Source organism: Artemia franciscana, chromosome 16, assembly GCF_032884065.1.
Source record: "Artemia franciscana chromosome 16, ASM3288406v1, whole genome shotgun sequence".
Classification (NCBI taxonomy): Eukaryota; Metazoa; Arthropoda; class Branchiopoda; order Anostraca; family Artemiidae; genus Artemia; species Artemia franciscana.
The window spans coordinates 31671012-31731959 of NC_088878.1; the positions used below are offsets into that span (position 1 = coordinate 31671012).

The 60948-nt window shown below is 36.1% G+C and overlaps 1 protein-coding gene across 2 annotated transcripts; it reads left to right on the forward strand.

Annotated features, from left to right (window-relative positions):
- Positions 1 to 23438: 23438 nt before the first annotated feature.
- On the forward strand, positions 23439 to 60555 carry LOC136036869 (uncharacterized). Of its 2 annotated transcripts, none has more exons than XM_065719200.1 (5): positions 23439 to 23576; positions 24344 to 24559; positions 40055 to 40164; positions 55397 to 55551; positions 60345 to 60555. In XM_065719200.1, exons 1-5 carry the CDS (start codon positions 23480 to 23482, stop codon positions 60487 to 60489), a joined length of 723 nt encoding a protein of 240 aa, XP_065575272.1. In that variant the 5' UTR covers positions 23439 to 23479; the 3' UTR covers positions 60490 to 60555. The 2 variants fall into 2 exon arrangements, with proteins under 2 accessions (XP_065575272.1, XP_065575273.1); XM_065719201.1 differs by having other exon boundaries at positions 40082 to 40164.
- The last annotated feature ends 393 nt before the right edge of the window (positions 60556 to 60948 follow it).

Consider the following 60948-nt stretch of genomic DNA (forward strand, 5'->3'; position numbering starts at 1 on the left):
TTTTTATTATGTATATAAGGGGGTTTGTCCCATCATTAATACCTCGCTCTTTACATTAAATCTTAAGCTTTGTCCAAAATCTTTAAGAATGACCCCTGAATCAGAAAGGCCGTAGAATAAATAGTTGAAATTACTAAAAATACTTTAGCATAAAGAGCAAGGTATTTATCTCCTCCTAAATACCTCACTCTTTATGCTAAATTATTTTTAGAACCCCAAATATGCGTAATAATCTCTGTTCGTTTTAAGTTTTAATGATACTCCTTACTTTCAATTGAAAAAACTTTTCATGTTTATTTTTTCATTGTTTTTTTTTAGTAATGCTAGAAAATCCTGCGCCCTTTTCATTGAATTTCTCTTCCCCCTTGACATAATCCGCCAATATAAGATCCTCCCACGTAGCCCCCTCTCCTCAACCCCACCCCCAAATCAAAATTATCCCCCTGAAAATGTCTGTTCACCTCCCAATAACCATTACTGTATGTAAACACTGGACAAAGTTTGTAACTTGCAGCCCCTCCCCCAGGGACTTTGGGGGAGTGAGTTATTCCAAAGACATAGTTATTATAGTTTTTGACTATGCGGAACAAAATGACTATCTCAAAATTTTGATCCGTTGACTTTGGGAAAAAATGAGCGTGGGAGGGGGCCTAGGTGCCCTCCAATTTTTTTGGTCACTTATAAAGGGCACTAGAACTTTTCATTTCCGTTAGAATGAGCCCTCTTGCGAGATTCTAGGACCACTTGGTCGATACGATGACCCCTGTAAAAAAAAAAAAAAATAAACACGCACCCGTGATCTGTCTTCTGGCAAAAAATACGAAATTCCACAATTTTGTAGATAGGAGCTTGAAATTTTCGCTATAGGGTTCTCTGATACGTTGAATGCGATGGTGTGATTTTCGTTAAGATCCTACGACTTTTAGGGAGTGTTTCCCCCTATTTTCCAAAATAAGGCAAATTTTCTCAGGCTCGTAACTTTTGATGACAAAGATTAAATTTGATGAATCTTATATATTTAGAATCAGCATAAAAATTCGATTCTTTTGATGTATCTTTTAGCATCAAAATTTCGTTTTTTAGAGTTTCGTTTACTATTGAGCCGGGTCGCTCCTTACTACAGTTCGTTACCACGAATTGTTAGATAATAGTCCTCCTAAAGTTCATCACAGTAACAATACACTTGACATTTCTTTTCAACTATATTCCAATGAAAAGGTTGTGAATAGGAAATATAACTCTGGTGATAAAGGTAGAATCAATCGAGCAATTAATATTTTTGAAAAATAGAATTACTTGTGGTCCACTGAACTTTTCAAAGTTTCAAAATTCTTAGACACTATGCCTGTAACGTATCGTCTACGTGATACGAAAGATGACGATATTCTTGGTGTTTTTTATGGTTATGAATTGCAAAAAGTCAAAAATAATGGAATGCATCAAAATGAAAAGACATTAAAGAGTCAAACTTGCAAAGGTAAGAGATAATTGCTTGTTTGTTGACTAGGATGCAACTCTGAGTTTGATTTTTGGATTACCGCTGAAGAAGTTCACAATGTCTACTGATTTATGTGAGTTGCATTTCCCATGTCTCTGACTCACTCTATTGCGATTTAAGTAAAACAAACGATTTTGGACAAATTCTCACAGTCATCAAATTTGAGGGAAAGTATGAAGTTCCTCTTGTCGATTGTATTCTTAAGGATATATATGATATCCTGAGAAAGGATCGTACGTATTTTATAAAAATAAGACCAATCGGCTGGTCAGTGTATGGTAAGAAAGAAGAATGAATAAAATCCATTAACTCGGATGCATACCCGCATCTCACCTTAAAATACTAGGAATATGGTAGTAAGACTGACTACTGTCGTGCTATCAATAGGAAAATTTTGGCTCTTAACAATGGTGCCTTCGCATTCAACTATTTAATGGAACAGAGGAGAATTTAAATTAGCTCACCCCGTTGAGAATGAAATGATTCCTAATCTTGATAATCAGAGAGATACTCATGGTTTTAAACGGAAAATAATCAAGGGTAAAAGTACCGGAAGCTTCAGTGGTATAGAACACATTATTTTCACGGACTTCTCATCTGACAATCTGGTTTCTGGTGACACCACCGAATTCTGGTGACATCTGACAATCTGGTGACACCACCTGGCTTCTCATCTGCCAATTTTATATTCCTGTACGAATCCTTTGTCGAGATATTGAGAGTTGGTAATACCGATGTCCTTGTCCTGCGTATTCTTGAACGAAAAAACACTCATTAACACATTCACCACTTCAATATCAAGCCCCTTTAATATATTGTAGTCAAAACTTAGTATTTGGAGCTCTGTAAGTTAACATTAAGAAGCGAATCGGGCGATCCTCTAGTAATAAGAAAAGGTTCGGCTGTGATTACATGTCATTTTCAGATGGCTAATAGAAAAATACTTTTGTTTGTCCTGATATTGATTTCTATGTTACTACTCTTGAACCATGACCATTTGGTCATAGAATGGATTATTACAGGGGTTGTTTGTCAATGCGCGGTTACGGACTCGGCAATTGCTTTACTAAGTTGTTTCGCTCTGTTTTAACCTGGGTATAAAAACATATTGCACCTATTGCCACAGTTTTTGCGTCCCCTACACAACACGATTGGGGATCTGGGGAGGATTTTAAAGAAAGTGTGTCACAAAATCTCAGGTCCGGCACGCTATCTCTCGGCGAGCAATTGAAATCACAACAAAGCCAAAAAGGCCTAAAAAGGACAAGAAACCCCTAATCACTCATCAACTCAAGCCAGAAGTGGGAAATATCGCTCTTGTCAAAGAAGAAAAAGAAACCAAATGTAAAAATTGTTAGATTGAAAAAATAATTATATTCCTAGGTATGGTATATCTACCACATAAAGAATCTCATCCTTCAGTCATCACCTCTAAATCTTTTCAACGCAGACAATATCTATTTGAGGGTGTACACGTAATAGCTATATGAAAAGATAGCTACTACGAACAATTTTATCCGTAACAACTGCTCTATAAAACCGTGAATTTCCAAATTTATTCAAGTGAAGTTTGTTTCATACGTTTGACTCCCACATTTATTACTTTACATGTCATTGTCAAAAATCTAATAATAAAAAACCTAGTGCAGCCGAAGGATTATACTACGAAAATTGTGTAATAAACAGTTTGTTTAGACAAATCAGTGCCTATATAAATGGAACGTCGGTGAGTACATTCAACAACATCTCAAATTATGCAAGTACATAGAAATATGTTGATGACTCCAATGTTACATAAGAAATTGAGAGGTAGGGCTTTTGGATAGAATTATAAAACGGAAACTGACACTAACATTATACTTAGGGATGCGACAAATAGAGATTTACACTTGGCTTGGAAAATGAACGATAGAATATTCAATATACCTCAAAGGTTGCCCCCTAATATAAACATTAATATAAAGTTATAACTTAATCTGTTGAATTTTATTTTGCGAAAAGTGGTTGGCATGTAATCCGATGCAACATTCACTCTCACCTCGGCAATACTTCGTGCACAAAAACAACAAGTTATGAGCTCTATTGCTTTGGCAATTGATAAATTAAGAGCTAGTGGATATAATATCAACCTGCTCTTTCCTCATAAAATCAAGAATCAACGACGAATTGCTACGGGTATTGCTAGACCGATATTGCTACACCAATTCATCATTTACCAATGGTGAAATTTCTTCAAAACTTGCTTTGGCTTTTGTAAAAAGTGCTAGTGCCTTTATATCATGGACGAATTCTCCACTTAAATTTGGAATGTTTGGACTTTCTTCACTGGTATATAAAGTAAATTGAATTCCACTCTATAATTTATCCTTCGATAAATCCTATAGGACCATATGTGAACTGACAATGTAATCCTTAGATCAAGGCTCACAGTTTTTTGAAAACGATGTAACCTAAGAAATGTTTATGAAAACTCATGGTGTCATTGTATTGGATTTATCCGGTACTCAAGATATGACTATTGTTCGAACGGGAACAATTCGTTTAAGATATACCTTTGCTGAACCACTGGAGGAGAGTATTGCGTTAATTTTTCTAAATCAATTTGAATACTATTGGACAATTACCCCTAATGATAGTGTTCTATTAGACTTGGCAGAACGAATACAAACCAAATAATCAACCTATTCCATTTGGGTTACTGTATGTCTACATACAAATCATATTGCATACCTTCGGATATCCTTTACCATATTCAAAGTGTTAACAACACCATCATACAATACGATCATAGTGTTAACAATACCATCATGGTAACAATATCATTGTTAACAGCAGTCCATCAACTGTAAGGATGGGACATTGGCTATACATCTTTGAAACAAGGAAGAATATTGAATTTTTTGATCCTCTTAGACTACCGCATACGTTCAACACACCTCAGATCTAAAAATTTCTAGAGAAAAGTGGAAAATCAGTTATTCAAAATCGGTCCAAGATTTATCAACCAAAAGATGTCGTTTTGATGCACTATTATATTTTGTTCTTCTATGTTGCAGATATACTTACAGTGAATTCATGGTCACAACCCTTGATTGAATGAATTTCTAGTTTGAAATACTTTCTCCTACCTGTATAATATAAATTTTAGTGCCTTAAGAGTGAAATGCTCTAAATTTTGTGTAAATTTTCTTATTAATAAAACTTGTATGTACAAAATACTTTGTCTTTTATAGATTTTTTCTACTACGTATAGGTAACAATCGTTAATGATAATTGGCGACATTTGGTCCAGACGGCATTTGGTATAGATTCAACTTGTATTTATCTTGGCATACAAAGGCAGGGTCAATTTTCTATAATGTAATTAAATTTTATTTTTATTATATCTCTTCAAAAAATCATTGATCCTATTCTGATTCATATTATAAATTCACGTGCTTGAATTTGCTTATTTGAAGCAATTTTGCATATAATATTTTCATATTAAGAATCGTTTTCTGTAAAAGGCAAATCAAAGTTAGTAGGTTTAAAATCATAGTAGCCTGTATCTTCACAGCGATGTCTTAAAAATCGGACTATCTTATTATTACAGCACTTGGAGCGTAGACCAGGCTCTTTTTTCCAATGCGATTTAAAACCACGACAATGCAAGTCTCTTAAAAATAAACTGAAGTCACGTTTAGGGGGGTTTTGCAATCCTGCCAAAGGTGTTTCACCATTGATCACATCTGTCATAGTGACAATTGGAGCATAGGAAAACTCTAGTGTAAGAGGCACCAAATATCTTCAAGATAGGAATCACAGTCTTTTATTTGCACAGCATATCCTCTATGCAATTACATGGATTTCAAAATCATCACTTTTTATTAGAGTCATCAAAAATAGTACAATTCTCACAGGGTGACCAGCTGCTTAATGTATACAAACATAATGGACATATGCAAAGCTTTTTTCGATGTTGACTGTCTCAATTCAAAAAGTAACTGACTGGGGAGAATGTTTGTCTCTAGGAGGAGGAGTGACGTAGCAAATCAAATCATTTCAACCTGTTTAGGCAATATTTTTTATATGTCGACTTATTTCTTATTCGAATCTAGGTAGTCTTCAAAATCAAAACCAAAATTTTATTTAGTTTTGTTTCAATTAGTATGTTAATAAATTGATTAAATGCATTGGGGCCATGACACATAGGTCTCAAACAATTGTCCAAAGACGAAGATTCGTTTTTCATTATGTCGTCAATCATTCCCTTAGTGAAGATTCTCTTCTTCACTGACAATCTTTGGAAATCATAATCTAGAATCAACCATTTTTCCAAAGTCTCTACATATTTGTATGATTTTCTGTTTTTCAAATCCAGTCAAGTTTTATCCGGACACTTTCACAGCCGATTATAGACTAACAACAGATCTCGCTAGTAACAAACTTACTCCTTTCTTATAGATTTATTCGGATCGCTGTCTTTAATACATTTCACTAATGCATTTAATCCGTCTTGTAATCTTTGTATATGAATTATATTCACTTTTGCTGCAAAGCATGGCTGTTGTTCTGACTTGAATGTGCTTAATTATACAACATATCGTGGAAACATCTCATCTCATTCTTGGGTTAGCCAGCATCCTCTTGTAATGTCCAATGCAGAATTAGGCACTCTAGGTTTGATTTCGCTATGGTTAGCGCCTTCAATGTCCAATTTAGTAAAAGCATCCATTACAAGAGATTAATATTCTTGATGTTAACATACTGAACTCTTTTTTAATACTGAAGCAGTCGATAACTTCGAAGACCATACTACCTTTCCATGACGAAAGTATAACAGTTCAAAATAGGGATGAAACCTTTTTATTGACAGTAAACAGATATAATAATAATAATAATAATAATTTATTTCTTACCCACAACAACACTATACAAGTATTAAAATGTGGGTTACAAACAATTAAATACACACAAAAAAGCAAAACATACAAAAAATGAAAAGTAATGACAATAGAAATTTTTTACGTTAATACAAAAAATTAAATAAACACACAAAATAACGAACTATGAAAAAAAATGAACATTAGATACACACAAAAAATGAAATTCAAAAAATACAAAGAGAAAAACAAATACATACACAAAGTCAACGAAAAAAACGGATAAGACGGTGGTGAGGGGATAGGCGCGCAGAAGCTGTACTGGACAGTTGTCTGTGAAGAATCTTCAACTTTAATGTTATGTCAGGAACTGAGAATTTTTTAACAAGAGTCCGGTTTTTTGTCCAAGGTGGAAGATACAACAGAAATTTGCAAAATTTGAAATAATTTATCCGAATTCTTTTTAAATTACCATTATTAAGAAGGGGGAAAAGACCTGAAGCATAAAGGACAGAATGATCACAGAAAGTAGAATAAAGTTTAGCCAGCGCACGTCTATTATACTTCCCTCTATTTGCAACAATTTTTGCATAACCAATCTGAATCTTTTTACTTATATCACAAACAGTACGCTGACGTAAGCTCGAAAGATTGTTAGTAATAGAGATACCAAGCCAACGAATACAATCAACAAGCGGGATAGTGAAGTTATTACAGTGAAGAGGAGTAGCAGTAATACAGTTATAGGGAAGAAACTCACATTTATCTATATTAATTGAAAGGCCAATATCAGGGAAAGCATCAGAAACTATAGAGACCATATTGGAAAGACTCTTTTTGGAACGGCTTATCAGAAGCAAGTCGTCAGCATACGCAAGATAAGAAACATCCGCAAGACCAGAAAGGTATGTACCTGAAATCTTAGCCAGCACACTAGAAATATAAATCTTAAAAAGCGTAGGGGACAGAACACCACCCTGCCTAACACCTCTTCGCATTCTTATAATAGTGTCTGGTGCAGATCCTAATTGAAGAAACGAATTTGAATACCAAAACCTAAGAAGCATTATAATAGAGAGATTGACCCCGGAATTATACAAGGAAAAAATAAGCTGACTATGGACCACACTATCAAACGCTTTCGAAAGATCCAAAGCACAAATATAAAGACCATTTCCCTTGGAAGAATTATCAGGCAATAGAGAAGACAGAATCTTATGCGCATGCTGACAACCCACCCCACTCCGAAAATCAAATTGATTCTCATCCTCAATAATATTTTTAGTCAAAAATGGTAGAAGGATATACTCAAAAACCTTACTAATATTACAAGATAAAGTAATAGGTCGATAGCAAGAACAATCAATCGGTGACTTTCCCCTTTTTAAAATTGACGAAACAGTGCCACACAGAAAACTCTCAGGTACGTATGAAGTACATAGACACATTTGAAAAAGAAGCTGAAAGTGAGATACAAGCGGGGTGCATTCAATCGGCATATGCATCTTAGAAATACCATCCTTATCTATTGAATTAGATTTTAAACTTTTAACAGCATTAATTACGGAAGAAAAGGATATTGGCACTATATGGCGTTGCGGAAACGTTGTACTAAAGAGGGGGGTAAGAAGGCGAGTATACACAGAATGCACTGAATAATTAATCAGTGAAAAAATCGAAGAACAATGTTTATACCAAGCTGAAGTTGGAAGGCAATTACTTGTCATAGTTTCATCATATATCTTGTTAGAATTGATCACTTTTCGCCAATCCTCCCTACTTACAGGGAAATCCATACCGCGGTAACGTGCCGACCTAAGATAACGTTTATAATTGGTTTTAGTTTTACGTTTGATATCAGCGACACACCCAGAACTTGGCAGACCACATTCATTCCATATCTGTAGCCATAATTTTGCTTTATTTATTATCGACTTTAAACAAGGGTCCATTGACCAGATAGGTTTTTGTGTTCTTTTACGAATACGTTGTCGAGGTACGGCAGCTTCTTCTGCCCTTTTCATACACATTACAAGTTGGTTATAATAACAGTCAATATCGGCTTTACCATTCGTAGGTACCTGGCGCTGAAGAAGATGATATGGAACACGTATGGTAGAAAGAAGGGTTGTCAAGGTAGAGATGTAGTGCGGTATATTGGCTTTGCTCCAATTACTTTTTTCAAACCACTTCGATTTTTCTCGCGAGCAATTGGTTTCCGATAGATCAATATCCATCGTAAATGTCGCTGAAATTGGCATGTGGTCGGTATCTTGCTCGTTAACATGAACAGAAGCAGAAGAAGAGATGATACCAGGAGAGCAAATAATATGGTCAATATCACTTGTGCTTCCAGAATGATGAACATATGAAAAATTGCGGGATTTAGGCACAACGCGGTATGAAGGAAGACACTCAAAAAGCAGTTCCCTTCTCACAGAAGATCGATTAATATCAGTATTTAGGTCCCCAATTATTATATACAGTAGAGATTTTAACAGTACCTGATTCACAAAATTCTTAAGCAGACCACACGCCTTTCCGAATTTAGTTAAGAATCTGATCGAGTATCCTTCATATGGGAGATAAGAGTTTATACATACAATACTGCCGACACGCACAGCCAAAAAAAAATTCGTCGGATTAGAAGATTACTGGGGAGGGTAGATGAATGTCCCGTTTAAAGACACAGGCCAGTCCACCGGAAGGGCGACCGCCAGTAGCTTTTGCTGGACTCAGGAACGCAGTATGATGCTGACTTCGACGCAAAAAATTCAAACTTGAAGCAGTGAGAAGATGCTCCTGGAAACATACCAAATCGTAGGAACCGTACAACTCATCAATAACAAAATCCTTATCTTTGGTGCCATTTATATCGAACGAAATAACTGAGATTGATGCACTCATGGTTGAAAGGGGAATTTGCACTTTATTCGATTCTTAATAACGGGGCAGGAAAAGCTATAGGAAGGGTGTTTTTGGCCGCAATTTGCGCAATTGGGATCAGCAATGCATGGCTTATCTTTTGTTGATATGTGTGGCCCTCCACAACGAGCACATTTCGGGAGAACGCTGGAACAGGAGTACTGTAGATGGTCTAGTGATCGGTATTTAAAACAGCATTTGGGTAGGTCCTTAAACTCGTAAACAGGAAAAATTTCATAGCCAACTTTGAGGCCATGCTTGAAAAACGTAGATTGCGCAAAAGAATCCAAAAACTCGATTTTCACAGACTTAGATAGGCCCAATCTCTTAGCATCTATGATACCGTGTTGGCTTCCGAGTACCGTAATGTCAACGTCGGTAGGAATATTACGTGATATACCAAAAAACCGCTTGGAAACCACTTTTGTTGTAGTACCGGAGATTATGTTCTGGATTGACGAGCAGAAGTCCTCCGTAGCAGACTTGTCCATATTAATATACCACTTGTCATTGATGGGCTTTATGCTACGTACTAATTCATGTCCAGTAATTTGGTCTATAGCAGCTTTTCGCTTAAGAGGGTTAGATAAGGCGTCCGGAACCTTTGAGACGATAACTGTTGCATGCGAATCTAGCACTGAAGCCGGCTTGGGTAATTGGGGGAAGCTCAATTCATAATTGTCAAGTTTTGAAGACATTCCCAAAAGAACTTGATGGAGCTCATTAAATTTTGAGAATAAAGAGGTGTAGGCAGTGGCAGGGAGGCAGGGTATTTCCGTAGGACGCTTTATGACGAATGTCGGAACATCCGTGTCAGTCTCGTCAAGAGATTTTAGTAAAGTAATTATGTCGCTGAAATGGCTAACCAATGCATTAGTTCCCTTCCGAATAGGGCAATCTTCATGACCCGGACAAAGCTGCCACAATAACGTCTTTGCCACCTTGACCGAATTAGAGTCAAAAAACTCCACTCCATGCCTTTTAATCACGTCATCCTCTGCTCCAATTAGCAAATTGCTCTGTACAAAATTCAATACCGGCGAATAAACAAGGACAGGATTATCGTCACTGGTAACAGGCATCACGCTGGTTCAATTTTTTTTTCTACAATTCATGCACAAATAGTTCTTTTGATAATCCTCTTATGTAGGTCAAGGTTACACGTCACTTTATCCTTAACCAGTTATTGCGAAACCTTGAATTATAATGAACTAATTCCCATTCGATGAGAGCTTATAGCCGAGTGTTGAAATAGTTCACAATTCTTAAGCTAAAAAGGGCTTACTGAATTACTGAGTTTAAGCGGCCAGGGGATGCTGGCCGCTTAAAGTGCCTTTACCGTCACTACGTTTACCTGGGACGAATCTCTAAAAATTTTGTTGGGGGTAAGAGGGGTCTATATGCCTGTCATTCGACGCAAATTAATGGTCCTGTGTCGATAATAAATTCTAGGTCAACCTGCTTGAGACTCTAGGCTGGTTTGCTTTTCTAAAATCTAACAAACAAGTATTAGTCCAATGAGAGAGTCACACTAACTCCCGCCGTTTATCAGTGCCATTTAACAAAACACGTGGAAAACTATAGGTTTTATGACCATCTTAGTTCTATGACAATCTACCCTAGTTCTGCCCTAGGAATGACGTATGGACGGATGATTGATAGACTTATCTATTGATAAATAAATTAATATCATTCTTATCTTAATAAAGGCTACGCCAGATTTACCTCTCACTCAATCGGACAATCTGTTTTGGCCTGTTTTACAATTAGCCATGGCTTGATACTCACAACTACTTGATTTTAATTCCATTACGTAACATGCACCTGTTTGTCTTGTCATCTGGGGGTACTGGCCTCTTGTATAGACGGCCAGGGGGTGCTGGCTGCTTAAAGTGCCTATGCCGTCACTAATTTTACCAGTGGCAAATCTCCAGCAACTTTATTTAAGGGCGAGAGGGGTCTATATTCGGAAAGTAAAGGGGGCATGGGATATATCGTAATTCGCTTCTCAGCACTATTGGGGAGCAACTGCCCCCTTGCCTCCCCCAAACGACGCCCCTGGTCTTTACACTCAATTGAGAAAAGAAAAAAAATGTCTATTGGAAAAGAAAACAAAATGTCTGTTGCGCAGAAGCTTATTGTAAAATAAATTTATGGAAATTTCGAAAGATAGCCAAAAAACCCTTCAAAATTATATTAGATCGAGATGGAAATTGCACCATTTAAATTAAAATTGTCGGAAACCCCATGCAGAAAAAAGTTATAGCCCTTAGCGTTGAATAACCAGGAAATCCTTCTTCGGCATTGGTTGCACTGGTACGTATTTTTTCTTAAAGCTTACCTTTTTTTATGTAAAGGAGCATAACCTTATAAGAGAATATTTGTGCAGTTTTCAATAAATGAAGCAGAAATTTCTCTTTTTGATTTTTCTTTTGCTAAAACATTTTTGGGTCTATTTACTTTTAGATTCTTTTCTTTCTTTTTCTGTTTTTCCCCTCCTTCACAAACCTTATGTTTGTCAAATCTTGAAAATCAATCTATAGTTTAAAATTTATCGTAAATGAGAGTTTTAATATAAAAAATGATTTATTTTTAGTTTTGGGGCTAAAGTTTCAAATTTGAAAGACAGCTATGTTCAATGAGTGAGAAAAACTCAAACTGCCACTGTCTATTTGCAAAGAAAATAGCTGAAAATATAACATTTATATTTTCATCTACCCAAATTTTTATTTGGGAATTAAGTTGGGAGGATTTCAGAAACAAACTTTACAATACATAAAAAAAAACTTTATTTATGTTTATTTTTACTACTTTTTTTACTGGTCAGACGATTGATTTAGAGGGAAGTTTATACTGGGTAACCCCCTGGAATCGTCCTTAGATAAGATAATATTTATTTGCAAAAGACTATCACAAGCTCTATAGAGCCAAATTCGCTTTATATGTCACTAAAAGCTAAGAAAAAAAAATTCAAAACAGTACACTAAGTCAAACACTTAAAATTAAAAGGAATTAAAAAAGCAAAATCATCAAAGATAAAGGGCAAATCAGTAAACTTAACAATTAAATTACAAAAACATTGCAGTAAATAAAAAAAGAATAAAAACGGCAATAGAGGAAAAGGGGAATTTGGCAATTACATAATCACGAATTATTATTAAGTGTTCCAGAATAAAGGGTATAAAACTTTTGCGAAACCTTTCTGTAACAGCATGGATCGGAGAGTAAGTTGGGATTGCTAAGGAGGCTGACCAGGGGAATCGGATCCTAATGGGATTGTGAAAATCAGGGAGTAAGTCCTCAGTACGGGGATTGGAAATGACTGATTTAACGAAAAGCAGGTAAATTTTTTCCCTCCTTCCTTTAAAGTGGTAATGCGCGCAGCTTTAAGGAGGAAGGAGTATGGAATTTTGCCTTCTTTGAAAATGATCCTGAGCGAACGCTTTTGGACCGACTCGATTTTGTCACGAAGTTCATTTGAAAGTTGCGAATGCCAGACCGGACATGCATATTCCAATAACGGCCTGATAAAGGATAAGTAAACACGGAGGGAATGTATCTTAGTACAATTAAATTTGTTTAGTAGCTTAAAAATGGATAGTGAAACATTTGTTTGTTTAACAATGTTGGAAACATGTGTGTTTCCCACTTGTGTTTCCATCATTAGAAATTGTGACACCAAGAAGCTTAACATGTTTCACTAGCATTTCGCTTGGGATCGGATCGCAAAAAGCAGGAGTAGATTTCAAGAAGATTTCCTTGCTTAGATTGTATTTCCAAATGCTGTTTAATTGATGCTATTATCAACAAAATTACAGTATGTGCCCAGTTCTGTATGTTGTTGCTGTTGTGGTTAGTGCTTCTGGGCTATCTACCTATTGCACATTTGACACATATAAAGTCAAATCTTTCAACCCACTAATAGCTCAGTAGCGGGCCAAGAAAAGGACACTTAACTTTTCATTGGGCTTTCTCAAAGCGCCTTGACGCCAAATTTCATTTGGGTTTTACAATGCTTTTTTCTTCATCTATTTTTTTTTCATCGCACTCTTCACTTGTAAGTGAAGTTATAAGACTTATAACTTCTGGCTGGAGACACAATTCAAAAAAAAAATGTTTACTATTCAAATCTAAAATCATAGCACAAATAAGACGCAGTACAATAAATAAATGCTTGGCTATCCAAACTTATAATCATTTAAAAAATAAGAAAAAATACACAACAAATAATTACTTGACTACGAAAACATAAAATTTCATCGAACTTTGTCGTCTTTATAAATCCAGCTCTTTATTCACTTGAATCCACGTCAGTGTTACCAGATATACAAGTTAGCGCAGGCCCCAAAACGGAAGTACGCTAGAATCAGAATTTTTATTCGCGGAAATGCGCCAAAGTTTTACTTTTCCAAAGCAATTTTCTTTGAATTTCGCACTATGAAGAAATCAATTCGTGACAGGTTAGAAGAGTGCCCAAATACTGGCAACACTGATTAAGACCACTTAATATGCGTCTGTAAATAATTTCTTTTCTCAATGAGGTGGAAAATTACAAGCTACATCTGAAACCAATTTCATTACCTCATTAATCAGGTTACTGCGATTCTCACTGACCCATTGACATTTGAGATATTCATTTTAAAAAGTATATTATTAAGCGATCTAACATCGTTTAAAGGCATCCATTTGTTAAATCTCTTGCTTGAGTGCACCGATTATAACGGACAAAATCAAAATTTTATTGATGGTTATAATCTTATCATATTTTCATTTTGTTTTTATTTTTAAACCTAATTTATATTCTATTATTCTTATAATTGTATGACAGCTTTTTTTGTTCGACGGTTATGGTACAAATGCTTAATATATAATAAATATATTAAGATGAATATTTAAATTTAATAACGCACCGATTATAACGGGCAGAACTAAAATTTTATGATTCAAAATCATATTAATTCTTCATTTTGTTTTCATCTTTAAATTTATTTTATTTTTTGTATTCTTAGAATTGTGTGGTGGCTTCTTCTTAATTGACCGCTGTGGTTCGAATACTTAATATATAATAAATATATTAAGGTGAATATTTAAATTTAATTACACGCCGATTATAACTGCCAGAATCAAAAGTTTATGAATGTTCAAAATCATATTAATTCCTTATTTTATTTTGATCTTAATTTAAAATTTTATTATTCTTAGAGTTGTACAACGCCTTCTTTTTATTTGACCGCTATGGTTTGAATACTTAACGAATAATAAATATATTAAGTTGAATATTTAAATTTAATATTTGCAAAACATGAGTAGAAGGTTTCAGATACACAAGCGGCTTATTGGGGAAGGTGGCCAACAAAAAAGGAAAAAGAGGCAGATCATATGAGTAATCTTGAAAAAACAAACGAATTAGTGGAATAAGTAGTCAAACAGTTTCTCACGCTAAAATTTGACTTGTTGTTACAATCAAACAATTCGTCGTAATGAACTGTAAGTATGGAGTGACCCGGCTCATAGTAACCAAAGCTCTAAAAAACGGTTTCATTAAGCTTAGTCTTACCCATCAAAGGTTACGAGCCAGAGAAAATTTACCTTATTTTCAAGAAAAGAGGCAAAAACCCCTTAAAAATCATAAAACGTTAATGAAAATTACACCAGCGTATCAGAAAACCCTACTGTAGAGGTTTTAAGATCCTATCTGCAAAAATGTCGAATTTTTTTTTGCCATAAGAAAGATCATACATGCGTGTTTATTTGTTTTTTTTCCAGGGATGATCGTATCGACTTAGTGTTCCAAGAATATCGGGCGAGGGCTCATTCGAATGGAAATTAAAAGTTCTAGTGCCCTTTTTAAGTGGCCGAATAGATTGGAGGGCGACTAGGCCACCTCCCGTGCCCAATTTTTCCACAAAATTATATGATAAAAATTTTCAGATTGCCATTTTGTTCAGTACAGTTGAAAGATAAAATAATTATATCTTTAGGTGTAAAATGTCCTCCTAAAGTCCGTGGTGAGAGCCCTGTAAGTTAAGAAATTTTCCCATTCTTTGAGTATAGTATTTTTTATTGGCAGGTATGCAGACAATTTTTTGGAGGGGGGTGTTCTTGGGGCAGATTTCCTTGGGGAGAATCTTCCTTGGTGAGGAAGATTTCATGGGGTTGAATATTCCGGGGGATATGTTACACTGTGGGATTTGACAGATTTAGTTTTAATTGACCTACATTCTCTTTGCCAAACTTTTCAGGTGGAGATGTTTCGGGAATAATTATCAAGGGTTTTTTTCCGCGTGATTTGTTTTCTGGGAAATAATTTCCACTGAAATGGGCATTTCTGGAGTGATAGGAAAACCGATTAGAGATTAAAGGGCTATTCAAATGAAAGAATGTTAAGGAGGATTTTTTCAGGCTGAATCTTCCACAAGCAATTCTACAGGTAGGGGGGATACTCAGCGAGGATGGAACTGTCTAGAGGGAATTTGACGGGAGGGGCAGACTTTACATTGGATGAAGTTTCCACGGAGGTTTCCGTGAGGGTGAGGGGTAAATTTCATAGAACGGGAGCCATATTTACCGGTATTATTTGAAAAACAAAGAGAAATTTTTCCATATATCAAGGGTTGCGCCCTCCTCAATACTTTACTCTGTACTCTAAAGTTTGACTGTTTACTAAAAATGAAACACAAGGGCCGTTTAAAAACTTTTGAAAGTACTAACAGCTTTAGCGTAAAGAGCAAGGTATTGAGGAGGGGGTAACCCTTCATATACGGATTAAATCTGCCAAAATTAATATTTTTTTTTCACGTATGGTGAGCCAAATTCGAACCTGCACTTAATTGAAAAACATTCATAAATTTAATAAAAAAACGAGCTTTTTTTAACCTAAAAGTAAGGAGCGACATTAAAACTTAAAACGAACAGAAATTATTGCGTATATGAAATGGGCTATCCCCTACTCTACGCCTCGCTCTTTACACTAAAGTTTTTATTATTTTAAAAGGTAGAGTTTTGACAAAGAGTCACAAGGTATAGGTCAAAAGTTTTTAACACAAATTTCAAGTCTTCTTTAATACAAGGTATAATTTACTATTTTTTTATTATTTTTTTTTTACTAATTAGGAAACCAGATGAATGCTGGTCTTCTGTTTTAAAGACATAGATTAAGCCATGCAATATAAGAAAGGATATTTCGATTATAAATATTTCGAGCTGGAAGGAAGAATGTTGATATAGGAGGCAACTAGCCCCCTCCCACAGCCTCCAAGGCAAGGGCTACAAATTATGAAACGTGTGCACTGTTTGATCTGGAGCTTCATTGTTAGGTTATTGGGAAGAGGATCATGTTTGATCTTGGGTGTCCCAAAGGGCTAAGGGTATTGAGTTTTAAATTTCATATTCGATAGACACTAGATGCATCAAGGGGTGGAGAAGACGGATCTGGAATACATAAAAGAATGACTTAGGATATGAAGTTGAAACTTTCCAGGCGTGTTGAGAGGATGTTGAACCAAATCAAAGGATACTATATTCATCCAGATTGTCAAAAGGGCTTATCTGCAATATCTCAGGAACGGTTGAGGACAACTAAGTTGAAACTTCCAAGGCATATTGAAGGGGATATCAAAGTAAATAAAGGGTTATTACATGTTTCCAATTTTGCAAAAGGGGTATCTGCACTGTCTCATGAACGATCGGCATATTGAGGGAGAAATTGAACTAAATCAAACAACAGTAAGTGCCACTGGGTAGTCAAAACGGTATACATGTAAAATCTCCAGAACGTCTTAAGGTATGAAGTTGAAACTCTCAGTGTATGTTGGAAAAAAAAAAAAGATTATATGCATCCAAGTTTGTAAAAAGGGCTTATCTGTAATATCTTGGGGACAAACAAGAGTATTAAGTTAAAACTTTTGGACAATACGAGGGGAATATTGGACTAAATCAAAGGACACTTGGTGCATCCAGGATGTGTAAAGGACGTATCTGCTTTTTGTCAGGAACGACTAGGGGTATGAAGTTGAAACTATCGGGGAATGTTGAATAAATCAAAAGTTTGATTATTCGGCCAAATATCAAATAAAACGAACATAAACATAAATACATTAAATATAAAGCTAATGTGTGGATTAAGGGGAAGTATATGAGGTAGAAAAAACCCCTCTGCTGTAGAAAAATCGTTTCTGTATTTCTCTAGAACCGTTTTGTGAGAAGCAGTTAAAGGTAGAAAGAAACATTAAAAATACTTAATAATCAGATAAATCAATAATAAATAAATCAGAAAGATAAATTTTGCGTCTTGAAGTGTCTAAGGTCCCACTTGGAGGCTGTACCTAAGCAAAGAGCCTCATGCCTTTATGTATTAAAAAAAAGTTTTTTTTTTAACTGAAAGTAAGGAGCGACATTAAAACTTAAAATGAACAGAAATTACTTCGTATATGAAAGGGGCTGTTCCCTCTTCAATGCCCCTCTCTTTAAGCTAAAGTTTGTCTCTTTCTCTCAACTCTTTATTTTAAAACAGTAAAATTTAAGCGTAAAGAGCGGGGCGTTGAGGAGGGAACAGTCCCTTTCATATAGCAAATTTGCATGTTAATTTTTGTTTTTGGCTCAATGGCTTTCTCTTAGTTTTGGTCAGACGATTTTGATAAGAAAAAGAGGTGGCGGGGGCAGGCTTAGTTGCCCTCCAATCTTTTGATTACTTAGAGAGGGAACTACAGCTTTTAATTTTTTACGAACGTTTTTATTAGTAAAAAATATACGTAACTTACGAATTAACTTACGTAACGAACTTCTATATTCGTATGTTTTTATTACGTATATGAGAGGGTTTGCCTCCTCGTTAATACCTCGCACTTTACACTAAAGCTTAAATTTTGTCCCAATTCTATAAGAATGACCCCTGAATCACAAATGCCGTGGAATAAATAGTTGAAATTACTAAAAATACTTTACCGTAAAAAGCAAGGTATTTAGGAGGAGATTAACCCCTCATATGCGTAATAATTTCTGTTCGTTTTAAGTTTTAATGCTGGTTTTTACTTTCAGTTGATAAAACTTTTCCATATTTATTTTTTCATTGTTTTTAGTTTTAAATAACGCTAGAAAATCCTGCGCCCTCTTCATGGAAATTCTCTTCCCTAATGACAAATTCTTCCATGGAAAGATCCTCCCACGTAACCACCTTCCCTCAGCCCCCCCAACAAAAAATCCCCAGAAAATGTCTCTATGTTTCCCAATAAACATTTCTGTATGTAAACACTTGTCAAAGTTTGTAACTTGTAGCCCCTCCCCGGGGGACTCGTCCCAAAGACGTAGTTATTAGGTTTTTTCGACTCTGTTGAACAAGATAGCTATCTCAGAATTTTGATTCGCTGACTTTGGGGAAAATGAGCGTTGAAGGGGGCCTTGGTGCCCTCCAATTTTTTAGTCACTTGAAAAGGGCACTAGAACTTTTACTTTCCGTTATAATGAGCCCTCTCGCGACATTCCATGATCACTGAGTCGATACAATCACCCCTGGAAAAAAAAACAAATAAACACGCACCCGCGATCGTCTTCTGGCAAAAAAAACGAAATTCCACATTTTTGTAGATAGGAGCTGGAAACTTCTGCAGTAGTGTTCTCTGATACGCTCAATACGATGTTGTGACTTCGTTAAGAATCTATGACTTTTAGGGGGTGTTTCCCCCTATGTTCAAAAATAAGGCAAATTTTCTCAGGCTCGTAACTTTTGATAGTTAAGACTAAATTTGATGAAACTTATATATTTAAAATCAGCATAAAAATTTAATTCTTTTGATGTATCTATTAGTATCAAAAATTCCGTTTTTTAGAGTTTCGTTTACTATTGAGCCGGGTCGTTCCTTACTACAGTTCGTTACCACGAACTGTTTGATTAGGATTACTATTTCTTTTACTAGCCACCTTTCATGGAATGAGTGGTTATAAAACTAGGGGGACTACATGATTGAAAATTGTATGTTTTAGTGTCCTTTTTGAAGGTCGAAAGGGAATGGATGGCAAACAGCCCCCAACTGCGCCTTTCTTTGTTACTCTGTCTCCTGAAATCTTCCAAGACATCTCATAAAAATTTTTATGTGTCCAAATGTTGAAAAAGAATTATTGAAAATCCCATTAAATACGTTTCCGGTATGACATGACGCCAAAACCTCCGGGTCAGGGGTATAAATAACAAAAATTGCCAATTGTTTACGCACATATTTCATAATAGAAAGGGGAAGGAAGGTTTTTTTATGTTGTGTAAGATTGGCAACTTTGAAACTTTCGAAACTCGAAACTTTGAAAACACACTCTTTGAGACAAAAGGATGAGCAAAAAAAATATATCTATATAAGAACTTACATGAAAATGTGAAAATTAAAACCAAAAATGTTCTTAAAAACTTTGTAAAACAGCCTTAGCATCCTTATTTCAACGAAGTTCAACCAGTTCAATACAATCAAAAACCTTAATCCATATTATTAAGGACAAAAAAAGACATAATTCAGAAAAAAAAATTTTGGAAATTTTATTCGTTGGAAAACCTGTCCACTGTTGATTTTTATTAGTTCTGGTTAAACTTTGTTGAAGAAAGGATGCTAGGGCTGTTTTAAAAAGTGAAATTATGGAAACTAACTATTGCCCACAGTTATGTTTTAGTAGAAGAGGTGGCCGCGCTTGGCCTTGATTCTTTGATGTGCTAGGAGGTCGGAAGTCTCACCGATCATTTGCTATGCTAGGAGCCGAGGTGCCTCCCCAGGGTATGCTCTGGGAGCGACGCGTGAACCTGAGCAAATCAAAAGGTAATATGTGCGAAAAAGTTTTTCAAATTATCTGCAACATCTTTTTTCAAATTATTTGCAATATCTTATAGATGTTGCAGATATTACCCAATGCTCAGAGTTAGGTTTTAGGAGAAGAGGCGGCCATGATTGGTCTTGATTCTATGGTAAGCTAGGAAGTCTTACCGAGCATTTTCTAGGCTAGGGTCCTAGGAGCCTCCCTAAGGTATGCTCTGGGAACGACAAGCGAACCTCATTAAATCAAAAGATACTATGTGCAACATCTTATAGATGTTGCAGGTATTACCCATTACTCACAGTTAGGTTAGGAGAAGAGGTGGCCACGCTTGGTCTTGGTTCTATGATAAGCTAGGAGGTCTTACCGATCATTTGCTAGGCTAGGATCCCAGGAACATTCCCAGGGTATACTCTGGGAGTGATACGTGAACCTGAGTAAATCAAAAGATAACATGTGCAACAAAGTTTTCAAATTATCTGCAATATCTTAGGGATAGCTTGGGGTATTGAGTTGAAAGATCCAGAGAGTGTCAAAGAGGAGGGGTTAAGTGAGTTTTAAATTATCACAAGATGGAAGGAAGAAAGCCAAATTGAATTTTAGTGTCCTATCAGCCAAAATATGTTTGCATTATAAGCTGCTATGGGACTTAAAACTTATGCTACCGTAAATAATGATCTAAATTAAAAAACAGTATGTGCATCCACATAAGACGAATGCCTATGATGCTCTGACCCTTAGTTGGTCTAGAGAGCAGCAGTCCTGCTATTTCTTAGGTAGTTCCTGTCCGTTTCAAGTTGAATGGATTAGTCGGTTGTTGGTGTAACTTAGGTTGATTTCAGGAAGTCTCTAAAAGATACAATGATCTGAAGAATTACATTCACAATCACCTTAAGAAAAAGTTCTCACATGAGCCCCGTCTGGCAACGATGATTATAGGTATAATTCCAGGTTTTTGCAGTTTAGAAAGAATGATCCAAGACATTGAGAGGGAAGCTGATTCTTAGGCCAATAGGGCACTGTCCCACTGAATCAATGTTGAGGGTGAAAGGTTTGCTAGCGACACAATTTTGAGCATTTTTTCTGGCCTGACTGTGCCTGACTTTTTTGTGTGGATTTTTTAATAGTATCTGAAAAATAAAGTATGATGATTTAATGACACCGAAGGGCGTGTATTGTAGACCGTATTTTTAAGATTTTAGCAAATAAACAAAAAAAAATTTCTACAAATGAAAGTAAAGAGTGACATTAAAACTCAAAAAGAACACAGATTAGTTTGTGTATGAATAGGATTTGTCCCTTCTTAGCGTCCTACTCTTTACGCTAAAGTTTTACAAGTGTTATTATGAACGTATTTAAGCGTAAATAATGTAGTTATTGAGTTGGGCATTTCAAGAAATTTTTTTCACCCAATTCTAACTTCTTTTATGTTTGAGAATTCATTCTTTATCAGGAGTGGACCAGGAGTTAGGTTTCCCTCATTTTAGACTCTTCAGACTCAAGTGACTCTCTTGACATAAATTTTGCAATATGTGTACGAAAACAGTCCATTGAAATAATTCTGGATTAAAAAGAACAGATAAGCCTTTTTTTAAGCGTTATAGCTCTCGATTCCGCTATTGATGTCGCTCTTTGCTTTCATTTGAAAACACTTACTTATATTAAGCCTTTCAAAAAGAATTCCGGCATCAGTTTTTGACGATCCGTGCCCCATATCTAGCCTTTTTTTGTGCCTGAGGACTCCCTCGACCCAAAACTTTGCGTGTGTAACTTTAAAGCCGTTTGACGAAAAAAAGCACTAGGGTCTTTTTTCACCCTTTTTATAGAGGGAACCCAATATTTTTTCTCTTTCATCTTGTACATTTGGGCTTCTTTGACCTAAGGATAAAAGTTTTAAGGGGACCAGAAAAAATGAATTTTTCGGTTCTCATTTTAGGGGTGGGGACATTGCCCCTAAATTGTTTTCTTTTTACATTAGGTTCCCTTTGGCCCCAGAATATATGGTTGCATTCCACGAGAAAAAAAGATTTTCGGGACAACTTTCAGAATCGCCCCTCCCCCTAAAAGAAAAGCAACAATACATTTGGTTACATGTACCCAGGAAACTACTCTTGAAAGATTCTAGCCGATCGGACCTAAAAATTTTGAGCTATTTCAAACCCCACTTATGGGAGGACCGTTCCCCAAATCAAGAAAAATTACTTGCCTCTCGTGTCCTTTTTCTTGCTCCTTTTTGAAGGAGCCAAATTTCCACTTTAATTTTTTTTCACTGTTGTCCCCATGGCCCAAAGACTAAAGTATACAAGTTTCAAGGCAATGAGAAAAAAAGTTTTACCTTTCTGGGGACATATTTCGGAAGAGAAATTTCGGGACAAATTTGGAATTCATCCAAACTAAAATTAGTTGTCTTCATCTTGAACTTTTTTTCTAGGGACTTGGACCTTCAAGGTTTAACCCGCTCTGAACAAAATTTAGTGGCCCAACATTGAGCCTTCTTTTCCAGGGAATCATGGACTCCCCTTGGCCTAAGGATTTAAAGAAATAAATTTCGAGCCATTCGTATTAAAAAATGACGTTTTTCGGGTTCAACTTTTTTTATGTTATCCTGCAACAAATTAAAACAAATAATAGTTTTGTACATTAAGTTCTTCTTGGCCCAAACGGCTGTAAGCTTTACAGAGAAGAAAAGTTTTTCTGGTTCATTTCCCGGTCACCGTGAAACCCTCCGCTCCACAATATGTGGTTCTCTTTGTCGAGAGAACGATCCCAGCAAGTTTAGAGTCAATCGAACACCAGAGATCACATAATGCCCCACTTTTTCGCTATTAAATCTACTGATAAACCATTGACAATTTGCACAATTTACAGTCGCTGGCTCATTGAATGCAGATAGGGGAAGGAGGGTCATGTCAACCCTCAAGTCACATTTATTGCAACACCTGCAAATTGTGATTCCATCTTAAAATCTTAAGACGATATCATGGGGGCCTATGGGGGCAAAGGGTGGCAAAAAAGGCAAGAGATGGTGGCCATTTGCCCTCTAGTCACTTTTAATTCCTGAAAGAGAAGGTAGAACTTTTAATTTCTAATCATGTGAGCCCCCCCTGAATGTTAGGACGGTCTCTTGCATGATGTCGGGAAAAAAATATTGGAGGCACGCAGCTCTTTATTCAGGCAACGCTTCCTCCGATTAAAAAAAAAGCACAATTTTTAAGCTAATTTCAATACATAAAAGCCTCATGTTTGAGTTAATTGAGGTATTATTTTCACTTGTACCGGTGAGCGGGTTTGAAAAGAAAAGTGTAAATACAAAAATGAGAACATTTTAAACTAATTTATCGATACGATTTGTGGTTCCATTTAGGGTATAGTTTTAGTGTTAAACGCATGTGCTTAATGAAAAAGAATGTTTAGCAGTGTTGCTATCCATTTGTTTATATTTAGCGTACTATTATCACCTCGCTCATGTTCAATACTAAGCAGTGCTGTGGATTATCTTGTTGGTAGGCAAACATTCTATTTTATGATCAGTTCTTAGGTTTTCTTTCTATTTAACATTTTACCAAACATCCCACCTCAAAGCTACGACAGTTTTACCAAACTACGCATCCAAAGGAAATTTCCCCTCTTCAAGCTGTTTGGTGCCCTAAGTTTTTACCTCATAAATTGTGGGCTTTTTATCCACGTTTCATTTTTTTTATTATTTTGACGTCAACTTACAACCAAAAGCTGCAAAACTTGGTAAGGTGGTATTTTTCATTGAAAACTAAATTCCCAATTTTTCCTAATTTATTAAGATATATGTAGTTGTAAAAACCTACACTTCACCAATTCCAACAACCAATTTTCATTTTCACTGTCTCTGATACTTTAAAGCTCACATACAGCTGACTTATGTATTTGAGTAAGTGTTGTAATTAATTTTCTTAGTCTACTTTCTTTAAAAAAATATCAATTTTTTTTATTTTCGGAATGTTATTCACTTTCTGCTGACACACTATTTTTTTTTTTTACTCACTGCTTACTTGAGGGTTGTGATCAGTCACAAATTACACTGTAATAAAATGTAACTAAATCTTAAAGGGGTTAAGGGGTTAGCACGGTTGCAAGAAAGATTTACAAGGCTGCCTAAGAAGCTAATTGCACCCTAACCGGTTTTCGACCGGAGTACCAACAAGCAAAAACCCGTTCTACCAACAAGCTAGAACGCTTTTTTCGTCCGGGATGTATCGCTATTTTCTGTTCGCTGCTTACTAATCTTTATTTTCAGAGAATCCTGACACAACAGAGGGTATTGCAAGGCTTGCATCAAGAGAAAACCTAGAAGAGGTTGGGCGCTTCTTTTATTTCTACGGTGCTACTAATGGCAGCTCCATAGCCCCAACAGTGACACCATCTTATGCTCTAATAATTGTACTTGGCATATCAGCCATACTGCTGGCATTTCTTGGACTTTTATACATTCTTGCCGCAAAAGCTATCTCAGGTTAGATTATGACAAAGAATTCTTTTTCTCATTATATTATTGCTCTAGCTTCTCGTCTGAAACTAGGGGGCGGGTTGCGCGCGTGTCGATTGGATTTGGACAATTAAGCCTAAGTTTTTTGCCCCTTTGGATTTTCCAAATACTGTTATTGTGTTTTTATTGACAAAAAATAAGAAAAACAGCAAAATCGCCCCCTAGGCTTGGAAAAATGCATTTTCCCCCTTCTTCCCCCACATTTTCGTGAACTAACGCTCCTGCCTGACTAAATACAATTCTGAGAAGGACTCATTTCCTTTGGGAGGCTGAGGGGAGGGTAAACAAAGAAGATAATTTTTAATTGTCCCTCGTCAAACAATTCGTAATAAGAGGAGCGTGAACAGCGATAGAATGGGTTTCGCTCCTTGTAAACAAGGAGCAAAATGACTCAATACCTCAATAGACATATCAGAAGAATCGGTTTGTCCTGCTGATTCCCTCAAAGTCGTCCAACCAAAGTTTTGAGATAGCCACTTTTATAGTATAATTGAAACGTCCAAGAAATATGCTCTTGTAAATAGCTTGCCCCCCCCCCACCAGCCCCTTTGGAACGGACCTTAATATATAAAACTGGCCCATTGCTTACGCAAAGGCCTAATATTTGTTATTTGGAAGAGTGCATACATTTTTCGGGGAGAGGGTGGTAAACTTTCTGCTGGGAGGATTTTCTAAGAGAAGAATTTTTCATGGGGAGAGAGATTTCAAGGGACTGAACTTTTAAGGCAATTTTTGTACTCGGGGAATTTTACAGAATTTTTCTACGAAATTCTTTTTATTTGTCTTACTTAGTTTTTCCCGACTCAATTTTACGGGTGGAGATGTTAAAGTAAATTGTCCGGGGTAAATTTTCACCAAGATTGAATTGTCAAGAGGATCTCTCTTTGGGGGGGGGGGGGATTTCCTGGTATTATTGGAAAACGACTAGAAATTAAATAAAAAAATCAGCTGAAAACAAGAAGCAACGTCAAAACTTAAAACGAAAAGGAATTTATGACGTATATGAGGTGACCGCCCCCTATTCAACTCCTCGACCTTTACGCTAAAGTTTGAATTATTTGTTAATTCTAAAAAACTTTAAAAGTACTAATAACTTTAACATAAAAAGCGAGGTGTTATAGAGGTGACAAACCCCCTCTTTTACGTAATAGTTTCTGCACGTTTTAAGTTTTAATGATGCACCTTACTTTCAGTTATTTTTTTTTAATAAAAAAGGTGCAGGCAATTTGATACGATATATCCAAAAGATTACCTAATTCATCTTATTTACTCTAATTTTGCTACAAGTAGAATAAAATAAATATTTTTCAATATGTACGAAACTTTGAAAATTGTATGGAATGATAAGAGTTAATATAAAGATTAACTATCTAAGCTGTAATTATATATTTGCCATGATGTGATTTCTAGACCACTGTGTAATCTATAGCGGCGCTACCTTGTTTATGGTTAATAGAACTATGATCCTAGTAAGGGAATCATAGGCAGCGCAAAAGTGGTGGCTAAGTAAAGAGCGATGTGGACACAATGTTTTATTTTTTTTAGGCCAGGGCGCTTCGTTTAGAAGGAGTTGCCGTAGAAACTTAGAAAGGGGCTCATTCAATTGGAAATTTCAAGTTCTAGTGCCCTTTTAAATAGCTGAAAGTGATTAAAGGGCAGCCAGCCCCCACGCCCGTCATTTTCCTAAACACATCCAATCAAAATTTCAAAATAGCCATCTCATTCAGCGTATTTGAAATATCCAGTTATTATGTTTTTGAAGATGACAACCTTCCCCACCCCCAGCCCTTAAGACAAGGGTTGTACGATATTCCCCAGGGGCTTATTAGGTTTTTATGGAAAGAGTAGTCGTAAAAACTTCAGAGGAGGCCCATTTGATTGGAAATCAGAAGTTCTAGTTGTGTTTTAATAGTCAGAGTGAGTGAGGGGGCTATAACTAAACCCTCCTCCTCACTTCCTCTTTTGTATCTGATTTGATCTGACAAATGCCCATCTGGGGCATTTGATTTGAAATTGGAAGTTATAGTGCCCTTTGAGTCGAAAGTTATTTGAGGGCAACAAGCCAACCCCGCCCCCCGTCCGTCATTTCCCAAACCAAACATCCAGTCAAAATTTTGAGACATATATTTTCTTCAGCATTGTTGAAATTCCAGAAAATATGTCTTTGGGGATGTCAACCCCCCCCCCCCCCAGAGTCCTCAAAGCGCGGACTGTAAGTTATGCAATTCATTCATTGTTCACATAGAGCATATGCTATTGACTTTACATAAAGATTTGTTTTTTTCCGAAAAGACAAAGAACATTCATTCTAGCCTTTCAGAAAATGTTGAACGGAATGCTGAACTAAATCTAAACACGTTATGTGTATACGGGTCGTCAAAAGGGCTCAACTTGGGTTGTCAAAAGGACTGGCTAAGTATTTTATTTTCGAACTTTCTGGAAACGATGAGACAGATGACCAATTGAGCAAAAAGATAACATTTGCTTGCTAATAGTAATACTAATACCACTACCACTGCTGCAACACTACTTCAACTATATCAGCAATGTCATATCAAGGGCTAATTGTATAAGTTCCAGTACGTGATGTGGCTCTTTATTTTCTTTGAAAAAGGTGTTTTGAGGATTTTTTTTTTAATTAATTTTTGTTCTTTTTTGTAGAGATAGTATTATTCATGGGAATTTTTTTATTTCTTTTCTTTTCTTCCATAAGAATCCATTGTTAGGGTTATTTCTATATTGGGGAAACTTATTCTTAAGTTTAGTTTTATACCTCCTCTAAGTTAACCTGAAAAATAAAACTTAATATAATTCTCAAAAAATTTAACCTAGGGCCAATGAAAATTGTATAAATTCTTAAAATGGACTGACTCTATTGAATAAGATTGAGAAGTAGTTAAGCCAAAATGCCAAACCGGACAAGAATATTCAAGAACAGGGCCAATGAAACTTGTATAAATTCTTAAAAGGTGGAATACAGGGCAAGAAAACTTGAAGAAAAATTTAAGCGTAGAAAGTGCCAAATTAGCTTGTTTTGTGATATTGGTAACGTGGACTTCCCACTTCAGATCACTCGAAACATCGAAACATCGATTCAGATCGCTCGCTCGATACCGAGGAGTTTTGCACTGCTGGACGGACATCTCCGGAGGGATTGGTTGCTTGAACAAAGGTGTACTCTTCAAGAAACTGATAGTCATGATATTTGACTTTTTGGCATTCACAGTCATGTCGGCCTATGCAGCGTCACCGAAAATATTTTTCATGATTTCCATGGCTGAGCTCTTCAAAATTTTCCGGCATTTTTCAAGTAAGGATATGTCGTCAACAAATTTCCGGCGGTTAGGGTGTACAGTAGCAAGTCCATTTATCATAATCAGGAACAGGAGCGAGCCAAGGAGGGTACCCTTGGGCACACCACAGTAAACTGGAAGAAGATCTGAATAGCCATTTTTATACTTTACATATTGAGTTCTACTGGAAAAGAAAGACGCTATTATTCTAACAAGATTTGGGTTAACATGAATTCTCTTAGGATTTTTTCGACTAAAACATTGTGGTTAAGTAAATCAAAAGCTTTTTGGAGGTCTATTAGAAGTAGATTTAGCCAAACATCAGGGTTTTCCAAATTTTAATCTATTGTATCCCGTAAGCTTACAAGATAATGAGTAGTAAAAAGGCCACGTTGATTATCAAATTGCTTTTGGTCAATAAGTTCATCATTTTTTGATTTGAGCCAATCAGTCAGAAAGCTTTCATATTATTTCAAAAGAACTGAGGTGACCGTAATTGTCGAACCACATTGAAACCCTCCTCAGCGCCCTTCTTCTGAATCGGCGTGACGAATCCCTGCTTCCAGGTGTCAGGGTAGCATCCACTTTCAGCGATCGTGCAGAAGATATCTGCCAATGGTAGGGACAGCTTGTCAGCGAGGCTTTGACAAGTACGGTCGGAATATCTGATGGACATATACTTGTCCATTTTATTATTTATCTTCTTCTCGATATCCTTTGGTGATATATGGGGAAGGTTTTCATCCTGACTATGGGTAATAGACTCAAAACTCTCTGCGTAAAGTGGATAATTTGCTTGCCGGAAAGTTTTTTTTTTTAAAACTAGATCATACCACTTCTTGAGGTTATAATTAAAAATATCTTTTATAGTATTTTTATAGTACGTGACAGATGCTTTTCGAATTCGCTTTTACGCATATGGTTGGCTTCATCTCTTCTAACATTACGCAGTAAACGAATTTTTTCTTTGATCTCGGCTTTTAGAGTTCTATTAACGTAGGGTTTATCATTTAAACACTTTTTAGTTTTCTTTTCAGGAAAAGATTTTCCATAATTATCAGATAGCTTCCTTTGAAAGATTTGAACTTTCGAATTGACATCAGGAGTATCTAGGGCACCAGACCAGCATTCTTCAGAAATCCAGGAACCAAAACTGAGAGTACCTTTGTCGGTTAGTGGGCGATGCACGAGTTTCAGTGACCTTGTATTCAACCTTGATTTGATCCAGTGGCTGCATTCTGAGAAGATAATGGCAGCTGCCTCCTAACGGTGGTAAGGCTCGTGGTTTACTGTAGAATTTATGCACATTAGTACAGATGACATCTAAAGAGGATCCTCCTTTGGTTGTGGGTATATTTACCACTTGATTTAGGTGTAGACCCCTGCATAGGTGTCTGAGTTTCAGTTTATTGGCATCATCAAGGAGTAAAATCCTAGCGTCTGGGAATTTCGAGAGAGCAAAATCAGCACTGGATTGAAGTTTTTCAACGAACTTTCGTTGAATCTCCGCATGCTGACCTGGAGAGTAATGAAAATTAGACACTAGGATATTAGACGTTGGACGAGGGAGTACTTTCAGTTTAATACTTATCAGCATTATTTCGGCATAATCATCAATGATTTTGTGGTCAGTTCTGGACTAAGTTCCTCACGGAAAAGCAGGAGAAGTCCTCCGCTATCCTTACCAGGCAGGTGATCGGTTGGCCTCAGTTTCCAAAAATTTTTGTAGCCCGAAGCTTTCAGGAAGTCAGAATGTTGCGCCTCGACTTCAGTTATGGCAACAAGGTGGGAATTTGTGAGATTCGCCATAGCAGCCAGTTCTGTCATTTTCTCGAAGTTGTGATTTTTGGCATTACATAGTAAGAAATTTGGAAAATGATATCTTGAGCCAAACGAAGAAGAAACTGTTTTGTTTTTATTTTCGTGGCTCTAGGGGAATAATTGGGAGGATGTCTGAAGAGTAAACAGGGGAGACTGTGGTGTCACGAATGAGATTAATGCTGGAGGAAGTTAGGTTGGGGGCGGGGGAGGGGTCTGGATCATTATTTGGGGAGCTAGACAGGAGAAGGTCCCTGCCAAAATCAGATGACCTATCCTGTGCATTCGAGGGGAAAGTCAGTGAGAATTGCGAAAGATTTACCCGAATTTACCTAAAGAATTTACCCGAATGTCAACGCAGGAATAAAAGTTAAACAGCAACAAATGGATTGAAACTCAGCTTCTGTAAGATAAGGTTATGGGGGTTGCCATTGTTCCGCATCAAAATAAGGATTTTTTAAGTATTCTTTTGCATTTTTTCTGAAAATTAAATACTTACTGCAAACTACATTTTTTCCGCAAATCCTAGCATTTGGGAAGTAAGGGGAGTAGCGTTAGCATCATTGGGGTAGTATATCATCCTATTTTTTTATTCATCTTGGTAGTAAGGTAATATTCAGCATAGGTTTGGAATGGAATTAGTTCAGAATGATATGAAGGTGGGGTTTCTTTTAACCACCTTATACGTTATTTAACCTCCTGACTACCGGCATAGATATAGTTATTGAAGACGCGTGAACTTTACACCACATGTGTTAGAAAAGTCACTGATTGTAAAAATGACCAAAAAAATTTTAATCCGTACCAATCTCTAAAATCCATTGTCCTCTTCCGTGGACATTGGTTCCAAACGGAGTAAATTAGACATGCATTTCGACAATATAACACTTTTATTTTCATCATGAGAAAGAAACAGGAAATGTTTCCATGGAAACAGAAACTAATTTTCTTGTTTCTACTGGTGGAAACAAGGAAAACAGTTTCTTGTTTCCACCTTGTTCTTGTTTACTGGTGGAACAGTTTCTTGTTCTTGTTTACTGGTGGAAACAAGAAAAGCAGTTTCTGTCACCAACAATACATACCATAGAAATACTTTAAATTCAACCCACCACAACCTCGTCTTCATTGAGCAGCCAGGAAAGTGCTCTTTGCGTTCTTTAGGTCATGGTGTTCGGGTAAGTGATTGACTCCTCTAACTCTATCAGGCGGTAATAGTTTGCAGTTATTGAAATTACCAGCCGCAATTATTTCACAATCGTCATCTTCCTCAACATACTTCTCCGGCTTCGGCTGACAGATAAGGTACTCTGCCACGTGAAATCGATATAAGATGGGTTTGTTCAAGCTTGACCTGCTATTTTATTCATGAGAAAATTGTTTGCATCACGATAAAAGTGTTTGAGCATGCAGCATCAATAAAATGCTGAGAGAATATTACGGTCCATTTTCTAGTTCTAGAAGCGAATCGATAATAACTGATCATACGACAACCACGTCCACTCCACCCATTTACTTGTTGCAGTCAGCTACAGACCTTGGGCAAGAGTTTGTGATCCTCTTCCCCTGCTTTTGTCCCACCTTTCCACTGTCGTCTCTTCTTCTACTGTCTTGCAATTCAATTCTAGTGTGACAATTTTTGTATCAAACCCTTTCCGCTTGTCTCCGATCTTCTTGCACAAATGCTACTTTCTTCCCTCTCCCTTTTTTCTTCATTTCTTTCTCTGGCTTCAGAGGTACGGTCTCTTTTCAAATCTGTATCGGATTATTCGACCAGTTGCAGCTATCTACATTTGGCAAAGAACGTCGAGTGGTTTTGTTAAGTTGAAAAATCGATCTAAGTAGAGCCAAGATCTCGAGGGGGAAGGAGAAATTTTGAGATAGCCTGAATACGATTCTAGCTGCAAGACCAAGGCATTGTATACCTTCAGGAAGCGTAAAGGCACCCTGATAAATCTCTAAGTCAAGTACAAGGCCCTTTGGATTAGCCATGACAAAGTTTTTGTAGCCGGTGGGGTTTGGCTTATTGGGTAGATACTGCTTTTGTGACATTTTCCCGTAAAATGGGATAATGCTCATCAATTGAACAGATTTTGTCCCTCAGGAAAGAGAGGCAAACGGTACAGAAACGGTAAATAATTGACCAAACTCTCCACAACCGATTGTTCTTCTTAATGTCGTTAGAAACTTCCTCAGCAACCACAGATTTGAGAGTGCTTCTTAGAGTGAAGAAATGGTTTTTTCCAATATTTACTGCTATCTGGTTTGCACGGTACTGCGCCTTAGAGTACATTTGGATTAAAGGATACTTGAGATTGCCCATCAATATTACAACTCCCAAAAAATTCTTAAGCTTTTCACCAGTGACATTCAGGCTCTTGTCGATTTTTTTGATGGGTGTAGTTTGTGGCATATACCGTTTCATCGAAAAAAGACTGGAGGAAGTACTATGTAAAAAAATCTTTGGTTTTCAATCAGAATGGTCAGTAAAGATAACTCCATCTCTTTCTGGACCTAAAGGAATCTCAAACCTCGTGCTTTCCCTCCATTTAATCAATTTTGGATGTTTCATAAGCTCAAGCCCACTTGGCTAGAGGTATGTCATCTTCAAAATCAAATTCAAGCAAATATACTTCCTCGACAATGATGCTTTCATTGCCTGGAAGGAAGGCGCTGTTAGGATCTTCATCTTCGCTTGAATCTTCAAGTTCTGTATCGTGAGGCTCAAAAAGGTCATCATTACTTTCATCTGCAGAAAGGTCCTCAACATCACTAGCGTCGATGATTGCTAAGGCATCAGATATGTTAGCTAGAAGAAAAACATGGTTTCAACTTTTGAGGGTGACCATAAGAGAAAGTAAAGAAAACACATTTAAACAAGGAAGTTCTTCCATTCTGTCAACTCGTATGTTTCTAACTTCTAACACTTAACTGAGAACCGATGTCCATAGGAATGGACATACTTTAGTCGCGCACCAGTAGATGGTGTAACGGATAAAAGGGGCAAAATCTCTCCCAAAATGAAGTTGTAATTCTTCTAAGAAAGCTTATTCTTTTTCCAGGCTCCACCTTTCACTAAAAGAAAATTACGAAGTTTTTTACCTTTTGTCAGTTTCAATTTATGTCTTCTCCTATTCCTTACTTTTTACATTTCTTTAATACAAAAACAACTCTTACACTACCAATAACAAGCTGAAAAAAAAACAGATGGCTAGCCAAATACGCTAATTTTAACTGTGATACGTAGATGACGTTCCAACCAATAACTATCGCGCTAAAAAAAAATAGCTGTATGTCCAATTTTTTACAGAATTTTGTACAGAGCAATTTGCTAATTGGAGCAGAGGATGACGTGATTAAAAGGCATGGAGTGGAGTTTTTTGACTCTAATTCAGTCAAGGTGGCAAAGACGTTATTGTGGCAGCTTTGTCCGGGTCATGAAGATTGCCCTGTTCGGAAGGGAACTAATGCATTGGTTAGCCATTTCAGCGACATAATTACTTTATTAAAATCTCTTGACGAGACTGACACTGATGTTCCGACATTCGTCATAAAGCGTCCTACGGAAGTACCCTGCCTCCCTGCCACTGCCTACACCTCTTTATTCTCAAAATTTAATGAGCTCAATCGAGTTCTTTTGGGAATGTCTTCAAAACTTGACAAATATGAATTGAGCTTCCCCCAATCACCCAAGCCGGCTTCAGTACTAGATTCGCATGCAACAGTTATCGTCTTAAAGGTCCCGGACGCCTTATCTAACCCTCTTAAGCGAAAAGCTGCTATAGACCAAATTACTGGACATGAATTAGTACGTAGCGTAAAGCCCATCAATGACAAGTGGTATATTAATATGGACAAGTCTGCTACGGAAGACTTCTGCTCGTCAATCCGGAACATAATCTCCGGTACTACAACAAAAGTGGTTTCCAAGCGGTTTTTTGGTATATCACGTAATATTCCTACCGACATTGACATTACGGTACTCGGAAGCCATCACGGTGTCATAGATGCTAAGAGATTGGGCCTATCTAAGTCTGTGAAAATCGAGTTTTTGGATTCTTTTGCACAATCTACGTTTTTCAAGCATGGCCTCAGAGTGGGCTATGAAATTTTTCCTGTTTACGAGTTTAAGGACCTACCCAAATGCTGTTTTAAATGCCGATCACTAGACCATCTACAGTATTCCTGTCCCAGCGTTCTCCCGAAATATTCTCGTTCTGGAGGGCCACACATATCAACAAAAGATGAGCCATGCATTGCTGATCCCAATTGCGAAAATTGCGGCCAAAAACACCCTTCCTATAGCTTTTCCTGCCCCTTTATTAAGAATCGAATAAAGTGCAAATCCACCTTTCGACCATGAGTGTATCAATCTCAGTTATTTCGCTCAATATAAATGTCACCAAAGATAAGGATTTTGTTATTGATGAGTTGTACGGTTCCTACGATTTGTATGTTTCCAGGAGCATCTTCTCACTGCTTCAAGTTTGAATTTTTTGCGTCGAAGTCAGCAACATACTGCGTTCCCGAGTCCGGCAAAAACTACTGGCGGTCGCCCTTCCGGTGGACTAGCCTGTGTCTTTAAACGGGACATTCATCTACCCTCCCCAGTACTCTTCTACTCCGACGAATTTTTTTTGGCTGTGCGTGTCGGCAGTATTGTATTTATAAACTCTTATCTCCCATATGAAGGATACTCGATCAGATCCTTAACTAAATTCGGAAAGGCGTGTGGTCTGCTTAAGAATCTTGTGAATCAGGTACTGTTTGTGAATCAGGATATTAATCGATCTTCTGTGAGAATTGAACTGCTTTTTGAGTGTCTTCCTTCATACCGCGTTGTGCCCAAATCCCACAATTTTTCATATGTTCATCATTCTGGAAGCACAAGTGATATTGACCATATTATTTGCTCGCCTGGTATTATCTCTTCTTCTGCTTCTGTTCATGTTAACGAGCAAGATACTGACCACGTGCCAATTTCAGCTACATTTACGATGTATATTGATCTATCGGAAACCAATTGCTCGCGAGAAAAATCGAAATGGTTTGAAAAAAGTAATTGGAGCAAAGCCAATATACCGCACTACATCTCTACCTTGACAACCCTTCTTTCTACCATACGTGTTCCATATCATCTTCTTCAGTGCCAGGTACCTACGAATGGTAAAGCCGATATTGACTGTTATTATAACCAACTTGTGATGTGTATGAAAAGGGCAGAAGAAGCTGCCGTACCTCGACATCGTATTCGTAAAAGAACACAAAAACCTATCTGGTCAATGGACCCTTGTTTAAAGTCGATAAAAAATAAAGCAAAATTATGGCTACAGATATGGAATTAATGTGGTAAGCCAAGTTCTGGGTGTGTCGCTGATATCAAACGTAAAACTAAAACCAATTATCTTAGGTCGGCACGTTACCGCGGTATGGATTTCCCTGTAAGTAGGGAGGATTGGCGATAAGTGTTCAATTCTGACAAGATAAATGATGAAACTATGACAAGTAATTGCCTTCCAACTTCAGCTTGGTATAAAAATTATTCTTCGATTTTTTCAGTGATTAATTATTCAGTGCATTCTGTGTATACTCGCCTTCTTACCCCCCTCTTTAGTACAACGTTTTCGCAACGCCATATAGTGCCCATATCTTTTTCTTCCGCAATTAATGCTGTTAAAAGTTTAAAATCTAATTCAAAAGATAAAGATGGTATTTCTAAGATGCATATGCCGATTGAATGCACCCCCCTTATATCTCACTTTCAGCTTCTTTTTCAAATGTGTCTATGTACTTCACAAGTACCTGAGAGTTTTCTGTGTGGCACTGTTTCGTCAATTTTAAAAAGGGGAAAGTCACCGATTGATTGTTCTTGCTATCGACCTATTACTGTATCTTGTAATATCAGTAAGGTTTTTGAGTATATCCTTCTACCATTTTTGACTAAAAATATTATTGAGGATGAGAACCAATTTAGTTTTCTGAGTGGGGTGGGTTGTCAGCATGCACATAAGATTCTGTCTTCTCTATTGGCTGATAATTATTCCAAGAAAAATGGTCTTTATATTTGTGCTTTGGATCTTTCGAAAGCGTTTGATAGTGTGGTCCATAGTCAGCTCATTTTTTCCTTGTATAATTCCGGGGTCAAACTCTCTATTATAATGCTTGTTAGGTTTTGGTATTCAAATTCGTTTCTTCAATTAGGATCTGCACCAGACACTATTATAAGAATGCGAAGAGGCGTTAGGCAGGGTGGTGTTCTGTCCCCTACGCTTTTTAAGATTTGTATTTCTAGTGTGCTGGCTAAGATTTCAGGTACATACCTTTCTGGTCTTGCGGATGTTTCTTATCTTGCGTATGCTGACGACTTGCTTCTGATTAGCCGTTCTGAAAAGGGTCTTTCCAATATGATCTCTATAGTTTCTGATGCCTTCTCTGATATTGGCCTTTCAATTAATATACATAAATTTGAGTTTCTTCCTTATAACTGTATTACTGCTACTCCCCTTCACTGTAATAACTTCACTATCCCGCTTGTTGATTGTATTCGTTGGCTTGGTATCTCTATTACTAAAAATCTTTCGAGCTTACCTCAGCGTACTGTTTGTGATATAAGTAAAAAGATTCAGATTGGTTATGCAAAAATTGTTGCAAATAGAGGGAAGTATAATAGACGTGCGCTGACTAAACTTTATTCTACTTTCTGTGATCATTCTGTCCTTTATGCTTCAGGTCTTTTCCCCCTTCTTAATAATAGTAATTTAAAAAGAATTCGGATAAATTATTTCAAATTTTGCAAATTTCTTCTGTATTTTCACCTTGGACAAAAAACCGGACTCTTGTTAAAAAATTCTCAGTTCCTGACATAACTTTAAAGTTTGAGTTTCTTCACAGACAACTCTCCAGTACAGCTTCTGGGCGCCTATCCCCTCGCCACCGTCTTATCCGTTTTTTTCGTTGACTTTGTGTATGTATTTGTTTTTCTCTTTGTGTTTTTTGAATTTCATTTTGTGTGTGTATTTAATGTTCATTTTTTTTCATAGTTCGTTATTTTGTGTGTTTATCTAATTTTTTGTATTAACGTAAAAAATTTCTATTGTCATTACTTTTCATTTTTTGTATGTTTTGCTTTTTTTGTGTGTATTTATTTGTTTGTACTCCACATTTTAATACTTTTATAGTGTTGTTGTGGGTTAGAAATGAATTATTATTATTATTATTATTATAGTGTTTTTGCGCGTATTTTCTGCAAATTAAATATGTTGTTTTAACTGCGTTTTTTTTTGCAAATTGCAACATATGGGAATTAAGGGTAAGGGGAATAGCTTCAGTGACGCTAAAGTAGTTCTGTATTCTATTTTTTTGTTCATCTTTTTAGGAAGGCAATACTCATCACAGGCATGGCTTCTATTAATCGTCTTTTACGTAATCAAACAATTCGCGGTCAAATAGTTCATCGTAACAAACTGCAAGTAAGGAGCGACGCGGTTCAATAGTAACCGAAATTCTTAAAACGGAATTCTGATATCAATTGATGCATAAGAAAATCAAATTTTGATGCTGTATCGTTTGATGGTGAATCGAGTTCGATACAGTTTTTATTATTTTAAAAAGCAGATTTTTGACAGAGAGTAGCGTAAACAGCGAGGCGTTGAGGAGGGGGCAGTCCTTTTCATATACAGAATAATTTCTGTTTGTTTTCAGTTTTAATGTCACTCCTTACTTTCAATTGAGAAAAACTTGTTTTTTTATTTAATTTAAGAAAGGGTGAAATTATTCCCCGCAATATGTTTTTATAAGCTTCCTAGTGTAACGAGTCCTTAGGCCCCTTTTTCATCAAGTAAGTAGGGGTTTAAAAGACTTGAAACAAACAACCTTGTGCTTTTCATCTTGTTCGTAGCTTTAAATGTATTTAAGTCGGATACCTGTTTATACTTGTTACTTATTACTGTTGTTAGTCGGACACTTGTTACTTCTACGAAGTAACAACATTGATTAGACCATCAGCATTTCTTGTTTTTTGACCGTCATTGGTACTTGATTATATCATTTTATTGATTAGATCATCAATATTGGTACTTGTTACAGTTGTTAGTCAGATACTTGTTACATCTACGAAGTAACAACATTGATTAGACCGCTAGCATCTCTTGTTATGTGACCATCGTTGGTGCTCTACTAGACCATTTCATCAATTAGACCATAAGCATTGGTACTTGTTGTTGTTGTTAGTCAAATACTTGTTACTTCTACGAAGTAACAACATTGATTAGACCACTAGCATCTCTTGTTATGTGACCATCGTTGGTGATCTATTAGACCATTTCATCAATTAGACCATCAGCATTTCTTGTTTTTTGACCGTCATTGGTACTTGATTAGATCATTTTATTGATCAGATCATCAATATTGGTACTTGTTACAGTTGTTAGTCAGATACTTGTTACTTCTACGAAGTAACAACATTGATTAGACCACTAGCATCTCTTGTTATGTGACCATCGTTGGTGATCTATTAGACCATTTCATCAATTAGACCATAAGCATTGGTACTTGTTGCTGTTGTTAGTCGGACACTTGTTACTCCTACGAAGTAACAACATTGATTAGACCATCAGCATTTCTTGTTTTTTGACCGTCATTGGTACTTGATTAGATCATTTTATTGATTAGATCATCAACATTGGTACTTGTTACAGTTGTTAGTCAGATACTTGTTACATCTACGAAGTAACAACATTGATTAGACCGCTAGCATCTCTTGTTATGTGACCATCGTTGGTGCTCTATTAGACCATTTCATCAATTAGACCATAAGCATTGGTACTTGTTACTGTTGTTAGTCAGATACTTGTTACTTCTACGAAGTAACAACATTGATTAGACCACTAGCATCTCTTGTTATGTGACCATCGTTGGTGCTCTATTAGACCATTTCATCAATTAGACCATAAGCATTGGTACTTGTTACTGTTGTTAGTCAGATACTTGTTACTTCTACGAAGTAACAACATTGATTAGACCACTAGCATCTCTTGTTATGTGACCATCGTTGGTGCTCTATTAGACCATTTCATCAATTAGACCATAAGCATTGGTACTTGTTACTGTTGTTAGTCAGATACTTGTTACTTCTACGAAGTAACAACATTGATTAGACCACTAGCATCTCTTGTTATGTGACTATCGTTGGTGCTCTATTAGACCATTTCATCAATTAGACCATAAGCATTGGTACTTGTTACTGTTGTTAGTCAGATACTTGTTACTTCTACGAAGTAACAACATTGATTAGACCACTAGCATCTCTTGTTATGTGACCATCGTTGGTGCTCTATTAGACCATTTCATCAATTAGACCATAAGCATTGGTACTTGTTACTGTTGTTAGTCGGATACTTGTCACTTCTACGAAGTAAAACATTGATTAGACCATCAGCATTTTTTGTTATTTGACCATCATCGGTACTTCATTAGGCCATTTCTTTGATTAGACTTTCAGTATTGGCACTTGTCACTGTTGTTAGTCGGATACTTGTTACTTCTACGAAGTAACAACATTGATTAGACCATCAGCATTTCTTATTATTTGACCGTCATTGGTACTTGATTAGACTATTTCATTGATTAGACCGTTGGCATTGGTACTTGTTACTGTTGTTAGTCGGACGCTTGTTACTTCTACGAAGTAACAACATTGATTAGACCATCAGCATTTCTTATTATTTGACCGTCATTGGTACTTGATTAGACTATTTCATTGATTAGACCGTTGGAATTGGTACGTGTTACTGTTGTTAGTCGGATACTTGTTACTTCTACGAAGCAACAACATTGATTAGACTATTAGCATTTCTTTTATAGCGTGAAATCGTAAAAAGAGATTTATCTGTCCTACCCAGGCTAGTGAACAAAATTCTTGTTCAGAAGACGGGCCAATAGAAAATCAAAACTGATAATTTGAATAAGAAATACCCAAATATCTGGAAAAACTTGGAATTTGGAGGGAACGTGAACCGAGACCCTCCTACCTATTTGCCTGGACCTATAAACTGGGAACATAGATCGTTATTCCATTCTCAGGTTTACTGTAGGCCAAAAATAAGACTTTCGTGAAATTCACCCTTAAGTCACTATGACCAAGGACAATCGGGTAGCCTATGACCAAGGGGTAGCCTATGACAATCGGGTAGATATGACCAAGGACAATCAAGGTAGCCTCTCAAATCAAAAAAACCCAGCACCCTATGTAATACTTCTCCCCAAAGATTTCCAATTCTCCAACGCTAACTGTAGTTTGAGTCCCTTTTCTACGTGCTATTTCAGAAGGAGAGTGAATATTTTGTCCTTTTTATAGAAGGCGGAAGAACCGGGCGAGCACTAGCTCCTTCTACTAGCTTCGAAATATTGGGAAATTCAAGGAACTCTCTAGATAGGCACAATCTGGAATGGACAAAAATCATAGAAGTAAGTACAAATTGAAACACTCGTAGGATTAAGTTTACAAAAAAAAAATCTAGTAAAAGGAATTAATAAATAAGGCTAATAAAATATAACTATATATTTTATATTTTTTATATATATTTCATATTTTTTATACATTTTTTATATTTATTTTATATAACTATATATTATATATATATATATATATATATATATATATATATATATATATATATATATATATATATATATATATATATATATATATATATATATATATATATATCGCAAATAAATATTCAAACTTTAGTTATTATTTGTATAAAGAACGATTTTTTTATTCTTTCAAATCTGATTATCTCATGAAAAGTTTTACCCTCTTTCAATATTTTCATTTCATTTTAATTATAAATGGACAGGCAGTTTGGCCCAAGAAATTATTTGCGAATTGGTTTCTGTAATATTAACCCAAATTAATTTAGCAGGAAATAAACTAGACTTTACTTAATAGTTGATCGACAGAAAGGTAATTAAACTAACGAGTTAATTTAGTGACAGTAAAATAGAAGTCGGTAATTTGGTACATGGATCGGGCCTCCATGGGTATTTGAAATTCGGTATGCAAATTGCTAATTTTAGTTATCAGAAAAAATCAATAAAGCAATGCAGAAAATAGATAGATAGATAGATAAGTGTATTTCAAAAGTCCAAGGGACATATAAAAACAAAAATATAAATAACAAACAAATAAGGAAATTAAACAACAGTACAGATTACAAGCACGCACCGAAACAGAATACAACGCGAAAATACCTAATCTAACGACAAAATAAATTAATCATATAAGTTTTTTCTTCTTACTAAGGATTTACCTATATATACTCCCCCTCAAAATATTGTGGTTGGGTTACAATTTTGTAGAATACCGGGAAGCATCAAATTAATCTCATGTAAATATTTTCCCGTAAATCAAAGAGCACTGGGTATTTCCGGAGAAAGTGATCCAAGTCTTCATCCTCATCAAACAGTTCGTGGTAACGAACTGTAGTAAGGAGCGACCCGGCTCAATAGTAACCAAAACTCTAAAAAATGGAATTTTGATACCAATACCTACATCAAAAGAATCACATTTTAATGCTGATTTTAAGTCTTACCCATCAAAAGTTACGAGCCTGAGAAAATTTGCGTTATTTTAGAATATAGGGGGAAACGCCCCTTAGAAGTTATAGAATCTTGACAAAAATCACACCATCAGATTCAGCGTATTAGAGAACCCTACTGTAGAAGTTTCAAGCTCCTATTTACAAAAATGTGGAATTTTGTATTTTTTGCCAGAAGGCAGATCACGGATGCGTGTTTATTTGTTTTTTTTTGTTTTTTGTTTTTTTGGTTTTTTTTGGTTTTTTTTCCCAGGGGTGATCGTATCGATCCAGTTGTCCTAAAATGTTGCAAGAGGGCTCATTCTAACGGAAATGAAAAGTTCTAGTGCCCTTTTCAAGTGACCAAAAAAATTGGAGGGCACCTAGGCCCCCTCCCACGCTAATTATTTTACCAAAGTCAACGGATCAAAGTTCTGAGATAGCCTTTTTATTCAGTGTAGTCAAAAAACCTTATAACTATGTCTTTGGAGACGACTTACTCCCCCACAGTCCCCGTGTGAAGGGCAACAAGTTACAAACTTTGACCAGTGCTTACATATAGTAATGGTTGTTGGGAAGTGTAGAGGCGTTTTCAGGAGGATTTTTTTTTGGTTTGGGGAGGGGTTGAGAAGAGGGGGATATGCTGGGGGAACTTTCCATCGATAATTTGTCATGGGGGAAGAAAATCTCCATGAAGGGAGCGCAGGATTTACTAGCATTTTTTTTTTTTAAAATGAAAAAATAAATATGAAAAAGTTCTTTCAGCTGGAAGTAAGGAGCAGCATAAAAGTTAAAATAAACAGAAATTATTACCCATTTGAGGGGCTCACCTCCTCCTAATACCTCGCTCTTTACGTTAAAGTATTTTTAGTAATTTCAACTTTTTATTCTACGGCTTTTGTGATTCTGTGGTCATTCTTAATGAATTGGGACAAAATTTAAGCTTCAGTGTAAAGAGCGAGGATCTGATAAGGGGGCGAACCCCCTCATATATGTAATAAAAATATGAGAATACAAGAGTTCTTTACATAAGCTAATTTATAAGTTACGTAATTCTTTTACTAATAAAAATATTCGTAAGAAATTAAAAATTCTAGTTGCCTTTTTAAGTAACCAAAAAATCGGAGGGCAACTAGGCTTCCTCCCCCGCTCTTTTTTTCTCACAATCATTCGATCAAAATTATGAGAAAGCCATTTAGCCAAAAAAAAAAGCAAATTTTGTTTTAATTATTCCTCTGCGGAGAGCCAAAATCAAAAGATGCATTGATTCAAAAACTTTCAGACATTAAATAAAAAAACAAGTTTTTTTTAACTGAAAGTAAGGAGTGACATTAAAACTTAAAACCACCAGAAATTACTTCGTATATGAAAGAGGCTGCTTCCTCATCAACGCCCCGCTCTTTACGCTTAAGTTTTTTACTGTTTTAAAAAGAAGAATTGAGAGAAAGAGTCAAACTTTAGCGTAAAGAGTGAGGCGTTGATGAGGAAGCAGCCTCTTTCATATACGAAGTAATTTCTGGTCGTTTTAAGTTTTAATGTCGCTCCTTACTTTCAGTTAAAAATACTTGTTTTTTTTTTTATTTCTTTTCAAGAGGGATAAACATACCGCCTATAAGGACCAACTATCTTTTTTTATGTTGAACATTTTTTGCCTGTTCTGGATTTGAAGAAAATACGCCCTATACTGAATCCAACGACGTAGAATCATAGCCGGTAGACTAAATTTAGAATTAACTTCCTCTCCAAAACTAGGTTTTGCCTGATTATAATGTTGTAGAGCTGTAGAATCTAATACCAGCCCTTGCAAATGCAAAGTTTCCTGACTCTCTAATATAAAACGTACCTGGCTTTCTAATCCTGTTGGTACATAACTAGAACAAAGACCACTATTCCATAAGTAAGGCATTCCTACTTTTTCTAGTAATGATTTAATTTGGGATGGCCACGAGAATTTAAACCACATTTCAACATCTCTTCATATGCCACTCTTACTAGTCTATTTTCATTACTCTTAGTTAACTTCAACCAGAATCTAAGCATTAAAATAGACGTACGTAGCTTTAAAGAAAACAGGCTCATATCACCTTTCAGAATCTATGAATAACACTCTTTTACAATACTGGACCTGAAGGGACTCCAGTTGCTGTACCGTTTCTCCACCCCATATCTCTGCTCCATATTCTATCACGGGTAAAATTCTTGTATTAAATATTCTTTTATGCATTTTTAGGTTTTTAATCTCCATTATCGTTGGGTTTCTAAAAAATGCAGACATGGCCACTCTACCTCTCTTAACTATTTCATCAATATGACTCTTTAGGCTTTCATTTTCCAGTAAGAAAAAGCCTAAATATTTTATTCTTTTACTTATAATTAGTTCCTTATTATTACATTTAAATCTATACTTTTCTTCACAACATACACTCCTTTAAAAAAAAAGAAGTTCACTCTTTTCAGCATTCAGCCGTAATTTTTTTTTTATGCGCAAATATTCTTCTATGAGATTCTAAAGCGTCGGTAAATCTTGCGGTTTATAAGCCAACAAAGCAATATCATCTGCAAATAATAAAAAAGAGATTTTTATAGTCCCTTGGCTAACTTTCGGAGCCCATCTATTCTCTAGAAAGTTAACAACATCATTTATAAACACGTTAAACACTTAGGAGAAAGGGTGCTGCCATGTTTTATTCCCAGGTTAGTATCAAAAAGCTTCGAAAACCTGTTACCAAATTGTACGATTCCACTCATGGAAATAACATAATAGTAAACGTAATTAACACTGATGAGATTATTACTTCCGAAATTCATTTTACTAAAAATTCATTCAATGATACAGACTGATGTAAGCATGGAGTTAATATATTTCTACTACCACCCTTCCTTCTGCCAAGAGCAAGAAATGTAAAGCTATAAAGATAAATATTTTGTAAGCTATATATTCATGGTTACTATAACCAGGAAAACGTCACCCCATCCCTTGGAGCCAAAATGAAAAATCATTAAAATTAAAATTTGATTTGTTGTACTTAATAAGGTACTGGAATCAGGAAGCTGCTATCCCAACTTTATTGGTTCCAAAGTTAGAAAGCTGCTACTCTAATTTTAGACCTGAAAGAGAACCGACCCGGGTATCAACGACCTGAGATTCATTTCTCATGAGTGATTATCATTTTTTTTGTAAATAAAATGAGTTTTTGTGTCTAAAAACTGTAAGTATTTATATAGACCACTATAAACAAGAAGTAAATATTTGTTACCCCCCTCCCCTTCGTTCTGCAAAGAGCAAGAAATGTGAAGCTATAAAAATAAATGTTTTTATAAGCTATGTATTCTTGGTTGCTAAAACCAGAAAAAATGCAAGAAAAACATTGACCAATCCAGAGTATCCCAACTAAAAAATTATTAATTTTTCATAGCGCAATTTTAGATTCCATAGCGCACATAACGGGGTACCGGTAACTTGGTTTTAGTAAGAATCAATTAGATGTGAATGAGAAAAATTATAATATGTCTTTTGTCCCTGAGGTTACAGAAGACAAAATAAATAAATGGAAACTAATCATAATTTTTTTAATTATCAAGGTATGTTTGAAAACTATAATAGAGTAAAAGCTAAAAATCATTTAACAAATAAAGAATATCATAAGGTTTTATGATTAATAAATAGTTTTAGGTCTTTGAGTATGTTGTTAATTTTTGAGGAGGGATTTTAGTTAAAAGGATATATATATTCAATTTTTTCTTTCTCTGAACCCTAAAAGCGTATCAAACGAGGTAATAATTAAGTGATACATGTTTCAGCCTAGTTATCCAGTTATTTCAGTCATCATTCCATGACTTTAGTTGACAATGGGTCTAATCCTGATAATAGTCTTTGTTTTTTAAATATATCAAGAAGAATTATATGCATCTTTTACGTAACAGGGTGGATAGCTTATAAGTAATATTTGTCACCGTCATCTATATATATAAAAATAAGTTGTCTGTGTGTGAGTGGGTCTGTCGGGTGACGTCATGTTTGTGTGTTGACTGACGTCATGTTTTCGACTGACGAAATTACAGACCGGGACATCGGGACACAAATGACGACCGGGATACCGGCACATAGGGAATATAAATGACGACCGGGACACTCAAAGAGAAAGCGACCGGGACACAAGGAATGTTCGATTAGCAATCAACATCAATAAAGCACCGGGACACAAATGACGACCGGGACACAGGGAGTATAAATGACGAAAAGGACATAAGTAAAAAAAAACTAAAAAAACAAAAAAAAGGTAAAAACTACAAAAAAACTAAAAAGAAAAAAACAACTAAAAACTAATAAAAAATAAAAGGACACCGGGATACAAATGACGACCGGGACACAGGGAATATAAATGACGACCGGGACACAGGGATACAACTACAACGGGGATGCCGGGGGGCACAGGGGGATATATAAATGAAGACGGGGACACAGGGAATGTTCGATTAGCAATCACCATCAACAAAGCTCAAGGGCAATCATTAGAATCATAAGGTATAACTAAAAAAACTAAGAAAAGGTAAAAAACTAAAAAAAGACCAATTCAAAAAAGAATGTATATACAGACCGGGACACAAATGACGACCGGGACACCGGGACACCGGGACACAAGGAATATAAATGACGCCCGGGACACTCAAAGAGAAATCACATACTGGGACACCGGGACACAAATGACGACCGGGACACAGGGAATATAAATGACGACCGGGACACAAGGACACAACTACAACGGGGACGCCGGTGGGCACAGGGGGATATATAAATGACGACGGCAACAAAGGGAATGGTCGATTAGCAATCACCATCAACAAAGCTCAAGGACAATCATTAGAATCATGAGGTACAGATCTGAATACGGATTGTTTTCCTAGGACCATTATATGTTGCATGTTCAAGAGTCGGTAAACCTGACAATCTATTTATATGCACAGACAATGGGACAGCAAAGAATGTTGTATATTCGCAAGTTTTACGTAGTTAAAAACATATATATATATATATATATATATATATATATATATATATATATATATATATATATATATATATATATATATATATATATATATATATATATATATATATATATATATATATATATATATATATATAAATAAGTTGTCTGTCTGTCTGTCTGTGGATCAGGTGACGTCATGTTTCTGTGTCGGCTGACGTCATGAAATTAGTTGTCGTCATTTTTGCTTTGACGGTGACGTCATTAACGGTATTTAAGACATTTGTTCACGGAAAAATGTTTAATTGTAAAATGACTGAAGAACCTATTAGGTTTGGGATTTTGACTTGGATAAGGTCATCAATGCCTACCAGATTTAAGTTAAAAAAACAAAGGTTCGTCGATATGTACTTCATAGTGACGCTGAAAAATAAAGAAGAAAAAGAAAACTGAAAAAAGAAAAAAGGTAAAAAACTAAAAAAAAAACTAAAAAGAAAAAACACTCAAAGAGAAATTACAGACCGGGACACAAATGACGACCGAGACAGAGGGAATATAAGTGACGACCGGGAACCTCAAAGAGAAATTACACACTGGGACACCCAGACACAAATCACGACCGGGACACAGGGAATATAAATGACGACCGGGACACAGGGACACAACTACAACGGGGACGCCGGGGGCACAGGCAGGATATATAAATGACGACCGGGACACAGGGATTGTTCGAATAGAAATTACAGACCGGGACACCGGGACACAAATGACGACCGGGACACAGGGAATATAAATGACGACCGGGACACTCAAAGAGAAATTACAAACTGGGACACCGGGACACAAATGACGACCGGGACACAGGGAATATAAATGACAACCAGGACACAGGGACACATCATTAGAATAATGAGGTATAGATCTGAATACGGATTGTTTTTCCCATGGACAATTATATGTTGCATGTTCAAGAGTCAGTAAACCTGACAATCTATTTATATGCACAGACAATGGGACAGCGAAGAATGTTGTATATTCGCATGTTTTACGTAGTTAAAAACATATATTTATATCTATCTCCATTCACAGATGGGACACAGGGACACAACTACAATGGCGCGTAACTAATATGGCGCGTAACGACTCACGCGCGCGGGGGGGGCTTGGGGGGGGGCGCGAAGCGCCCCACCAACTAGGTGTTGGGGTGGCGCGAAGCGCCACCCCATCAGCTAGTATATATATATATATATATATATATATATATATATATATATATATATATATATATATATATATATATATATATATATATATATATATATATATATATATATATATATATATGCGCCCCCACCAACTAGATGTTGGGGTGGCGCAACAGCTAGTTATTCATAAAAATATAAAATATAAAACATGCAAGAATTAAATACTAAAGTACGTGTTTTAGAAAATCTTGGTAATTTGGTCGTTTGGTAATTTAAATAGTTTTACTTATTTGAAGCGGAATTAAGTATCCTTATCCCAATATTCTAAATAACTATAGATTAATATTCTAAATATTCTAAGTAATTCCAAATTTCCGAAAAATATTCCAAATAAATATTCCGAATAATTCCGATATTCCCGTAGCAAAGATAAAGCCACGACTTTTGCATCATTTACCAAAAATTAAACCACCGTAAATCGCTCATAATTCGCCATAACAAAATCTATATATATAAAAATAAGTTGTTTGTGTACTGACGTCATGTTTGTCGACTATTGACTGACGTCATGTCTGTGATCATTATGCCGTCATGAAGTTGTTTGTCGACTGACGTCATGTTTGTCGATGTATATCTATATATAAAAAAATAAGTTGTTTGTGTACGGACGTCATGTTTGTCGACTGTCGACTGACGTCATGTTTGTGAGCATTATGCCGCCATGAAGTTGTTTGTCGACTGACGTCATGCTTGTGAGCATTATGCCGTCATGAAGTTGTTTGTCGACTGACGTCATGTTTGTCGACTGTATATGACGTCGTTATAAGTATATAAGAAGACGTTTCAAAGATAAATTTTCAGTATAGATCTTAAAATGACAGAAGAAACAGCCGAGGGAGCTGCTCAAAGAGTTAATGCCAAAAGGCTTGTGGCAAAAGAACGCAAAACCGCGCAGTTAGATGAAAATCAACCTGGACAGTGAGAGTCAAAACGTATCAAAACTGAAAATGATAGCGATGATGATTGGGTTTGGGATTTTGACTTGGATAAGGTCATCAATGCCTACCAGATTTTAGTTAAAAAACAAAGGTTCAGCGATATGTATTTCAGGGTTCTTGCAGAACCCTGATATCTGCTGAACCCAAAGGCTCAGCAGTTCTTACCTCGAGATAATATTCTTTATAGGCGAAACAATCAGTTGACAAGAATTGCTTAAACTCATCGATGCTACGATGCCCTACAATATCCTATCATTTTTTGGGATGGAGCCAACGGTTATCACTTTAATATTAAATTGATAAATCCAGCCACTAACAAAGAAATGGATAAGAAATTCAGCGCAATGAAATATTATGCCTATAGATAAATGATTCGTCATTTATTACATTTACATATAATCCATCTTGGGATTAGATAAAACAGCTTTTATATCCTGGACAATCGCCGGTTCTTAGACATGACATTACGGCCCGTGTCTTCCGGCAAAAGTTGCTCTCCTTCATCTCCAACAGAGTTATGGGAGAAATACAAATCGCAAATGGCCGAGAATATACTCCACCGAATAAGGCTAGAAAGGTCAGAAATGACCTTGGACTTTACAACAGAAATTTATAACTGCACTTTAGTTATGATTGAAGATTTGTGCCTATCTATTGCAAACAAACTTATCAAGCAGTTGGGAATGCCTTAACCTAATCATATTGCTTCTATTTCTACATGTGTAGAATGGGATCATGAACAAAGTTACAACACTACTGATCTATTGTCGTATGTTACAGACCGGGACACCGGGGCACAAGGAATATAAATGACAACTGGGACACTCAAAGAGAAATTACAGACCAGGACACGGGGACACAAATGACAAGCGGGACACAGGGAATATAAATGACGACCAGGACACTCAAAGAGAAATTACAGACCAAGACACCGGGACACAAATGACGACCGTGAAACAGGGAATATAAATGGCGACCGGGACACAGGGACACAACTACAACGGGGACGCCAGAAGGGCACATGGGGGATATATAAATGACGACGGGGACACAGGGAATATTCGATTAGCAATTACCATCAACAAACCCAAGAGCAATCATTAGAAAAATGCGGTATAGATCTGAATACGGATTGTTTTCCCATGGATAATTGTTGCATGTTCAAGTTTTACGTAGTTAAAAACATATATATATATATATATATATATATATATATATATATATATATATATATATATATATATATATATATATATATATATATATATATATATATATATATATATTCACAGGTGGGACACAGGGACACAACTACAATAGCGCGTAACTAATATGGCACGTAGCGACTTACGCGCGGGGGGGTGGGTGGGTGCTGGGTCTTGGGGGGTTGTGCGAAGCGCCCCCACCAGCTAGGTGTTGGTGTTTAATTCATCTGATATTAAACAAAATTTGTTAAAATATATTTGCTTAGGATATATTCCAAGAAAGATACAAACAACGTGTAATAACATACTCCTTACAACGGCTTGTAAAGTATACATAAGAAGAATCTTTAGATAAGATTTCACCTGTCAAATATTAAGATATAATTTGTCTGTTTTCCAGTGGCATCAATTTTGAAGGAGGGTAAATGCCCCTATATTTTTTGCTCTTCCCCTAGACTTTGAAGAATACCTTTTTGGGGGATATTTTCACTGAAAAGGCCATTTTTAGGATTAACTACCTAAAAAAATTACAATTATTTTATCATTGCAAAAAATTAAACAAATAATCAATCTGCCCCCTCCCCTATTAATTTTCAAAAATACAGCCTGCATTCCCTCCCTTAAATATTTGTGAATTGACGCCACAACCCCATTCTTCATTCCAATTATCTTGAATACGGCAAACAATAGATCTGGATAATTTTGACTTAATAGGGGATAAAATTGCAATTATATTGAACTTGACATCATATATTGACATGACTTCAGATGATTTCGTTATTTTGATGTTAAACTAAATTTAATGAAAAAAATTAACATTTCAAGAATGTTAAATGAGCATTTCCACTTTAAATTCTGAAATTCTGAAATATTGAGGAAAAACTACCCCTCCCTCCCTTCTTCCCCCTTATTAATAGGACTGTAATAAATAAAGGAAAATGCTACTTAATTTTAGCCTGAATAGGATTGTAAAGATTCTGCGCTTTGAATGTTGAATCAAAGAGTTCATTGGAACGAACTGTAAGTAAGAAGAGACCCGGCTCAATCGTAACCTAAACTCTAAAAAAACGGAGTTTTGATACAAATAGACACATCAATAAAATAGGATTTTTATGCTTATTTTAAATATATAAGTTTCATCAATTTTAGTCCGACCAATCACAAGTTACGAGCCTGAGAATATTTGTCTTATTTTGCAAAAAGAAGGAACACCCCCTAAAAGTCATAGAATCTTAATGAAAATCACATCATCAGATTCAACGTATCAGAGAACCCTAATGTAGAAGTTTCAAGCTCCTATCTCTAAAAATGAGGATTTTTTTTGCCAGAATAAAGATCACGAATGCATGTTGGTTTGCTTTTTTTGTTTGTTTTTTTCCAGGGGTGATAGTGTCGACCAAGTGGTCCTAGAATGTCGTAATAGGGGTTATTTGAACGTAAATGAAAACTTCTAATGCCCTATTTAAGTGACCCAAAAAATTGGAGGGCAACTAGGCCCCCTCCCATGCTCATTTTCCCCCAAAGTCACCAGATCAAAATTTGAAATAGCCATTTTGTTCAACATGGTCAAAAAATCTAATAACTATGCCAATGAGGGCGACCTTATCTCCCACAGTCCCCGGGGGAGGGGCTGCAAGTTAGAAACTTCACCCATAGTTTACATATAGGATTGGTTACTGGGAAGTATACAGACATTTTATTCAGGGAGTATTTTTTCTGGTAGGGGAGGGGGTGTTGGGGTTTGAGTTTTATGTGAGAGGATTTTTCTATGGAAAAATTTTTATTGGGAAGAGAATATCCCTGAAGGGGGCGCTGGGTTTCTCAGCATTATTTAAAAAACAATCGGAAGTTATATTAAAAAAAAAGTTTTTTCAACTGAAAGTAAGGAGCAACATTTAACATAAAACGAACAGAAATTATTACGTATATGAAGGGTTTCGCTCCCTATTCAATATTTCGCTCTTTACACTAAAGCATTCTTAGCCATTTCAAAAGAGCTATTTATTCTAATTAGACGGCTTTTGGGATATATTCAGGGGGCATTCTTAAAATATTGGAACAAAATTCAAAATTTGGGGTAAAGAGCGAGCTTTTGACGAGGGAGAGAACACCCTCATATTACGTATAGGAGAGAGTTTTTCCACTCGTCAGTACCCTACTCTTTACGCTAAAGTTAGAATTTTGTTAAATAATGGCCGATATAAACAGTAATTTGTTTATTTATTTTTCGGCCAATCTTAGCATTTAATTTTATCTTAAGAAGTTTCTTAACTATCATTTTTATGTGATGATAAACCAAAGATATTGTATGTTTTTGGCTTGTGGTTGTTATTGAATGCAAAAAAAGCTTTTTTCCAACTGAAGGTAAGGAACAATATTAAAAATTAAAATGAACAGAATTTATTGCGCATATGAGGGGGTTGTCCCCTTCTCAGTACCTCACTCTTATCGCTAATGTTTGACTTTTTGTTCCAATGATTTAAGAATGACTCTTGACACACAAAGACTGTTTAATTAAAATAATAACCCTTTTACAAATTCACTAACATTTTAGCGTAAAGAGCGCGGTACTGAAGAGGGAGTAACTCCTTCATATACGTAATAACAACCAAAAGAAAAATTTGAGAAAATTGCGGTTCAAACAGTTTGTGGTAACGAACTGTAAGTAAGGAGCAACCCGGCTCAATAGTTACCGAGACTCTAAAAAATGGTTAAAAAGAGGATTTTGATACCATTAGATATATCCAAAGAATTGGCTTTTCACGCTGATTTCAAATATAATTTTCATTACGTTTAGTCTTACCTATCAAAGGTTACGAGCCTGAGAAAATTTTCCTGATTTTTGAAAAAAAGCGGGAAACGCCCCCCAAAAGTCAAGTGATCTTAGTTAAAATCTCACCATCTCATTCGGCTCATCAGAGAGCCCTACTGTATAAGTTTCAAGCTCTTATCTATAAAAATGTGAAATTTTGTATTTATTGCCTGGAGAAGGATCATGGATGCGTATTTATTTGTTGTTGCTTTTTTGCTTGTTTTCCCCGGGGGTGATCGATCCAACCTAGTGGTCCTAGAACATCATAATTAAAAGTTCTAGTGCCCTTTTTGAGTGACCAAAAAATTGGAGGGTAACTAGGCCACCTCCCCCGCCACTTTTTTCCCCAAAATCATCCGATCAAAATTTCGAGATAGTCATTTTCTTTATCATAATTGAAAGACCGAATAACTACGTCTTTGGGTATAGCCTCTTGACAAGTACTTGAGAGAAGAGCAACATGGTTTTAGACCAGGACGTTCATGTACCGATTCGATCTTCACACTAAGGGTGTTAATTGATGATAGCCGAGAATGGCAAAACAAATTGTACATGGCATTTATAGACTTTGAAAAGGCCTTTGACTCGCTGCATTGGAAGACTCTATGGAAACTACTAACCTTTTATGGGATCCCTGAGAAGTTAATAGCCCTCATAATGGCTCTATACGAAGAATCTGAATGCTGTGTTAAAACAACAGAAGGAAGGACAAGATACTTTCGTGTCCTTTCCGGTGTTAAACAAGGCTGTGTCTTGTCACCTTTCCTGTTTGCGCTAGCCATTGACCTTCCGCTCCGTAACACTGGCACCAGAAGCATACAATTAAACGTAGAACACCAAATTAATGATCTAGACTTTGCCGACGATATCACGCGTATTGAGTCCTGTAAACAAAGACTACAAGAATTTCTAGAAGATGTACGTGACAGAGGCCGACTTATGGGACTAAGAATCAACGCTGATAAAACAAAAAGTATGGCAGTAACCGATTCACCTTTACACCTGAGATGCGATAACCAGGACATTGAGCAGGTTCTAGAATTTAAATACCTTGGGAGCACAGTGTTAAATACCGGATCAACTGAAAAAGATGCATCATGCCACATTGGGCAGGCCTCGGGCACATTCAATAGACTGAAGCCGATATAGAGGTCACAGAATTTCTCCCTCCGACTCAAGCTTCGTCTATTCAATAGCAACGTCAATCCCGTCCTGTTATATGCTTCCGAAACCTGGCATCTGAATAACGCGCAAGAAAGGCGAATTCTAGCTTTCGAGAATACATGTCTTTGGAGAATACTAAACATCCATTGGTCACAAAAAATCTCTAATGAGAAGGTAAGACGGATGACCGGACAACCCATAGTGACAGCTGTCATTAGGACACGTCGGTGGAAATACTTGGGCCATGTACTTTGTATGGACGATTCCCGGATCCCGAAAGCGATGTTCCAGAGGAAACCAGAAGGAAGAAGAAGAGGAGGCAGGCCGCGCAATACACTGCGGCGCACCTATCAGACGGACCTGCGAAACATAAATGCTTCCCTTCAACCGGCGTGGGAAGATGTCCTTGCTGCGGCGCACATGAGGAATGACTAGTGGCTTCTCGTTGATGCCCTGGGCGCCTCTGGAGGCACAGGAGGATCTAAGGTCTAAGTTAAGGTTGGGTATAGCCTGACCCTCCCCCCTTCCGCAGCCCCAGAGTAAAGGCCTTTAAGTCATAAATTTTGCCCATTGTTTACGCATAGTATTTGTTATTGGGATGCATACAAAGATTTTTTTTTGGGGGGGGGGGCAAATTTTGTGCAGTGTTTTTTTTAATGTCTGGCGTACACTTTTCTGTCTCAATTTTACGTGCAGAGTAGTTAAGAGTAATTGTCCAGGGCAAATTTTCCCGGCAATGACTAAAAATTTTATACTTCCGCTAGAAATTAACCTGATTGTGGATATTCCTTTACCAGCTTCCATTGAAAAGTGGTTATATATATACATATATATATATATATATATATATATATATATATATATATATATATATATATATATATATATATATATAGCCTATATATATATATATATATATATATATATATATATATATATATATATATATATATATATATATAGAGTTTGTTAGGAATTCGGAGCTGTAATTTCTGATTACTAGGGTCATCCATTTTTAACAGCATGAATGCCAGAAAAACATTAATCTTATTACAATCGGACTCAGAGACTGTAGGAAAATAACACAAAATAAAGTCACCAAAGACCAAAAGAAAGTCCCAAAAAGTCAAAAGATTGTAAATTCATATACTTACAGACTCATAGACAAGATCTACTTTTGCATTGAAAAAGAAATTATATAAGAAACAAAAAAAATCCAGAATGTAGGTGAGTGTGGCTTCCAGATTCCTCCTGTGTATGTGGCTTTACTAATTTGTACATCCTCAAGTCTTTGAGCACAAAAATGTCAGTTCTTCAGGATGTAGGCAACGGAATTGCACCCTAGAATTAAAAGATGATTTTTATACGTTCATTGAAAAAATGAAAACAATTTACCCCCTACATTTGCGTGAATTAGCGCTCCTGTTTTCTTGCTGATTTTACTTAGTGCATTTGGTAAGATCTCAATGAAGCTATCGAACCAAACGTTGATTGTTTAGTTGTGATTGGTTAATTACGGACAATGTAAATCTACACAAAATGCTTTACTCTACAAATCTACACAATGATAGTAGTTTTGAATAAAAAGTAGATAAAATGTCGAAATATATAGATCGATGCAAGTAAATTAATGCGTAGACAGCCGTCATGTGTTATTCCCTCCAAAAGAGAATTCACTGAGCTCGTGAATACATGTTTCTAACATGTTTGTATGGCGAAGTTGTATGAAAGTCTTTTCTTTGCAGAGTCTAATGTCCTTGAATGACATTTTCAATACGATGGGAATATCTGATCACGGACGTCGACGTGAGGTAATCTGCAAGGCATCTGCCGATTCTAAGACGCAACGATATATTTCTTCTACCAATAATGCAATCTTGGAAACCCTGGAAAAACTTCGGTAAGCACATGAGCCCAGGGGCTGTATTTACAGGCATGTCGATTGGCTAAAATCCAACCTTCTCTTATGTCTTCCTAAGGGACAAAGGAAATTGTTTATTCTTATTTACTTATAGTGAAAGGAGGTAAAAAAAATACGAGTATGACAAAAAAATATGACGAATGATGTATGACAGTATGACGATAAAAATATGACAGTATGACGATAAGAGTATGACAAAAAAAATCACAATAGACCAAATTTCATAACAAATACGATTTGCCACTGTAGCAAGTCCTTCTCATTACTTAACTTGATTAAATAAAAATACAAGTTTTTTCAACCCAATTTGCCAGAAATCCTATAGGAAATTATTCTTATGTCTTGCTTTCTCTGTACCGAGTAAATTTTGCGAATGGAGATATTTCTCCATTCGCTTAATTCATTACTTAACTCGTAACTCGCTTCTCATTACTTAACTTGATTAAATTAAAATACAAGTTTTTTCAACTGAAAGTAAGCAGCAACATTAAAATTGATCGAAATGAAATTTTTACGCATCCAAGGGGGCTACCATTCTTTAAAAACCTCTAATGGGTTTTACCTCTAAAAACACCTCTACGCAAAACCTCTAAAAGCTCATTCATTTTACTCACACTTTCATCTAATATGCTTATATCATCAGCATAATCTAAGTCCAGGAGCGTTTTTTCCTCCCCATTTTATTCCATGGTCTCCAATTGACTTTACTGTGCTCCTTAAGACGAAGTCCATAAATGATCCATATAAAGGGGGATAGAACACAACCCTGCTTAACTCCTGATTTAATACAAAACCAGTTGCTAATCTCATTTCCTACCTTAACCGGAGCAGTAATATTCTCGTACATAGCACAAATAACTTTATTGTATTTTTCTGGTATACCGGATAACGATAAGACCTTTGCTAACGCTCTTCAATCAACAGAATCGAAAGCTTGCTCATAATCAATAAAACTGAGGACCAAATGTGTTTGACAACGAAGGAACTTCTCAATTATTAACCTAAGAGTGAAAACGTGGTCGACACATCCTCTACCTTCTCTAAAACCACACTCTTCTTCCCTTAAAACTTTGTCTACAGCATCTCTCAGTGTAAAAAGTATCATATTACTAAGTAATTTACTATCTACAGAGACCACACTAATGCCTCGAAAATTACGATACTCACTCTTGTCACCTTTCTTATACAGTGGTTTAATAAAGGTTTTCCTTAAATCATTAGGTGCTTCCCCTTTTTCAAGAATCATATTCATAATTTTCAGTAGCTTATTTTTAACCTCAGAGCCACCATATTTAAGAAACTCATTTATCACATTATCAGCACCTGGAGCCTTATTATTTTTTAGTCCTTTTAGTAGTGTCGCTAATTTTTCCTCAAAAACAAATCTTCCTTCACATCCAAGGTATCACAAACTTTTTCATTTTCATCTACATCTTTTCCTGCAACTGTATCTTGGTTTAGCACATTCTCAAAATGTTCCACCCATCTTTCTTTAACTTTTTCCTTATGTCTAATTGTGGCCCCATTCCTATCTATAACTGGGACTAGTCCAGATTGACTACTCCCTCTCAATTTATTAACATGCCAGTATATTATTTTACTATTATGCCGTCTAGCTGCATCTTCCGGATCCTCAGCAATTTTATCCATGGCCTCCACTTCACATCTCCTTAGTTCAGATTTTAATGCTTTCTCCCCTTTCTTTTCATTCCTTTTGTTTTCATACGATCTATCACTCAGATAATTCTTGTACAAACCCCTTCTACTGTCTATTAAACATAAAGCTGTTTTCACTAATATTCCTAGTTGCAGTCTTAGCACTCTTCCATAAGACACCATCAGCAACTTCACAAATTGTATTTCTAAAATTATTCCATCCATCTTCCGTATTGTCAAATTTTAAACTCTAAAGTTTAGTATTCAACTGTTCCTGGAAGGTTTTTCTCAAATTTTCTTCCTGGAGTCTACCAACACCATAACTATCCGGGAAGTAGTTACCCTTCCGAAATTTCAGCTTTAAATTAACCTTAGAAACTACTAGATGTTGATCTTTATTTTTAACACCAATAAAAGCACTCCTATACACCCTAGTATATTGTATTGATTCTGCTAGTCTTCGGTTTACAATAATATAGTCAATAAGGTTTGCTGTCTTACCATCACGTGAATACCGTGTCAACGTATGGGCCATTTTGTGACCAAACACCGTATTGGTTATAACTAGCTTATTATACCTACAAAATTGCAAAATTCTATAGCCATTACTGTTTTCTTTTCCAACACCAAATTTACCTAGGCTAGGATACCATCTATCCCTATTTCTACCAACCTGGGCGTTAAAATCTCCTAGCAAAAACACCAAATTTCTACCTAGTACCCTGTCTGTTTGCTCCTGTAACTGTAAGTAAAATTCATCTGAGTCACTAGTATCTCCGTCAGTTGGTTCAACAGGGGCATATACTGCTATAACTGATACCCTGAACTTTTTAGCCATAAAATGAGCGATTAATATTCTATTATTAATACCTTTCCAACCCAAACAAGACTTAGCAGCTTCCTTATTCATCATGAGCCCTACTCCCTGTCTATGTACCCCATCCTTCCTGCCCGAGTAAAAAATTCTTTGTCACTCAATTTCATGTTTCCTACCCCTTGGATATGAGTTTCTGAAACTTATAATAAATCCTGTTCAAGCTGGCTAAATTCGTCAATCAAAATGTCGATATGATAGTCATTTTTTAATGTCGTAACATTCCAAATAGCAATTTTCATGTTCTTGAAATCTTTGAAATTATTTTAGCCTCAGGAAAAGCAATGATCCCGGATACCAGTGCAGGACGGGGACCAACATATCTCCTCAAGTCTACACCGAAGTGCTTAAGCCGGCTTAGAACCGGACAGCAAGAAGTCCTTGGGACCTCCAGTAAGTTGGAGGCTTTGTGCAATCCTGGGCCCATCTTGGTCACAACATGGTTTTCAGCACTTGGCGATGCTCTTCTATCAACAAGAGTCGAAATCCTGCACAGACAGTCCCAAGCCTATTACCTCCGACTCATTACATATTCATGCCTACAAATATTATGCTACTACGAGGAGGCAACCCAATTTGCCAGAAATCCTATAGGAAATTGTTCTTATGTCTTGCTTTCTCTGAACCGACTAAATTTCACACATTGAGATATTAAGGGTAATTTTTTTGGTATAAATTTTCACCAGGATTCGATTGTCTTGAGAATATGACCATGGGGAGGAGGAATTTTCCGCGGAGGTAGAGCCAGATTTCCTGACATTATTTGGAAAAAATCATTAATTAAATTAAAAAAACAAGTTTTTCAACTCAAAGTAAGGAGCAACAATTAAAATTAAAACGAACAAAAATTATTAAGTATAAGATGGGGACTGCTCCCCCTTAACACCTCGCTCTTTATGCTGGACTTTAAAATTTGTTCCAATTCCTTAAGGACGATTCCTGAAATGCAAGTTTCCTTTAATTAAAACAATAAGAAGCTTTTTTTTAAAGTACTAAAAAACTTTAGCGTAAAGAACGAGGTGTTAAGGAGGAGCACCCTTCTCATATCCGTAATAATTTATGTTCATTTTAAGCTTTAATGTCGATCCTTATTTTCAACTGATAAAACTGGCTTTTTTTAGTGTAACTATAACAGAAAATGACAAATTTTCACAAATGAAAACAACAAGGTAATTTCATTATGTGAATCACTCACCAGTGATTAATTTGCGATTAATTTAATGCAAAGTGGTTAATTTGTACCAAACTTCGCCCACCAGAAATACCCAATTCAAAGTAACTCTTATCTGGAGAACTCTCTTGCTTTTTCCAGAAATACTTTTATTTTTTTTTACAGCAGTAGCTATTTTTTTAAAAAAGCAAAAAAATAACAGTTGCGAATAAATGGAAACAAAATTTAAAACCGAATTTAACCAACTGAGCCTAATTTCAAAGTTTTAAATTTCGTTTCACCGAAAAAGCAGGAAAAAAAGCAAGACATCTCAAAAATGGGGCAGGCAGAGGTCAGAACGAAGGGTGTGTAATGCAATCATAAATTAAAAAGAGCGGACGGATGGTAAAGCTTTAAATAGAACAGATTAAAGAAGGAGCGCGTTCAACTGGGTTGACCTCAGAAGGCTTGAATCTGCAGTCAGTTGTTAGGAATGGTGGTAGCAGCATAAGGTGGTTTCTACTGTTTCTTTGTTAGTATAATTTGTTTTTAGTGATAGTAGTAGCATAGTTTTTTTAATTTCTTCTGTATATTTCCTAATCTTTCTGTAATAGTAATATTAATTTTGTTATATTTATTAATAAATATTAATCAAACATTTTAAGTAATATGTTCTAAATTGTTAAATGACACTCCACTGTCTTGGCCCGTTCAACCGCCTTAGCCGCCTTTTTTGTAGATAGTTTCATTTCTTGTGTTTTTGTGTCTTGCATGTTATTTGTTTTCTTTATTTACTCTGCTCTTTAAACTTTTTAAATTATCATGTATGCAGTGTATTTTCTTTCTTTTTTTTTGTTATACTCTACAAGTTTCATCTTTGTATATGATGTGGGTTAAAAATGAATTATTATTATATTCGTAGTATAGCAGAATAGTAGAGGCATAATTTGATTTCTTTGGTAGTTATTTTCAAGCTGAAGGGACAACTTAAAATCAATAAAAAGTGAAAATTGTCAAGATTCGATGAAATTAGACTGATTTTGTAACAAAAGAGCATATATCTTAACCTATATAATACTGTCATTATTTCAGATTAGTTCTACCATATTTGGACACTAAGAACGAGTTTGTCAAAGAAGGTGCACTCCATAAGCTGAGTAGGAGTTATGTGAAAGCCATGGAATCTGGCCAGCGTAGCCTTGAAGAATGTAGAGAAATGGACAAAGAAAATGTCTGAGTTTCGATGCCTCATGTTTGTATAGTTTCCGTTGATTAAATATACTTTTTTAAGTTGCACACTAAATTTAGTGAAGTTTAGCTACGGGACCAAAATTTTTTGCAGAGGCATGCCTCTTTCGTCCCCTTAAGCTTAGTCTCTGTTTGGAATGTATATCCAATATGTAACAGTTTTCTTCAAATGAGTGTTGAAGGAAAGTTTTGACCATTGATAGTTCTCTTTCATGAGGACTCGTCTCGAAATATATGTCTAAACTGTGAGAGCTGTCTTCAAATTGGTTTTGGGGAAAATTTTAAGCATTGATAGTCCTCTTTCAAGAAGACTCTTCTTGAAATATATATCATAACTGTGGCAGCTTTCTGTAAATGAGTTTTAAAGAAGACTATCAGATAAGACTATCAGAAGATAAGCATTGATAATCCTCTTTCAAGAAGATTCTTCTTGGAACATATGTCCGAA

What these genes read in the sequence shown, in the direction of transcription:
- LOC136036869 (XM_065719200.1), top strand. Translation starts at nt 23,480, where the DNA reads ATGTTTAGCAGTGTTGCTATCCATTTGTTTATATTTAGCGTACTATTA. An exon ending in TGCCGCAAAAGCTATCTCAG is followed by an intron (nt 24,560 to 40,054) that starts GTTAGATTATGA and finishes TCCTTTTTATAG; the next exon opens with AAGGCGGAAGAACCGGGCGA. An exon ending in AATGGACAAAAATCATAGAA is followed by an intron (nt 40,165 to 55,396) that starts GTAAGTACAAAT and finishes TTTTCTTTGCAG; the next exon opens with AGTCTAATGTCCTTGAATGA.